Source organism: Phyllobates terribilis, unplaced genomic scaffold, assembly GCF_046119375.1.
Source record: "Phyllobates terribilis strain yellow unplaced genomic scaffold, ASM4611937v1 Scaffold_2__4_contigs__length_985480577, whole genome shotgun sequence".
Taxonomy (NCBI): Eukaryota; Metazoa; Chordata; class Amphibia; order Anura; family Dendrobatidae; genus Phyllobates; species Phyllobates terribilis.
Window position 1 is genome coordinate 192,265,165 of NW_027362762.1, and position 72,089 is coordinate 192,337,253.

The following is a 72,089-nucleotide window of genomic DNA, read 5'->3' on the forward strand; positions in this document are numbered from 1 at the left end:
ACCCTGCCGTGCGCCCAATCAGTGGTTTCCCCCACATATGGAGTATCTGCATGCTCAGGAGGAATTTCACAACAAATTTTGGGATCCATTTTTTTCCTGTTACCCTTGCGAAAATAAAAAAATTGGGGTCTAAAGTAACATTTTTGTGAAAAAAGTTAAATGTTCATTTTTTTCTTCCACATTCCAAAAATTCCTGTGAAGCACCTGAAGGGCTAATAAACTTCTTGAATGTGGTTTTGAGCACCTTGAGGGGTGCAGTTTTAAGAATGGTGTCACTTTTGGGTATTTTCTGTCATAAAAGCCCCTCAAAGTCACTTCAAATGTGATGTGGTCCCTAAAAAAATGATTTTGTAAATTTTGTTGGAAAATGAGAAATCGCTGGTCAACTTTTAACCCTTATAACTTCCGAACAAAAAAAATGTTGGTTCCAAAATTGTGCTGATGTAAAGTAGACATGTGGGAATTATTATTTATTAACTATTTTGTGTGACTTAACTCTGATATAAGGGCATGAAAATTCAAATTTTTAAAAAATTGCTAAATTTTCAAAATTTTCACCAAATTTCCGATTTTTTCACAAATAAACACAACTCATATCGAAGAAATTTTACCACTATCATGAAGTATAATATGTCACGAAAAAAACAATCTCAGAATCAGTGGGATCCTTTTGAAACGTTCCAGAGTAATTACCTCATAAAGTGACAGTGGTCAGAATTGTAAAAATTGGCCTGGTCATTAACGTGCAAACCACCCTCGGGGGTAAAATGGTATTACCATCTCCGAGATCCTATCTCAATATGTAGTAGGTATAATAATAATATTAGCAAATACTTCCAATTAGAAATGTAGTATAGGTTTTCTGATTCGCTAAGTCTCTTTCCTCATGTGCAGACACATGATGTATCACATGTCACATGATCCCCTGTGATAGATCATGTGATAGTTCACGTGAAATTAATTTGGCACAATATTAATATATTAATTATAATAATAATTTTTTTTAGGCTGTGTGCCCACTATGCGTTTTTTAAGCGTTTTCGCAGCGGCAATTCCGCTGCAGAAACTCTTAACCCTAGAACGCATACCTGGGGCCTCGCAGGCCCGCCCTGTTAATTGTTTTCTATTTTCTGCAAGATTACTTTAGTTAGAATTTTGAAACTCTAGGTATTCCTCAGGTATATAGTTGTTTGTCATTTTTGTTTGAGTTATTCCATGTTATTTATACACGGGCCTAAAAGGCCCCAGGTATGTGAAAGTGTAGATTTTTATAGTCATGCGTTCTAGGGTTAAAAAACGCTTGGTAGAAGGCCTGCCATGTTCCCCAATGATAATCCGCATGTGCTGTGCACATGCTGCGGAAATTTCCGCTGCGGATTATCATTGCGGAAAAATCCACAGCACTACCAATTATTTTGCGGAAGCGCATCGTTTTCGCCACCATTGACTTGCATTGGAACATATGGAATCCGCATCACTGCATCTGTACATGCGGAATCCATGTGTTTCAATGTGCGGATGGTACCCGGTCTGGAGAAGAGGAGACTCTCCTCCGGACCTGGGTACCATAGAACCTGTAAAAAAAAGAATAAAATAAAAAATAAATATTATACTTACCTTCTGATGGCCCCCGGTGTCTTTATCCGATGCGTCCTGGCTTGCCGGCAGCTCGCGGTAGACTAAAGTACCTGTGGTGACGTCATTTAGTCATGTGACGGGTCACGTGACCGCTGACGTCGCCAGGCCATCAGAAGGTAAGTATATATATATTTTTTTTTTTTACCATTCTTTTACGGTCACACTATATAAATCCATGCATGGATTTATATTGTGTGACCAAGTTGTCAAGTACTTTTCCAAGTGATGCTAAAATCGCTTGGAAAGCGCTTGACAACCCACATGCGGAAATGCAAGTGAAGAACGCTTCACATCCGCTTGTCCCTGGCAGTAAAAACGCATGTACAATCCACATGTACAATCCGCATGCGTTTTTTCTGCCAGAGAGAGCAGAAACGCTCAAAAAAAATCCGGAGCATTTCTGCATCGTGGGCACATAGCCTTACATTAATTGTATGACTTAATATTGAGCATACGTAGCCATCTATACACAGCGGGAGGCCGCACGTAGCCATCTATACACAGCGGGAGGCCGCACGTAGCCATCTATACACAGCGGGAGGCCGCACGTAGCCATCTATACACAGCGGGAGGCCGCACGTAGCCATCTATACACAGCGGGAGGCCGCACGTAGCCATCTATACACAGCGGGAGGCCGCACGTAGCCATCTATACACAGCGGGAGGGCGCACGTAGCCATCTATACACAGCGGGAGGGCGCACGTAGCCATCTATACTGTTATGCACACGCCCGGACTGACTGGCGTGTGCGTGTTTATGTAGTGATTCCACTGTGCCATGAACCGGAGAGTGCCTGGAGGGGCGTAACTAAGTATCTGCCCGATCCGACCAAGGTCGCACGACGGCATACGACGCCAGTGCACCAGGGAGGAACCGAGCAGAGGAACCAGGGTCTACTCCAGGTCAGACTCCGGACACGGCTGTTGACCCACACCGGGGAATACAGGAACAGGCAGACTAGAGCACAGGCTGGGTAGGGTCCAGTACAGACTGGGAGACAAATTCGAAACCGCAGACGCGGCAGACAGAGCTGAGCAAAGCGAAAACCGCAGACGCGGCGGACAGAGCTGAGCAAAGCGAAAACCGCAGACGCGGCGGACAGAGCTGAGCAAAGCGAAAACCGCAGACGCGGCGGACAGAGCTGAGCAAAGCGAAAACCGCAGACGCGGCGGACAGAGCTGAGCAAAGCGAAAACCGCAGACGCGGCGGACAGAGCTGAGCAAAGCGAAAACCGCAGACGCGGCGGACAGAGCTGAGCAAAGCGAAAACCGCAGACGCGGCGGACAGAGCTGAGCAAAGCGAAAACCGCAGACGCGGCGGACAGAGCTGAGCAAAGCGAAAACCGCAGACGCGGCGGACAGAGCTGAGCAAAGCGAAAACCGCAGACGCGGCGGACAGAGCTGAGCAAAGCGAAAACCGCAGACGCGGCGGACAGAGCTGAGCAAAGCGAAAACCGCAGACGCGGCGGACAGAGCTGAGCAAAGCGAAAACCGCAGACGCGGCGGACAGAGCTGAGCAAAGCGAAAACCGCAGACGCGGCGGACAGAGCTGAGCAAAGCGAAAACCGCAGACGCGGCGGACAGAGCTGAGCAAAGCGAAAACCGCAGACGCGGCGGACAGAGCTGAGCAAAGCGAAAACCGCAGACGCGGCGGACAGAGCTGAGCAAAGCGAAAACCGCAGACGCGGCGGACAGAGCTGAGCAAAGCGAAAACCGCAGACGCGGCGGACAGAGCTGAGCAAAGCGAAAACCGCAGCCGCGGCGGACAGAGCTGAGCAAAGCGAAAACCGCAGCCGCGGCGGACAGAGCAGAGCAAAGCGAAAACCGCAGACGCGGCGGACAGAGCAGAGCAAAGCGAAAACCGCAGCCGCGGCGGACAGAGCAGAGCAAAGCGAAAACCGCAGACGCGGCGGACAGAGCAGAGCAAAGCGAAAACCGCAGACGGGGTGGGAACAGGGCTCTGTTCACATGGAACAGACTAGAAGGAAAAGGCAGAACCAGATACCCACAGGGTACTTGCAGAGAAGTAGCGAGTGGACCACAAACTCACAAATGGAAGTACAGTGACAACGAGCAGGAGTTAGGTACGAGTTCAGACTCTGCAGAAAAAGGAAGGGAACGGACATAGAGGCAAAACAGGTAAAGGATAGGAGAGAGTTCAGACTGGAACTGAGTGTACGGAGGAGACCGACACAGCAGCGGGATACAGGAGCGGGTCTGGGAATACGGCCCCCAGAGAGGCAGGACGAACAGGCAAGGAGCGTGTTCAGACTGGCCTGGAAATACAGCCTCCAGGAAGGCGGAACGAACAGGCAAGGAACGAGTACAGACTGCAGGTTAAGGTACACAGATAGGACACAGTACAGACACGGGAACTGATACCGCAAGGCAGGAGAGATAGACAGGACTCAGTTCAGACACGGGAACTGATACCGCAAGGCAGGAGACAAAGACAGGACTCAGTTCAGACACGGGAACTGATACCGCAAGGCAGGAGACATAGACAGGACTCAGTTCAGACACGGGAACTGATACTGCAAGGCAGGAGACAAAGAACGGGACCTGGCACCTTCAGAGTGCAAGCACACACTGAAAGAAACACTATGCTCAGGCAGGGGTTGATTGCCGCAGCTGGGTTATATACCAGTTGACAGACATCAATAGGCTGAGGACGCACAAGGGGTGTGACCCACAGCGGGTACAAAAAGCAGGAAGTGATCGGGCGCCGCCCTTAAGCAGCAGAAACAGACACAAACAGACAGCATGGAGGGAAGCCAGAGAGACATTCTGGACAGGAGATCAAGTGCGCGCTCTTGCACAGTGGGAGATGGACCACTATGCAAGGCCGCCGCCAGGTATGTTACAGTACCCCCCCCCTTACGCCCCCTCTTCTTCAGGCCTGCCAGAATCTTCCGCAGGGAATTTGAGGGCCAATTCTTCACTTCGAAGAGATCACTTCCACTGTCCACCGGAAAAACTGGTCTCCTCTGGGTAGCTAGGATGCTACCTCCCATCCAGCCACCCATAGCAACAGACAAAATGGGTGGAGTACCAGGAACAGCACACAAGGAAGTTTCACTCCACATACTTTCAGGTGGCATCCCAGAGGGTACAGCAGACAACTGGAAGTCCTCCACCGGGTTGGAGGGGGACAGAGACTTGGGGGTAATCTCTGCTTCGAGGTACATCTTGTCAAGCTCACAGGAAGAAATAGACGGGTTATCAGGTACAGGATGAGGAAAAGTCACTGTCTCTTTGTTATCTGGTGGTACCACGGAGGATTCAGGAAACAACTGGAGGTCCTCCGCCGGGTCAGAAGAGTGCAGAGGCTCAGAGAGAACATCTGCTTCAGAGTACACTAGGTCGGACTCACTGGACGAAGCAAGCGAGGTATCAGATCCAGGATATAGGAAAGTCTCTATCCATTCACCACCAGGTGGCACCCCGAAGGATTCTGGAGACAACTGGAGGTCCTCCGCCTGGTCGGAGGGGTGTAGAGACTCGGAGGTAACTACCACTTTGGGGTACCCATTGTCAGGCTCACAGGACGAAGCGGACAAAGTATCGAGTACCGGGTGTAGAGAAGTCTCTCTCCATTTGTCATTGAGTGGTATCCCGGAGGATTCAGGAGGCAACAGGGGATCCTCCGCCAGGTAGTAGAGGTGCACAGACTCTGAGGTAACCACAGCTTTGGAGCATCCTTGGACATGCACACCGGTTAAAGTGGGTGAAGCATCTGATGCCGGGTGCAGGAAGTTCTCCTGTGTGGAGTCTGGATGGGCAGAAGTCTCTTCGGGCAGGAGAACTGGTGCACTACCCACGCACATTACCCGTTGGGGCTTCTCCGGGATACAGGGAGATGAAGCTTCAGTAGGGACTTCAAGGTTGGGGTCAGGAGGTCTCAGGGAGGACAGACCCTGGCGTGACGGCTTGCCTCTACGTCTAGCACGTCTGGACTGCCTCTTGAGGTTGGGAGAAGTATTCCGGAAAGCGTAGTCACCCTGTGAGGATTCTGGGTGGGCAGTAGTCTCATTGGGCTGGAGGACTATTGCGCTACCCACACACATTACCCATTGGGGCTGCTCCGGGATATTGGGAAGTGAAGCTTCAGCAGGAGCCTCCGGGTTAGGATCATCGAAGACCATTAGAAAGGCCACCAGGAAGGCCATTAGGTCCAGGAGGATCGGATCCTGTGTTTCATATAGGGGGTTGATCCATTCCAAGGCATCACCCGCCAGGTAAGACATAATGAATGCCACCTTAACCCGATCGGTGGGAAAACATAGAGGGTAGAACTTGAAGTGTAGCATGCATTGCTCCACAAATGCACGACTTTGTCTTGGATCCCCATAATAACGTAGCGGATCCGCAGGAACGAGAGCAGATAGATCCATCTGGACGGGTGCGTAATTCGCCTGGAACTCAGCTAAAGGGAAAAAAAAAAAAAAAAAAAATTATTTTAATGCATGTATTCGCTGGAAAACTTCTCAGAGAGCGAAGGCCGTGGGGCTCAACGGGAACCATGGCCTGAGCATGCTGTAATGCACACGCCCGGACTGACTGGCGTGTGCGTGTTTATGTAGTGATTCCACTGTGCCATGAACCGGAGAGTGCCTGGAGGGGCGTAACTAAGTATCTGCCCGATCCGACCAAGGTCGCACGACGGCATACGACGCCAGTGCACCAGGGAGGAACCGAGCAGAGGAACCAGGGTCTACTCCAGGTCAGACTCCGGACACGGCTGATGACCCACACCGGGGAATACAGGAACAGGCAGACTAGAGCACAGGCTGGGTAGGGTCCAGTACAGACTGGGAGACAAATTCGAAACCGCAGACGCGGCAGACAGAGCTGAGCAAAGCGAAAACCGCAGACGCGGCGGACAGAGCTGAGCAAAGCGAAAACCGCAGACGCGGCGGACAGAGCTGAGCAAAGCGAAAACCGCAGACGCGGCGGACAGAGCTGAGCAAAGCGAAAACCGCAGACGCGGCGGACAGAGCTGAGCAAAGCGAAAACCGCAGACGCGGCGGACAGAGCTGAGCAAAGCGAAAACCGCAGACGCGGCGGACAGAGCTGAGCAAAGCGAAAACCGCAGACGCGGCGGACAGAGCTGAGCAAAGCGAAAACCGCAGACGCGGCGGACAGAGCTGAGCAAAGCGAAAACCGCAGCCGCGGCGGACAGAGCAGAGCAAAGCGAAAACCGCAGACGCGGCGGACAGAGCTGAGCAAAGCGAAAACCGCAGACGCGGCGGACAGAGCTGAGCAAAGCGAAAACCGCAGACGCGGCGGACAGAGCTGAGCAAAGCGAAAACCGCAGACGCGGCGGACAGAGCTGAGCAAAGCGAAAACCGCAGACGCGGCGGACAGAGCTGAGCAAAGCGAAAACCGCAGACGCGGCGGACAGAGCTGAGCAAAGCGAAAACCGCAGACGCGGCTTTCGCAGAGCTGAGCAAAGCGAAAACCGCAGACGCGGCGGACAGAGCTGAGCAAAGCAAAAACCGCAGACGCGGCGGACAGAGCTGAGCAAAGCGAAAACCGCAGACGCGGCGGACAGAGCTGAGCAAAGCGAAAACCGCAGCCGCGGCGGACAGAGCAGAGCAAAGCGAAAACCGCAGACGCGGCGGACAGAGCAGAGCAAAGCGAAAACCGCAGACGGGGTGGGAACAGGGCACTGTTCACACGGAACAGACTAGAAGGAAAAGGCAGAACCAGATACCCACAGGGTACTTGCAGAGAAGTAGCGAGTGGACCACAAACTCACAAACGGAAGTACAGTGACAACGAGCAGGAGTTAGGTACGAGTTCAGACTCTGCAGAAAAAGGAAGGGAACGGACATAGAGGCAAAACAGGTAAAGGATAGGAGAGAGTTCAGACTGGAACTGAGTGTACGGAGGAGACCGACACAGCAGCGGGATACAGGAGCGGGTCTGGGAATACGGCCCCCAGAGAGGCAGGACGAACAGGCAAGGAGCGTGTTCAGACTGGCCTGGAAATACAGCCTCCAGGAAGGCGGAACGAACAGGCAAGGAACGAGTACAGACTGCAGGTTAAGGTACACAGATAGGACACAGTACAGACACGGGAACTGATACCGCAAGGCAGGAGAGATAGACAGGACTCAGTTCAGACACGGGAACTGATACCGCAAGGCAGGAGACAAAGACAGGACTCAGTTCAGACACGGGAACTGATACCGCAAGGCAGGAGACATAGACAGGACTCAGTTCAGACACGGGAACTGATACCGCAAGGCAGGAGACAAAGAACGGGACCTGGCACCTTCAGAGTGCAAGCACACACTGAAAGAAACACTATGCTCAGGCAGGGGTTGATTGCCGCAGCTGGGTTATATACCAGTTGACAGACATCAATAGGCTGAGGACGCACAAGGGGTGTGACCCACAGCAGGTACAAAAAGCAGGAAGTGATCGGGCGCCGCCCTTAAGCAGCAGAAACAGACACAAACAGACAGCATGGAGGGAAGCCAGAGAGACATTCTGGACAGGAGATCAAGTGCGCGCTCTTGCACAGTGGGAGATGGACCACTATGCAAGGACGCCGCCAGGTATGTTACATATACACAGCAGGAGGGCGCAAGTAGCCATCTATACACAGCAGGGGGGCGCACGTAGCCATCTATACACAGCAGGGGGCCGCACGTAGCCATCTATACACAGCAGGGGGCCGCACGTAGCCATCTATACACAGCAGGGGGCCGCACGTAGCCATCTATACACAGCAGGGGGCCGCACGTAGCCATCTATATACAGCAGGGGGCCGCACGTAGCCTTCTGTACACAGCGGGAGGCCGTACGCAGTCACGCACACACACAAACATATACAGACATATACATACACGCATAAACACATTTGAAACACAAAAATACATATAAACAGACATCACACAATGATATCTGCCTGCCTGCACGCACACACACTCACACACACACTCACGATCCCCCGGCTCAGCTCCAGTCCTCCAGCTCCTCCCCAGTGCAGCACGCACTGCGTGACGTCACACTAGCAGACACGGCCGTGCACAGGGCTGTGTCTCCTAGCAGTGACGCGGCCGGGCCAGCACACAGGGAAGTTAACAGGTGCAGTGCTGGCCCGGCCGAAGAAGAAGTAGCGGCCGTGCGCCACTGCTGGGGGAGCGGTCCGGGGTCCCCCCGCCACTGTCTGCCGGTATGTGCCGCGGCGCCACACATATTATGAGGGCAATCTGGCCATGGATTCCCCGGAGCCCCGGGCGGTAGCCGAGATTGCCCTCATTATAATCCGCCTATCTGTGCAGGCATTCCAGGACCTTATATATCCATGTTACGACCACTGATATAGTGACAGTTAGCTAGTTTTTAGTGGTCGTAACCATGGATACCTAAGGTCATGCAATGCCTGCACATGAGGAAAGAGACTTATTGAATCAGAAAAACTATATTACATTTCTAATTGGTGGTATTTGCTAATATTATTATTATTATACTTATTACATATTGGGATAGGATCATGGAGTTCAGAATAACCATTTAAATGAATAAGATGCTGCCTTGTCTGTACATAGTGATTCAAGTATATAGTGCCAAGTACTGCTCATATAAGAGGGTGGTGGCCCACCGGAGGATTCTCCTGTGGGCCAGTTCAAGCCTGGCTGCATAGAAACACATGAAGATGTCACTCTCAGGTTGAGAGCCGCTGAATAGTCTGTGCAGAGCGTTCCAATCACGGTTCGATTTATATGGCCTTCGGACTGCATCCCAATGCCACGTTCACACGTTCAGTATTTGGTGAGTTTTTTTTATCTCAGTATTTGTATGCCAAAACCAGGAGAGGAACAATCAGAGGAAAAGTATAATAGAAACAAGTCACCACTTCTGTATTTATCACCGGCTCCTGGTTTTGGCTTACATATACTGACCAAATACTCAACGTGTGCACTGCATTTTTCCCTACAGTAAGGGCTTGTGCACATAATCGTAGAAATTGGAAAAGTGTCATTTTGAAGGATAGCACTCGTCCCTGTGTAATTCTATGGGGTCCGATTTTTTCCTTGGACAGAGTTGGTCTGAAGAAAAAATTGCATCACGCTTGAGTTGCATCTGCTTATCAGATCACACTCAGCCAATCATGTCTATGGGCCCATGGAAAAAAAATTGTAACTGCACATGGATATCATTTGAGCGCAGTCCAATTTTCATGGACACACTGAATGGAGGTTTTTTTTTTTTTTATTCTCCTCATCTGAGAAAATCAGGTCACACTGATCAGAGCGTGATCAGCATAATAGGCCTGATTTTCTCAGATGAGACCTTAGTCTAATACAGCAAATATTCGTGTGTGAACAAACACTACAAGAGTAAACTTGTGTAGCATATCAGCAAGTTATTATTGGGTGTTTACCATGTTACATGTGAAAATCTCACTGCAAAATAATATTAGAAAGTTGTTGTCACTTTTGACTAAAAGCAACGGACAGCTGTCACCACTGTACCCGCCCCTCTACAGAGTCCTGTCTGTGTACGGCCCCTCGTATTGTGTTTTCCACAGAATAAGCTCGGAGCCGCCACACACACATCCACCACTAGAGGCCGCTCTCTCTGATGCAGAATTTGCAGACGCTATTGCACGCGGATCTCCCGCTCGATCCGTTCCACGCTCGTCTGCTCCTGTCTGACCAGCAGTTCTTGCTCTGCGCTCGTCTTCCTTCCCTGTCGCCTGGCAGCTGCCCCGGAAGTTGTCGCCGGGGCCGGTTCAGCTCCGGTAAAGTCGCCGCCGGACAGCGCGGGCCCCGTAGCGGGCGGCACGAAGACTCCGCGGCTCAGCGTTGGTAGAGTAACAGGGCGTGAATGAAGCTCCTGGAGAAGGAGAAGCCCGGGAAGGTGAGCGGAGCACACGGGCAGCCAGGACATCGAGCTCTGTATCGATTAACCCATTCGCTGTGTCTGACTCTGAGCCGGCCCTCGGTGTGCGATCCGGGATCGGTGGCGGTCGGCAGATGTTTTGTGTCTGTGGCAGGCCTGCTTGATGAGGAGCCATGATGTCTGTCCTTCCACCGACCAGACAGCAACCTGTGGCCCCGAGCCCGGAGTGTACCGTCCACCTACAGCCCCTGTCCTCACATGACTCCGCAAACACGAGCGCCCCCTCTCCTACAGATGGCACAAGGTGGTACTGCAGGGGGTGATGTGTGCTGCTGTCACTCATGGGCATTGGGATCTGTTCTCTGTTAGTTCTGTCCGGTGTCGGCATCTGATGAGATGTTCTGCGATATAGAATCCCTGACTGCAGCCGTCCCAGTCTGTCATTGACTGTCCAGTCGCTGACCCCTTCTCATGTGTCCTATTGGGGTGGGCAGCATTCTAGCTGGGACCCCTCTCTAGCTCTTATGATACATTTTCACTTTTGCACCTTTACCCAGTTCTATCAGATGATCACTGACGGGGGAGAGAAGTCGGCTTTGTGGTGATTTATTTTAGAAAGGGGTAGTCTCCATGCTGTACATGTCTGCACCCGGGGTTCTCCTAATGCCCCTACACACACCCGTATAAAACTGGTACCGGAAAAACAGTACCGGTGTCATCAGTGTTTTGGATCAGTGTGCCATCGTTTTTTTCCGGTATGGCTTAATAAAAATAAATGTAAAGCTTCTCCTATACTTTGCAATGTTAATCACATGCAGCAGACAGAAGACACTGATGCCATTCATGTGCTGTGCGTGTTTTACACGGACTTGTATTGGCCCTTGTCATCCATGCTGCTGATAAAACATACATGTGAGTAGCCCCATAGGTTCTAGTGGGTGTGTATGGCATCCATGAAAACAAAACCGATGCCACATGTACCTGAAACACTGACGTGTGGAGGAGGCACTTGGCTCATCTAGACATCAGTGATTTTTATACGCAAAAGACGATCTGAGATTCATCAGTGTCTTTGATCAGTGTCAGAGTTTGGTCATTGTTCCCCCATGTTTTCTTGGATAAAAAAAATGATGGAGGTTTCTCAAGCTTCTCCTGTCAGTCAGTGAAAATCAGACAGATGTCATTCGAGTGCTGTTGGGTTTTTCTTTTTTTCACGACCCATAGACTTGTATTGGTGAGTTTGATTTGAGACTGGGATCAAAATCGGACAGTTCTCCATGACCACTTTGTCTGCAAAAATACTCAGACACGTGAAAAGCCCCATAGACTATAACAACAAGATGTACCAAAAATCACCCCTAGTGTTGCAAACTCTTAGCTTGCATGGGCATCTGCCTGGATCCTCAGACTTCTCAATACCAAATTTAGGGTTCAGACAGACGGCCGTATTTCTCGTGCAAAAAAATGCAATCCTCGGACTGACCTGAGCGTGACAGCTGCATAGAAATACATCACGCTGTCACGCTCAGGTCAGGAGAGGTGTCGGCCCGTCCGTGTGCTGTGATGCGATCCTCGCACGAGAAATGCGGCCGTTTCTCTCTGCCCTTAGAAAGAGTTCGGCAGTGCAGAGATGGACCTATAAGACCTAGAACTTGTATTCCATGATGAAATAAACACTATCTGAGAAAAACTCAGCATTCATATGAGAAAAACTGCCGCCTGTATGAGCCCTGAACCGTGAGGTGTATTCCCACCTTAGGCTGCGATCACACATCTCTGTGCTGTCTTTATTTCCTCTGGCAGCACACTGACTCCGTTTCCTTTATACATACACACATCAGTTATAAAAACAGCTTTGTCTCCAGTCTGTGAGACTCTGAGTATAAACTATCCTCATCCGTTTTGCTTCTCAGACTTGGCCATTAGTCTATGAATATATGTACAACGAATTAAACACGACAGACATACTGTGCTCCATTGTGTTTAATACTTTTTTTCACTCATTCAGTATGAAGAGTCAATGGATACATAAAGCTCAGACAGTCTACCTGTTTCAGTCTTTAAACACTCATGGAAAAAAAAACAAAAATGGATGCAACTTGGAGACAAAACAACTGACGCATGAGATAAATGCGACAAGTTTCTCACAGATGTATGAATGCAGCCTTAGAAGTTATCTATCAATAAGATAGGTGCTAACTTACTGATCAGTGGTGGTCTGACAAGTGGAGCCTCCTCTGATCCAGAGAGTGAGCTCTGCACTACCTCCTTTCATTGTCTATGGAGCCTTTGGAGATAGCGGAGTCCTGCACTTGGCTTTTCCGGCAGTACCAGTAAGAGAGTAGAATGGTGATGTGCGTGACCAGTCACTGCTGCACACCGACAGGACTCTGAAGCTCCATTCTTGGGATCGGTGGGGGTTATGTTGGCTGCACTCCCATTGATCAGCAAAATATCATCTCTCCTATGGATTGGTGATTACTTCTACGTGTGAGAAGAAGCCTTTAATGATCTTTGTACAGTTAAAATTGTTTTGGTCAATTTATTCATGCTGCCCAAACCACAGGCAGCATGATTCAGAGCCTGGCTGCCCTACTGCAGACAGGTATACTTCACCCTCCACCCCAATTATCAGTGACAAAAAAATAATGGGAAATTAATAGTCTCACTTCCTTACTGATGCTGCTGGCCTTATGGTGAGGGTAATTACTATGGCTGCAAATCTCTGTGCTACCATGTTCTTGCCTGCTTCTTCATCTACACTTGCTCCAAAAAATTGAGTTGATTTTTTTTTTTTTGCAAACACCCGGTCCGCAAAAAACCCACAGCCATTGAAACCACTTCATAGATTACAAGTGGTACGTGTTCTATCCGTAAAAACACTGATGGAACATACCGTATGTACGAAACACGGACGTCTGAATGAGGCCATAGGCAGGGAAAAGCATATGTAACTGAAATGGGATCTTTGTCATAACTTGGTGTTTGACAGGAAAATCTGTTGTGCATTATTTTCTTTTACATCACCATATGATGCACATTACATTTTTTTTTTTTTTTTTGTGGGGTTGCCGTTATGCGTTTTCACCTTTTTTTTTTTTTTCTCTCCTTCGTTTCAATACGCAGCATTTAAATGCAGCAGTAGGTGTTGCTTTTTTCCCCCATACACTTCTCTATTGGAAAATTTAAAAAAATGTCCAGAAAAATGCTTGTCAAAAATGTATGAAAAAAATATAGTAGCAAATCAATAAGGGAAATCTAGATGCATTGTTGTGGTGTTTTTTTTCTTCACCTTTTGACTTTTTTTCATTCATTTTCCAATGGGCTTCTTTTTAGTGCCTTAAAAAGGGAAAAATAATTGGATTAAAAAATCAAAATGGTTATAAAAGTTATATGAACTTCTTGGCTTTTGTGCAAACCATAAAAAAACCTTGTAGCCTTGAATCACACTCGCAGTTTTTGTGATAAGCCTATGCAGAAAAATTGGCAGGAAAACTGCCATAACCAGAGTATGTGGCATTTTGGAAATACAACTCCCAATTCCAAAAAACTTGGGACACTTATGTAAACCCGTAAAGAAAACAAAAATACAACTGATTTGGAAATCTCTTATAGCCATGATCAGAAAGTGAGGATTGAACATTTTTCCATTTCATAGGAAGATTAAGACATTTAGAAATTGATGGCAGCAACACATCTCAACAAAGTTGGGACAGGGCCATGTCTCATTGTGTAGCATCCCTTCTACTTGTTACAACAGTCTGTAAACGTCTTGGGAGAGAAGAGACCAATTGCTGAGTTTTGGGAGAGGAAAGTTGTCCCATTCTTCTCTGATGTAGGATTTTAGCTGCTCAACGGTCCTTAGTCTTCTTTGCTGGATTTTTCATTTCATAAAGCCCCAAATGATTCTTCTGTGAAGCCATGCTGTTGTGATGGATGCAGTATGGGGTTTAGCATTGTCTTACTGAAATTACAAGGCATTCCCCGAAAAAGACATTGTCTGGATGGGAGCAGATGTTGTTGTAAAATATATATGATGCTCAGCACTGATGGGGCCTTTCAAATTGTGTAAGCTGCCCATGCCATAGGCACTAATGCAGCCCCATACGCCATACCATCAGAGATGCCGGCTTTTGGTAACAAGGTGGATGGTCCCTCTCCTCTTGAGTCCCCGGTGCCACCTGAGATCACAAGCATCCAATAGTGACCATAGACCTTGTCCTTTGTGCACTTAATTTCTGTAGCATCTTTTGATGCTGTTGTGGTCTGTAGATGGTGGCATTTTCAAACTCTTTTCAATTTTACATTGTGGAACACTTTCTGAAACGGTTTCACAATTCTTAGACAAAGTTGTTCATAGATTAGTAAATCTCTGACCATCTTTATTTCTGAGAGACTCTGCCTCTCTAGCATTCTCTTTTTATACACAGTCATATGACTTGGTTGAATATTAACCCTCCAGTTGTTTTTCATTAGTACTACTTACTTTTCTCGCCTTTTTGTTAACCCCGTCCTAAGTTGTTTTTTTTTTTAGATGTGTGGCTGCCATGCATTTAGGCTGTGTGCCCACTATGCGTTTTTTAAACGTTTCCGCAGCCACAATTCCAGCGCAAGAAACGCTTAAAAACGCTTGGTAGAAGGGCAGCAATGTTCCCCAATGATAATCCGCTGCGGATTATCATTGCATAAAAAAACACAGCACTGCCAATTATTTTGTGTAATTGCGGCGTTTTCGCCGCCATTTACTTGCATTGAATCGCTTAATATTCGCATGACTACATGTGTACATGCGGATATTAAGCGATTCAATGTGCGGATGGTACCCGGGTCTGGAGAAGAGGAAAATACATTATAATCACCTTCTGATGTCCCCCGGTCTCCATAGCGATGCGTCCTGGCTCCCCAGCAGCTCGCAATGGTCTAAAAGGACCTGCCGTGACGTCATTTAGTCATGTGACCTGTCACATGACTAAATGATGTCATGGAAGGTCCTTTTACACAACCGCGAGACATCGAGAAGACCAGACGCTCCGGATAAGGAGACCGGGGGCCATCGGAAGGTGAATATGATGGTTTTTGTTTTTTTTTTTACCATTTTTATTCTTTTTTTTTAACTAACTTCATCACACTATATAAAATCCATGCCGGTTGCGTGGATTTATATAGTGTGACCAAGTTGTCAACCACTTTCCAAGTGATGCATGTGCAAAACGCGTGATAAACGCTTGTCCCTGGCTGAAAAAACGCATGTACAATCCGCATGTACAATCCGCATGCGTTTTTTCTGCCAGGGAGATGCGGAAACGCTCAGGAAAAATCCGCAGCATCTCTGCATCGTGGGCACATAGCCTTAGAAAAAAAAATGGAAAAATGTCTAACTTACACCTTCTGATCTGTGCTCTCTGTTTTGTTGTAAATAAATTGTCTATAGGAGATTTCCAAAGCATTGTATTCTTTTTTTTTTTTTCTTTAAATTTTACACATTGTGACAACTTTTGTTGAAACTGGAATTTTAATACACCAAATGACTACAAACAAAATGCTGTAATTACATCTGCCCACAGCATTTTGTATCTATTGTTAACCCACTATTGCAGAAGGAGACATTTTACCTTGGACATGAAGAGGTTGAAGGTGAAAACAGCAGTAATAGGTGGAGGGCATGAAGCGTTGGATGCTGGAATAACTAATTTTCAAAAAAGTGAATTTTGATATATATTTTTTTGGGCCAATCAATAAGATTGGTAACATTTTGTATGATATCTTTGGTATGATCAATAAGAATGGCAGATTTCAACATTGACATTCCTATAGCCAAACTTATGGAATCAGGAGAGATCAGACAGGATTATGCAGGTTGATCACTTACTACCTGGTTGAGGTAGCATTTCTTTCACAGCGCTTTTGTTTTCCTGTTGTATGACACTGTCTTGTTCTTTCATTTTATTCCTTTTAACTGGTAGTGAATTATTTTGTAGCAAAATTTGATTAATCGCCTAGGTCATAGGTCAATAATAATGGTATAGTTGTGTGATGGCATTTATAAACGAAGGATACCATGGCAGTGAGCGCTGCCAATCTAGACCCCACAATTATCTGACTGATTTCAGTGTACAAATCACAGCCACGTCGATAATTTAAAGGGGTATTCCCATCTCTAAGATCCTATCCCAATATGTAGTAAGTGTAATAATAATATTAGCAAATACCTCCAATTAGAAGGGAAGTCAAGAGGTCCGGGGTCAAATCCCAAGTGAGTTTGTCATAAACAGAGGGGCAACACAAAGGAGTAAACAGGCCAGATAAATAGGCCACAGTCCGAGGGCAGAGTTCAGGGGAGGTGGCCGATCAAGGCAAAGGGGCTAGGTAAAGCAGCAAAAGAGCAGAATAACAGAGCACTAGAGAACACACACCACCAAGCTAAAGCTGGCAATGATCTAACCATTGTCTGCTAACTAAATAGCCAGACAATCATTCAGATCGGGAGACAGCTGGGCAAAACCCAGAAGGCCTGACCTAAATGGGCTTCTGGGCTGTCGCTCACAATACTCACAACCCAGCACGCCCCTGCCATTCACAAAACTGACAGGCCAGCACGCCCCTGCATTCGATAGGGCGGCTGAGCTAGCACTCACTGCGTCACCAGGACCTTGTGAATGGCAGGATCGTGACAGTAGTTCTTCTGATAAGCTATGTTGCTTACCCCATGTGCAGGGCATTGCAGTAGCTTAGATATCCATGGTTACAACCACTCATATAGTGACAGTTAGTTCGCTTTTAGTGGTCATAACCATGGATATCTAAGCTACTGCAATGCCCTGCACATGGGGTAAGCGACACAGCGAATCAGAAGAACTATACCACATTTGTAATTTAAGATATTTGCTAATATTATTATTATTACACCTACTACATATTGGGGTAGGGTCTTTTAAAACCAGCACTTGTTTTTCTTTTTTCAAACATACTATTTTTTTCTGACTATTTAACTGGCAATGTTAATGCAGAATGTGTTTGTCCCCAATATCTACAAGTTGTCTGGAAATTTATGGAGCTCCGCAGAACAAGCACTGTCCAAGTACAAGTTACCCATTACGGATGCTTCCAGTTGTAGTGAATTATTTGGTCTGATCCTAGCTTTGGCAATCAAGAGAGACAGTTCTTTAGCTGATCGCAATTAGTAACAAATGTTCATAGAATATATTGGAACTTATTATTATTAATTAGGGAATTTTAATTATAAGGAATCTGTTACCATCTTTTTAGTACTCCATTTGAGAGCAGCATGATGTAGGGGCAGAGACCTTGATTCCAGTGGTGTCACTTACTGAGCTGCTTGCTGTCATTTTGATAAAATCAGTTTTCTCTGCTATAGACCTAGCAGTTCTTTGAATGCTGAGCTCTGTATACCCCGCCCACATCATTGATGTGCAGCTTTCAGTGTACACTGCATAGGCAGAAAGCTGCCAATTAGTGTGTGTGTGTGGGGGGGGAGTTTGGTTGTACAGAGCTCATTAATATGGAGGAATATATGGCATCAGGTTTATTAGGCCTTGAGTGATAACTTCCTGCTGATAAAATAGTAATATTCTCAAAACTACAGCAAGCAGCCCTGGAAGGTACACATCGCTGGAATCAGGGTCTGTCTCTCTACCTTATACTGCTCTCAGATTAGGTAGCAAAAATCTGGTGACAGATTCCTTTCAAAGGGGTTGCCCACTACTTGGACAATCCCTTCTTAATTCCTAGGTTTCCCCTTATAAAATAATAACACTTATACTGCCCTCCGGTGCTTGCGCCGTTCCAGCGGTGTCGGCACTGTCTCTCCCAGGGCTCACGTAACATTCTTGCGTCATACAAGCCCTGCGACTAATCAGCGGCTGCTTCACTCACCACGTTCGGACGTATCTCCTACAACTGGAGGAAGTAAGAGAACAGCTGCGCTCACTTCCTCCGTATGTAAGTGATTTGTCCGAAGGTGGGGTGAGTGAAGCAGCCGCTGATTTGCCATAGTGGAAAACCCTTTTAAAGGAGATATCTGTTAATGCTGCTGAGTCCTTTTCTTGTTAATTTCTGCTTTTGGATATCACCACAGATTGCACATGTTGCAATACAAAGAGTAGCATGTGCATTAGTGGGGTTGTCCGGTCTCTGAAGAAAAGTCTGAAGCCACTGTATGTTGTTGCAGCCTGAAAGATCATGAGTGTGTGCGATGTGCACACTGTCATGATTCCCCATTGATCCGATGCGGGTGGCCTGTCACATGGCTGCATATCTCAATAGAAGAAAATTGAGAAAAGCGCAGAAGTCTAGTCGGCATGTGAGCGCAAGTGTGCAAATTGCACAGGGGAATCATGGCAGTGTGTGCATAGAGTGACTGCAGAGATTGTCTGATCCCTGAAGAAATCTCTTTAATGCCAGAGCATATCTGCAGCCGTTGTGGTGCAAGTTGAAAGTAGTGACTGATTATTCCGTCTGCATGGGATGGTTCAGTGCTATTGAGCCTCAAACTAAGGCTTGGGCTAGAAGACTTGTGGCCTAACGGGATGGCACGCAGCTCGAACCTCATATATGAATTATTTTTGTACAACAGCTTCTTCCTTCCTTTTCTTGTTTCAGAGATATCAATCAAAAATGGAAATTGAAGACTATAATGGCCGATCGTATATGTCAGGTATGTGCAAATTGTTTCTAACCAATATGTGTCGGGATTTTTGCTTTGATTATTTTTTTTAATCTCTGCTTTTAGAACCATCTTTTTTATTTATTTATTTTTATTTCTTCCGATGTAAGTATATTGGGAATGTTTTAGAGGGACGAGTTGTATTTATTTATTTTTCAATAGCACGATTTTAGTGTATATAGCATAAAGCTACACAACACATTTAGCGGGCACATCTCAATGATTAGCTAAAAAAATTTTTTTGTTTGTTTTTAACAAAGGGGTGCTACAGTAAACCCACGCTGGGAATCGATTGGTATACAGAAGAGAAAAGGGCATAGGGCAAACAAAGACCATGCACTCCCAAATGTAATGCAAAATATCAAAAAGTTTTTATTAATAATACATCAACAACACACAAACAACCAAGTTTTTTGAAAAACACAACCTGTGTAGAAAATATTCAGATACAAGAGGTATGGGAAAATAACCCAGCAATGCAGAAAACCTCTAAACTTTGTAGGTACTGGGAAAAGTCAAGTATTTATTGAGTCCAGATAGAAAACAATACCTTAGGTCACTGACCACTGGATCAGTACATTAATAAACAATCAGTATTTGCGGTAAAAAATGTGACCTTGGCAGATGAAAGCATTATATATAGGATCAATGCATATAGTTACCTACAAAGTGAGTGGACCCAACGCGTATCGCTGCTCGCCAGCAGCTTCGTCAGGGGTAATGAGGTAGTGTGTTGCTCATGTTTAAATACCCAGGATCAAAGGAGCATGTGACCATTGTCAGGTGTAATGAATGAAAGGGAAAAGGCAGGCATTTGCAGTCCTGGTACTGGTATACGTACCAGGACACAAACCGCGCAGTATAGATAAACCGCCATAGAGGCAGCAGCGGTGTGAATAAACCGCCATAGAAATAGCAGCCGGAAGTGCCATGCGTTTCGCCGTGTATCGTGGTGGAACGCAAACGGGAATGACGTACTAACATCACTTCTAGTCTCCTTGTGTCTGGAGCGCCTGCGTTCCACATGCTAGCCGCAGCGGAACGCAAGCCAAGCGGCATAAGTAGCACCGCGGTTCAGTATAATGGAGAAGAAAAGGAAAAGAGGGGGATGGCGCGTCCGCCAGATAAGCAAAGAATGTGTATACACGGCATTTATAAAGTAGAAAAAAAAAAAAAAAACTTCCTTGCAAAAATAAGGAATAAAAATAAGAAAATCAAAAATAAACAATGAAAAATCTTGTAATAATAAAATAAAATGACCAAGGAAGAAATGTGAAGAAACATAAAACACATACAAAAAAACAATACAAGAAATAAAAAATATATAAAGAAACACACCCATAGTGTGAATATAAATGAATTCCCCAGAAGAGAAAAACTCAACAACACAAACATACAACAAGTGTATACCTACCATCGGGAACCAAAAAGAAATTAAAACTCAATCAACTTATTTGATAAATCAGATGCAACAGAAGGGGGTTAAACTGTCAAGAAAAATAACATAAAGCTTTTATTACCTCATTGGGGAGAAAAAGAGACCAATTTTTGGTTTTCTCTTTTTTTTTTTGTATGGTTTCCATCATACAGTATAAATGACATTCTTTGTTTTTGTGTTAGCATATTTTCTCTTTCCCCGTGACGGCACCACGGACAGAGAGAATCCGCCCTAAAAGGACAGGAAACCTACAGATAAAAAGGGCGGCACCTCTCTCCCGCATCAGTTGGTTTCCTGTCCTTGACGGGGACCTACAGATGAGAAGAAAGGAAGAAAGTGAAAGAAAAGAAAAGATGGACTTACCAGGCCCGGCCAGACCGGTTCAGGCAGCGGGGGTTCCCTGCCTCGGCTGGTGCGGAAGCCTGTAGCGCCACCGCTGGGGTCAGTGGGCCTCTAGGGTGGCAGGGAGACGCGACGCAGGGATTGGACCGCCGCGGTCTCCAGTGGTGTCGGGGCCCAGGTTGGTAAGTATGGCGGGGCTTCCGGGGCTCAGGTTGGTGAGTTAGTGGTGGCATACTTAAATCGCCGGGGGGGGGACTCGGTCCCATTCTCTTCTACAAGTGTCAAGTTCCATCCTCCAGGTAGCAGAGAACAATCTAGAGTCCCTATCGGCACTCCACATAAAAGGGACAGAGAATATCACATCAGACTTCCTGAGCAGGACCCAGCTGAAACAGGGCGAGTGGGAGCTGAATCAGCTAGTGTTCAACCAAATCACGAAGGCTTGGGGGAACCCCCTCCATAGACCTATTCGCTAACTGGCAAAACAAAAAAGTGGACATATTCTGTTCAATCGACCCCAAGGGGAACCCAGCAGCACTAGATGCCTTCTCAATCCCATGGAACCACCAGCTAGCGTATGCCTTTCCTCCGATTGCTCTCATCCCGGCGGTTCTGAGGAAAATCAGGGAAGACGAGGCAAACATAATTCTGATCGCCCCCTTCTGGCCAAAGAGGCCTTGGTTTTCCTGGCTGAGGATAATGTCCACCACCGACCCCTGGGTCCTTCCGGAAGTTCCGGATCTCCTGTGTCAGGGACCAGTCCTTCACCCTCAGGTAGCAAACCTGCACCTGACAGCCTGGAGTTTGAGAGGGTGCTCTTAAGGGATAGAGGGTTTTCCCCCAATTTAATCTCCACCCTACTGCAGAGTAGGAAACCCGTAACCACCAGACTCTACGGTAAAACCTGGGGAAAATTCCTCTCATTCACGGATTTGAAAGTATTAGTGGAGGCCCCCGTTACTGCCATCTTGGAGTTCCTTCAAAAGGGGTTGGAGCGGGGGTTGGCCACAAGCACTCTAAAGGTTCAGGTGGCGGCACTGGGAGCCCTATATAACTGCGACCTGGCCAGGGATAGGTGGATCTCCAGATTCATCAGGGCATCTCATAGGTCCAGCCCATCCCCTCCCGGAATGCTCCTCCTTGGGACTTAAATTTAGTTCTTTCAGCCCTGACCAAGCGTCCCTTTCAACCTCTAGCGGATGCATCCCTTAAAATCCTATCTCTTAAGACGTCCCTTCTAGTAGCCCTCACATCGGCTCGTAGGGTTAGCGACATACAAGCCTTATCAGCGGGGCCCCCCTTTACGCAAATTCTAGACGACAGGGTGACACTTAGGACTGACCTAGCATACCTTCCTAAGGTGGGTTCACTTTTCCACAGGTCGCAGGAGGTCACCCTCCCTTCCTTTTGCTCAAACCCAAAAAACAAGGGGGAAGAGGTCCTTCACACCTTAGACGTCAGGAGGTGGTTATACAATACTTAGAGGCCACACAGGAGTGTAGGAAGGATAGGTCTCTTTTTGTGTGCTTCCAGGGATCTCGGAAGGGACGGAAGGCTTCCAAGAGCACCCTGGCAAGGTGGATAAGGGACGCCATCTCCCTGGCTTACTCCTCAAGCGGGGAAATCGCGCCAGAGGATTTAAAGGCTCACTCGACTAGGGCAATGGCAGCCTCCTGGGCGGAGAAAGCTGGGGCTTCAATCGAGCAGATATGTAGAGCTGCAACCTGGTCTTCCCCTTCTACATTCTTTAAGCACTATTGGCTGGATCTAACCTCTTCCTCGGACCTTACCTTTGGCAGAAGGGTTCTGGAGGCGGTGGTCCCTCCCTAGACAGCACTTCTCTGCAAATCTCTCCGCGGTGCCGTCATGGGGAAAGAGAAAGACGTAGTTACTTACTGGTAACGGGATTTCTCGGAACCCATGACGGCACCTGTACATTCCCTCCCTTCACACATGGGTGTGCACATTTATTTATTACCTACGTTTAGTCACAGGGTGTGTCTGGCAAGCTCCTTTTTAAGGAAAGTGTTAAAATTTGTGTTACTAACCTGGCGGTCCTCTCATGCTCTGTAAACAACTGATGCGGGAGAGAGGCACCTCCCTTTTATCTGTAGGTTTCCTGTCCTTGAAGGGCAGATCCCCTCTCTCCGTGGTGCCGTCATGGGTTCCGAGAAATCCCGTTACCGGTAAGTAACTACGTCTTTTCTATCAAAGCCTGATCCTTTTGTTCTTAGTATAAGGGCTCACTCAGACTGGTGTATAACACGGCCTAGCACTTTCTGATGTTTTATCGTAAAGCACATGGCCCAATGTTAAACTATGGAGCAGTGCAGATCTGCGTTTTTGTTGTTGTGCCGATTCGGCAAGAGAAAACAATTTCAGTCTGCTGCGAGTGCATGCGATAATCGGATTACACGCACCTATACAAGTCTATGGATGCGTGTGACAAATTGGACTGCACTTGGATATCATCTGATTGCAGTCCGACATATGTAGACACAGAGAATGGAGAAGATGGAGAAATTAAGTTCTCCGTCTTCTCCGCACCTGTGATACGATTTTCACATTTGAGAGAATCTGATCACACTGAGGTGACACTTAGATCAAACCCTGACAGAGTTTGATCCGAGTGTCATTAGTATAATCGGCCCTATTCTCTTGCATGAGAGAATCGACGGCCATGTGAGCGAGCGCTAACACATGCATGCTTTGGCCATCTGAGCATGCAGGTATATGCGGAGGTCAGGAGAGATGACTGAAGGAGGCACCAACAGCTACGATTTTACTCTTGCATATACATAGATATAACGAATACAAGGTTTGTTAAGTTTATGGTGAAATGTACGATCACAAAGCCGGTTACAGTACATTATGTTTCATTACATCAACACTAAACATGGGAACAGCTCCCAGTGGAGGAAACTCGACATCCACAAACCATTTCTCTGGGAATATTCTTTCCTTTTTTCACTTCAAAGATTTGTTCCCATTTTTGTTTTCCTGAGAGAAAAAATAAATGCAGATCTCCATAGTTAGTAAAGATACGATCAACAAGATGCTAATTTCCTGATTCCGTTCAAATTACTTTAGAGTCTCCTAATTTTTTCCATGATTAAAAAGTGCATGTTCCCATTTTGGCCATGAATGGCTGACCTGCAAGTAACCCTTTAACACTTTCCCAGTATATGACACGTGTCAGGTGTGGGTGTGCGCAGCAGGCTCCATATACTGCTGTTACTGACTGCGTTATACAGCCGGCACCTGCCGCTAACATCTTTTTAACTACTTAGATGCTGCTGTTAAATGCGGGGGGTGTTCAAGAGGTTAAGGCTATGTTCACACGTGGTGTTTTTGCAGCGTTTTTTTTTGCTGTTTTCCTTTATACAAATTTTTTCACGGTCATACACTCACCCTCTGGCGTCTTCCCCGTTTTTCAGCACCACTCAGGTACCGCAGCACCATCTTGTGACCATAGCTTCTGCCTGGTCGGAAGTCACAAGTTCTCAGTACAAGTCTATAAGAGCCAGAACGAGGCTCTCATAGACTTGTATTGAAAAGTGACCTCTGCGCCGCTCCATGAAACACTGGAGCAGGGGACTTACATTTAAAGCGCCACTCCAGCGGTGCAATAAAAAAAACAAAACACTGGAGTGGTTCTTTAACCGCTTCCCGACCGCCCACTGTACATAAACGTCGGCGCTGCCTGGGCTCTGTGCAGCGCCGACGTTTATGAACGGTCAGTGGTCCCGCAGCCCTCAGGACCCCCAGGGTCCTGCAAGTTCTGCGGTTGCGGTTCAGAGCGACAGCCCTGACAGGGGACATCATCGGGACCTGTTTGGATCAGGTTCCAATGATGTTAACCCTTTGCTATCTTCTATATGCCGCGATCTATAGTGATCGCGGCATATAGAAGATGGTGAGAGGAGAGGGGGTCGTCCACTTACCTCTCCGACGGCACCCCGGATGTCTTCCAGGACCTGCCGTTGTTATGGCAGCTGGAGGTCACATGACCGCCTCCAGATCTGCCATATACGGTGTCCTGCTGAGCTCAGCCTGCAGCAAGTCCAGCAGGAGACAGACAGTGTGAAACTGTCAGCAAAGTTCTCATGCTATGCCATTCATGTCTATTGCATTGCATGAGAACAGTGATTAGAAAAATAAAAATTTATGTCCCATACAGGACTAAGTAAAAATGTAAAAAAAAAAAAAAAAAAGTCTACAAAATGTTTTCAAACTGTTAAAAAAAAAAATCACAAAATAAATAAAAAAAAAAGATAAAATATTAAACCAATAAATACGTATATTTATGCAAAAACAAAAAAAGTACACATATTTGGTATCGCCGCGTCGGAAACAACCCGATCTATAAAACTGTCACACTAATTAACTCCTTCTGTGCACACCGTAATAAAAATAAATAAAAAACGGAGCAAAAAACTATGCTTTTTCATCATATCGCCAAACAAAAAATGGAAAAAAATGCGATCAAAAAGCAAAATGGAAATAAAAATAGTACCGCTGAAAACGTCATCTTGTTCCGCAAAAAAAAAAGCCGCCATACAGCTCCATCAGCCGAAAAATAAAAAAGTTATAGCTCTCAGAATAAAGCGATGCAAAAAAAATATTTTTTCTATAAAATGGTTTTATTGTGTAAAAGCGCCAAAACATAAAAAAAATATACAGTAAGTGTAGTATCGCTGTAAATGTACTGACCCGAAGAATAACGCTGCCTGATCACTTTTACCACACGCAGAACGGCATAAAAAAAAACCTCAAAAATCAATTCCTGAATTGTTGGTTTTTGTTAATTTTACCTCCCAAAAACGGAATAGAAAGCGATCAAAAAATGTCACGTACCCAAAAATGGTACCAATAAAAATGTCAACTCGTCCTGCAAAAAACAAGCCGTCACATGACTCTGTTGGCCGAAATATGGAAAAATGATAGCTCTTAAAATATGGCGATGCAAAAACTAGATTTTGCAAAAAAAAAAGGCGTCTCTTAGTGTGACAGCTGTCAGTCATAAAAACCCGATATAAATCTGGTATCTCTGTAATCGCACCGACCCGAAGAATAAAGTAATCTCATCACTTATACCGCACGAGGAACGGCGTAAAAAATAAATAAAACCAATTCTTCACCTGCTACTGATTAGTTTATTATGTCTCCCAAAGATCGCAGTAAGGCGCAGAGCCTTACATTTATCCTGCGCTGAGCACTTACCCCAGAGTTTCCGTGTAAATCTCTGTAATATGTGATTCAGCCGGAACCCATGACGGAAGATTCCCTGTAATAAGGCAGATATAGGCCACTGTGGATGCCGTCTGGCCTGTGATCCCACAGTGTCAGTTTTTTTTAGGCGTGCATAAAAGTGCGGTTGGCCACAGTTTTGTGCACTTCTGAAAAAAAGGACACCGCTAAACAGAGGCCAGATGGAGTCCAGAGTAACTCAGCTGTCTCATTACAGTGAATGGATCCCGCAGGGGTTTCATCTGAATTACATCACTTGGAAATTTAGATGGAAACCCCGATGTAAGTGCTCAGCCTAGAGCGCTGGATAAATGTTACGTAAAATGTTCCCAATAAAAGCTTCAACTCAGTCCTCAAAAAAAGCTAGTCCCCACTCAGGTCCGTTATCTGTTAAAAATATAAGGGACTTCCAAGTTACTGGTAGCAGAAAGGCTCTGGAAAAGCGAAATGGCCCTTGCCCCCCAAAAGAAATTCAGAAAATTTTGTGCTCCCAAATCCAAATGCCTAATCTACAATAATTTGTTCTCCAATTGTCAAATAGCGCTCCGTCCCCCCCAGATCTCGCCGTATGGCTAAGCGGTACGATACAGCCACATATGGGGTATTGCCACTTTTAGAAGAAATTGTGTGACATTTCGGCACCATTTTTACCCATTGCCCTGTGTGAAAATGTAAAATCTGAGGGTAAAACATTTTTTTGTGGTAAAAATACAATTATGTTTTCTTCACTGCCCAATGGTATAAATTTAAAAATTAAAAAATACTCACTACTTCCCTAGATGAATTCCTTGAGAGGTGTAGTTTACAAAATGGGGTCACTTGTGGGGGTTTCTGCTGTTTCGGCATGTCAGCGACTCTTCAAATGTGACATGGTGTCTGCTACCTATCCCAGCCAACATAGCGCTCCTTTCTCTTCCGAACCCTGCCGTACACCAAAGCAGTGGTTTTCCCCCACATATGGGGTATCGGCGTGTTCAGGAGAAATTGCACAACAAATTTCATGGTGCAATTTATCCTATTACCCTTATGATAATGCAAAATCAAGGGATGAAAAACGTTTTTGTGGGAAAAATGTGAAAATTTTATTTTTACAGCTCAATATTATAAACTTCTGTGAAGCACCTGGGGGTTCAAGGTGCTCACCACACATCTAGATAAGTTCCCTAAGGGGTCTAGTTTCCAAAATGGTGTCACTTGTGGGGGGTTTCCACTGTTTAGGCACATCAGGGGCTCTCCAAACGCAACATGGCGTCTGCTAATTATTGGAGCAAATTTTACATTCAAAAAATCTAATGGCGCTCCTTCCCTTCCGAACCCTGCAGTGCGCCCAAACAGTGGTTTTCCCTCACATATGGGGTATCAGCGCGCTCATGAGAAATTGCACTACAAATTGTGTATTCCATTTTTTCCTGTTACCCTTGTGAAAATAAAAAAATTGGGTCTAAAGTAACATTTTTGTGAAAAAAAGTTAAATGTTCATTTTTTTCTTCGACATTCCAAAAATTCCCGTGAAACATTTGAAGGGTTAATAAACTTCTTGAATGTGGTTTTGAGCACCTTGAGGGGTGCAGTTTTTAGAATGGTGTCACTTTTGGGTATTTTCTGTCATAAAGACCTCTCAAAGTGACTTCAAATGTGATGTGGTCCCTAAAAAAATGTTTTTGTAAATTTTGTTGGAAAAATTAGAAATCGCTGGTCAACTTTTAACCCTTATAGCTCCCTAACAAAAAAAAATGTGGGTTCCAAAATTGTGCTGATGTAAAGTAGACATGTGGGAAATGTTATTTATTAACTATTTTGTGTGACATATCGCTCTGATTTAAGGGCATGAAAATTCAAAGTTTGAAAATTGCAAAATTTTCGCCAAATTTCCGATTTTTTTCACAAATAAACGCAAGTGATATCGAAGAAATTTTATGACCATCATGAAGTACAATATGTCACGAAAAAATAATCTCAGAATCAGGGGGATCCGTTGAAGCGTTCCAGAGTAATTACTTCATAAAGTGACAGTGGTCAGAATTGTAAAAATTGGCCTGGTCACGAAGGCAAAAGCAGGCTCTGGTGCGAAGTGGTTAAAGAAGCACTCTCATGACTATATATTTTTTTCATTAAATATGTGTATATGCATGTAGTGTGGTGTGAGTATATTAATATACTCACCTACCGCTGCTCTCTGCCGGATCCAGCACCACCCTGCGCTACTTCTCAGTGACATCACTTCTCTTCAGTCTATCCATGTCACTATGTTATATGCATGAGCTGGAAGTCTCTTTTATCATGTAAGCCTATGGGCCATTTTCTGACAATCCATAGATTTACATAGTAAAAGCCACTCCTGGGTCACGCAGAGTGCAGTGTGACCTGCAGAGTCTGCAGAGCGGTGAAATCACTGAAAAGCGGAGCAGAACAGTGCTGGATCCCTAAGAAAGCGGGGACTCGCTACACACCATACACATACACACATTTAATGAAAATAATATTCATGGGAGGGCTTCTTTAAGCTGGTGTCAAGCCTTCCTACAGCTCCATCAGCTGAAAAATAAAAAGTTATAATATGTCTCAGAATCTGGCGAGACAAACATCTTAAAGGTATGTATTTTTATAAAACCAAAACTTCTGAAAACCTTTATATATTAGTTACACTGTAATTATACTTAACCTATGTAACTTCATTCTGCAGTTATTTTAGTTTCACATTAAATGCTATAAGAATGAAATCCAAAAAGAGCAGCAACATTATTTAATTATTTTTTCAATCACCATGTCAATTTTTTTTCTGGATCTTTTCCAGTACAATATGTGGTACAGGGAAGGGTGTCATTCAACTCCCCATCTCATCCCACAAAAAAACAGTCCTTGTACAGCTATTCCAATGGGGGTGAAAAATACAAAAAAATGAAAATTGGCCATGTCAGGAAGATCCATATATAGAAGGCACTTATAGACTATCCCGTGTAGATGTCATAGACTGAAATACTCAATTAATCCCAGTATAAACCAAAAAGTATGCAAAACATTTTGCACTTCAGTTTTTCACCATTTTTAAGACCTTTCTTTGCTGTCCATGAATAGATTTCAAATGCAGAAAACTGGTAGCTTCCTAGTCCTCTTCTCTGTCGAAAGTGCATTGAAGCCACTGTAAGGATACATGCACGCTACGTAGAATCCATGGCAGAAATCAGGTTGTGTCCACACACCGCAGTTTCTTTGTGGAAACCACCTTAATAATCTGTTGTTGAAGCGGTTTTAAATCTGCAGTGAAAAAAAAATCCTATTCAGTGTGAACATGGCCTAAGAAGTGTTTGGCCACAGACTGCCTCCTGTCTTCCCCTAATACATGCTCGGCTTTTATGTTTATGGGGTTAGGGGTAAAGCTGTGGGCCAAATGAGTTTACCTATTTCTAGAGGATTGTGAAGGGTTGTTGGAAAGTGAAAACTCTGTTGGCTGTAATGTGTTTGTGCTTTTGTGAGAGTGAATCCTTTTTGTATTTTTGATCACATCAATAGCTTGTATAGTACTTGACATCGTGCATACCAGTATAACCACCAGCATTGCATCAGCGATTCATTATCACAAGCTATGCTGACATCAGTCATCTGCAAAGCACAGAGCAGCTGAGTGAACCTGAATACCATTAGTTAATGGCTAATAGGTAGGAAGAAAAAGCAAAATAAAGCGCCAGGGATTTTAGGAGGTGCAAAATGAGTTCTGTGACTGTCCCTTTCATTTCCATGAGGCTTGTAGACATCCATACACATGCTGCAGTCACAGCCCCATCCGCACGTATGGAAATTGTTTTCAGTGGCAGAAATGAATGTAACAAGTCTCTTGCATGTAGATAATATATCCGCCATGTGGATTTGCCGCGTATTATGGCACCAGCTAAGTTAATGATATTTTACAAATCTCATCTACATGTTATTGGAGTATTTCCGCACATAGATTGGCCTGCTGTGCGACTTCTAAAAGCAGCAACATGCCAAATCTCTGTGCAGAATTCATTGCAGCCTTCACTCTTGCAGTGCAAAGGGGATGAAGTTATCATCAAAATTGCAAACAATATCCACAAGTGCAGATTTTGATGCTGAAGATTATATTATAGAAAGGAGAATTTGCATCAAATCCCCGGTATGGGCAGCCGGCCTCAATGGTTATTATCCTGTGCTTGCATATAAGACTGCCTGTCTGGTGCTCTGCCGGCCGCACTCCTCCATTACCTGTGTACTAACAATGGCTTTCTTGGCACTGCAGCAGGAGACTCATCTCTGGAAAAGGATTTCTCCGAAGCATTGATTGGACCCACTGTGAGCACACCAAACAGCAGACACTCGTCCCCGAGGCGCTCACTTAGTGGTAAGTGTATTATCATAGCCATAAGCCAAGTGTGGTAGCACAATCCTCACGTATTAACTGGCAAATACTTACTAGGTTCTGGCAACTGGAAGCTGCAGCATATCAGGAATGCTGACAAGTTCATCATCAACATATAATCCCATATACTGTGTCCACAGCAATAATAATATACTTCTTTCTTACCCATTGTCTGAGGATTTAATACATTGAAAATAACCGTACATTTTCACTTTCCGGTGACTGTAACATACAATAGAAATATATTTCATAGGCCATGCTCTACTACTCTTAATTAACCTCTTCCCACTCCATGACATACCATTACATCATCATCAGAGCGCACCACACAAGGCAGATGCTGGCTGTGCTACACAGCCAGCATCTGCCTCTAATAGCTGCGACTGGAGCAGCAGAAGCATTTACACTGTGTGATCCTGTCCAGTGTCCATTCCGGGTGCTGAAGTATTGCAGTACATAGTGCAAGTGATTACTCCATCACAGGTTCAATTACACTATGGGCAATAAAAAAAAAAAAGACATCCAGGGCCGCATGTGGGATGCGGGTTGGACACCCCTGATTTAGATCAGGATCTCTGTGGCGGAAACCAAACTTTTTCTTTTCATGGTCTCCAGGAGTGTGAATGGAAGCAGTGCCGGATCCCTGTTTTTCTACAAATAGTGGATTATAATAATGTATATTTATTTTTGGTTTTGCCTTCACAGCAAACTCTATAAAAGTAGAAATGTACAGTGATGATGAATCTGGACGTCTTCTCAACCATGAAGACCGCCTAAGTGAGAAAGATGATGGGGCCATGCCAGATGACTCGCTGGTCGAGCCACTTGGGTACTGTGATGGCCCTGGCCAGGATCCCCATTCTCCAGGAGGCATCCGCCTCCCCAATGGCAAGCTGAAGTGTGACATTTGTGGGATGGTCTGCATTGGCCCGAATGTGCTGATGGTGCATAAAAGAAGCCACACGGGTGAGCCTGATTACATGGAATAAAGTCGCTGCTAGTTGGTTATCAGCTTTTTTCTTCTTCACATGTACTTATCAATATTTTTTTTTGCACTAGTCACGCTTATGTTGACACCATGGGAGTAATAAAAAAGATTATAAAAATAAAAAAGTGGTGTGAATTTATGAATACAGATTATTCCAGAAGCATGTCTTAAGAGAAGGGTCAGTGTCCCTTCAGACTGACCCGCTCTGTATTCTTGTAACGCACTGGTTATCACACAGCCTGCCATGGTGTCGCTCAGCCAAGACTTGAATTTACCAAGTGATCCATTATCCGCGTGCCATATGTCCTATCTGCAGCAGTCTGTACTCTGCTCTGAGTTGTAGGCAGGCCTTGTAGAGAAGTAGGCAGAGACTGATGGGCCTTAGCTCCATGTGTCAATGAGATACTAACCAGCTTGCTGTTGTGTTGCAGCACTCAGCGGGGACTTTATGTTTGATGCTGTTTCAGGTGAGCGGCCATTTCACTGTAACCAGTGTGGTGCCTCCTTTACCCAGAAGGGGAACCTCTTGCGGCACATCAAACTGCATTCGGGTGAGAAGCCTTTCAAGTGCCCCTTCTGTAACTACGCTTGCCGTCGGCGGGATGCATTAACAGGTCACCTGCGCACCCACGCTGGTGAGTGTGCCTGAACTATTGACTACACACTATCCTGTATTTCTGACACTCCACTATCACGTTAGTCCTAGCATCCAGAGGTAGTCACAGTGCATGCCATCATATTAGGCACAATTTCCGTTCATATGGTTGGTGTTTGATAGGTCGGTATAATTTAATAGAATTGTATGTATGATTTTCTCAACATTACATGTGTATTCTGTACTAAATGGTTTTTAAAGGGGGTTTTCTGCCCTCCCAAGAAGTTTTTTTTTCAGTAAAAATGTATATTTAGTTTACAGATCAAGAATAATTAATCAGATTTACCATTTACAAGGTTAGAAAATCCATTGATGATTAGATTTGCTTGTGGCATTATTTTTTTTCAAAGTATATAGCAATGTTTATTCCACCTGATGAGCTGAGTATTGGCAGACATACCTGATTAGTCACTTTTCACATTCCTATTCTCTGCTTAATGAAGACCACCCTATGAATATTTATTTTGCCCTACTTGGCAGGGAGGGACCAGAACCTTCACGGTAGCACAGCATCATATGCATGGCTGACGAGACTGCTTTTGTGAGTTGCCTTAGGAACAAGCAATTACCATTTCTTTTACACCAGACTCCATGTAATGACTGTGAGAGAAAACAAAGACTCGCTGGGGAACAAACTGTTACAGCTGCCAGAGGGGGAAGGACACTGGCTGAGAAATAACTGTGCTCATGTGACACTGCCCAGTGGCCCATCCACAATAGCTCAGATTAAAAGTGGTGCTGAAGGGAACACAAAAATGGGAATAGCATATAAAGGGTTTACTTTTTTGGCATAGAAACGTGCAAAGTAGTTAAGACAGTATTAAAAAAAAAAAATTATACTTGCCTTTCAGAACATTTGTTCTTTGTCATGGGTTGTCTCTTTAATTGTGTGCACCCCTAAACACTTGTGCAGGCCTCTTTAGTCCTATCAGGATGCATGTAGGTTTATAGTAGCGCTGTTGCAGCACTGTGATACCTCTGTTTGCTAGGAATTGTCTCTGGTTCCTATTTTGCTATTTTCCTGATGCATGCCAATGGGAATCTTGCATTTTCACATTATAATCTGTGTTAGTAATTTTTTTAAGCGTTTACATTTTATATAATTACATAACCTTACAAGTTGGATACAAAACTAGCCATAAATCTTTTTTTCTGAAATTAGCCTTTCCTCCTACTTACTCTTCCCCCTTCTACTTAAAGCTTGTAGGACACATATCTCTGTTTTATGGGCAGGCTCTATTTTTCATTTTTTCCAGTCTCATCCCCCACAGTCGGCAAGCCCTACAAGTGCAACTACTGCGGCCGCAGCTACAAGCAGCAGAATACACTGGAGGAACACAAGGAGCGCTGCCACAACTACTTACAGAGCCTCAGCAATGAAGGCCAGCACGTCTCTGCACATCCAGGTGAATAACACCTTTAATCACTTAACAGGATGGGTGGTAAATGTATGTTCATTAGCGTTCTCACGAGAGGGACCCCCAGCCATAATAGAAATGGGGGGATCACTGAGTACTGTGTGAACGGAATAGAATTAGTGCGCATGCGTGACCACCACGTCCATAGATAGTGGAAGGAACAGTGGTCATACATGCGCACTACTGCTTTATTCAGAGACGGAGACACTAGACCATTGCAGTCCTAGTCGGTGGGGGGCCAAGTGGTTGGACCCATTGCAATTGTAAGTTTATCACATATTTTGTAGAATGTTGTTGCTGCGCTAACACCTTTAAAATTGTACTTTCTTTAATGCCGTACTATTTCTTTAAAATGGCTACAAAGCAGCTGGTTTTTGTAGGGCCAACACTTTTGAACGATACTAATGAATAAGACGGATGTACAATGCCAGCCCATCGTGCAGACGTCCTAGCAGATACCTTCTTATGCAGCGTAATCAGCATTGCTCTTGATATGATGCAGGATCACCCCCTTACCTCGGTCACTTTAAAAGGCTTTATCCAGCAATCATAGTGAGGGGATCTTACAGTCATCCTAAAGGCCGCCATTCACATTAGACTAATGTCAGCCGAGCTTGACGATGTCAACTCTCTACTGCGTATGGGGGCATCGGGTAATTGACTGTTGGTAGAGATGTCGATTGGACATGTCCAATTTTGGACGATCGACCACGTTATTCTCCTTGAGATAAGCTGCCGGCAGAGATGTCTATCAGCGGCTTTCTCATAGAGTACACCGGCGCTTCTGTGTATGGGAGATGGCTGAGACAGCTGTCGGCCGAACAATGCTTCTAATGTGTATGACCGGCTTAAGTGTAGGCCCTCTAACCAAGTGTCTCCTTGATAGAGCCAGGCTTAACTCAATCACATCATTATCAACAAAGCAATTACTTCAGTCTTGGCCTAGTCAGGGCCCTGATATTAATCCTATAGTGATTCCCAAATGAACCTACAGCTGAAGTGTAATGTAAATTTCACTACAAAAGCAGTCAATTTTGTATTACTTAGTGCAGCACAATGGATATCACACATACATTGAAACTCATTGCATTCAGAAAATTTTCTGAGGTCCAGTAGAAAAATATTTTATATATATATATATATATATATATATATATATATATATATATATATATATATATATATATATACATATATATATACACACACCTACATATATATGTATATATATATATATTACACACGTTTAAGTATTTAATATGCTCCGTGAAATTTGGAATCCAGTCATTCCAGTTCAGATCAGCAGAATGGCAGCGCTAGTCTTGAGAACAGAGATAATTTTTAATAAGAAGTGAAACGCAACGTTACCTGTATTTACAAGCTCTACGCAATTTCAACCACTATTGAACATCAGACAACCCGTTTAAATGTCATTGCACCATTATTTACAGAAATGTTATAGTTTATTAAATTATTATTTTTTTATTTACATGATGTTTGTAGCAGGAGAACAAAGCCAAGTTTCACAGCAAATAAACCTAGAAAAACTTTTTCCAAAACAAGTTGTCTGTAAATGTTCATGGTCAGTAATGCCAACAATATGCATTCACCAGCACATCAAATACATTTGTTTATGTGGACAACAAGGCAATTTTTTATACACCATTTTAATACATTAAAGGGAATCTGTCAGCAGGATCCCCCTCCTCCCAAAAAAATTAAATATAAATAAATATATATTTATATGTGGATGTAACTCTTTCAAAGACGAGTCCAGAACTACCTTTTATATGGCCAGTCCGTTCCTCCATTACTGAGAAATCAGCATTTAAATTCATATGCAAATGAGGCTGAATGACTATGGTATATCTGAAGCCTATGTCACTCCAGCTCTATTCCCCGGAGTGACAGACTTCAGATGTACAGCCTCATTTGCATATCAGTTCAAACGCTGATGGAGGTACGGACTGACCAAACAAAGATATTGCTGGACTTGTCTTTGAAAGAGCTACATGCTCATATAAATAGTTTGGTGGGTGAAATCCTGCGGACAGATTCCCTTTAAGCACTCTGTGTATTATTTATTTGAAGATTACAGAAGATGTGACAAGGCTGTTATTGATTTTTTGGCTTTACTCATTCTGTATACCTACAAAAGTTATGGATTTTCTGTTGGCAACATTATTTTCAACCTAGTATTTCTGCATCGTGAGCCATCAGATTTCCATAGTGAGAGAGTTCCTGGCAGTATTTTTTTTTTTTTAAACTCTTTTTATTGAAAAATCCCACAGGATAATGATTACAAGCAGATACTGTCATAATATAAGGTCAGGATAATCTAAACATTAACCATTCTCAGTTTAATACAATTTACATCAACGTTCTCAATAATCAGAGTAAACAGTAAGAAGAAAACAAATAGTTTGAAACATAAGCTTCATTGTGGAGCACTGCACTCTTTACTAAACCGGCCCATTCCTTATCAGAATTCAGTACATATATCAATTATAGTTGCAATAGAGGTACACTCTTACAGCCCATATATCATATATCATTTCCCATGCACTTAAAAGGGCATATATCAGGACTCATAACATGAGATTAGCAAAGTCATGGCACCAGGGAACAAGTGTGTTTAAGGGTGAATCACACCATCTTTTCCATATCCTTTGGAACTTCTGGGGACATCCCCTATTTCTATATACTATATTTTCATACGGTATTGTATCATTCACTAGTTTTTTTTCCATTGGTTGATAGTAGGAGACTTCCCTCCCATCCATCTTAGTGCTTTCGCTTTCCTGGCCATAAATATAACCTCCCGAAAGAATATCCGATCATAGTGTGTCCACATTTCCTCGTCGACAGCACCTAAGACCATAACTCTGGACTGCATTCAGTTGGTATCCCAATTATCCGTTCTAGTGTAGTTATCACTTCACCCCAATATTTGCATATTATCCCACAATTCCAAATAAGATGCCAGAAATCCGCTCCTGATTCCCCACATCTGTGGCATTCATGTCCCTGTCAGTATTTAGCTCTTATATCCTAGAGGGCAAGAAACAAATAAGACAAAATGCTCTTTCTATATATATATAAAATAAAAATAGGAGAGTTGGGATGTTCTTAAAGTTGTTATCTCGGACTTTTGTTTTTTTTTTTGGCTATGGGGCTAAGAAGTTACCCTAGGGTAGTTGCTAATCACCTGCTTGTTTTGTCCTGCGCCGATCTCTTCCGGCTCAGAGCTGCCATGGACCACTCTTCCTGGCAATTCTCCTGTTTCCAATGAAGTTACGTCTACAGAGTCCAGAATTCTGTCACGTGTCTGACAGACATCTGCCTAATTGCTGCAAGTGACCTGCATTACTACATATCCCAATAACAGAATATAGTCTGCCATGAAGACTGTATTCTGCTGGCAATATGTGCAGGGAGACTGTGGAAAAATCACATTATACAATATTCAAATTTCTTTTGGGTGTAAAACGAACCATAGTCACCCTGACCTTCTAATAAACAGTTGTTAATTAAGTTCCTTTAAAAGAATCCTTAAAGAGAAACTGGACGGCATTTTCATGGTGACAATCTGCCAGCAGCATGTTATAGAACAAGAAGAGCTGAGTAGATTGATGCATAGTTTTCAGTTTTGACAGCTATCTCTGTATGCACTGTTATACAAAAAAAAGCTGTCAGTCACTGATAGGACTGCCCACTGGACTGAAAAGCCCTGAAACAGAAGAGGTTTAAATCTTTTCTCACTAAACTATATAGCAAACCTCTTCGGTTTCAGGGCTTTTCAGTCCAGTGGGCAGTCCTATCAGTGACTGACAGCTTTTTTTTGTATAACAGTGCATACAGAGATAGCTGTCAGTCACTGATAGGCCTGCCCACTGGACCTAAAATCCCAGAAACAGCAGAGATTTAAATGATTAAATCACAGGTTATCCTGAATGTTTTACTAGAAAACTGTATATCAATCTACTTAGTTCCCCTCACCTTGCTGTATATGATGGTGCCTGCAGATTGGATGGCATTTTCATGGTGACAGGTTCCCTTTAAAGAAGACCTGGCAACATCCAAACCCCTTTTTGTTCAAAGACCATAAAAAATACCACCAAGTAAAAAGTCTCATAACTCTAACCACATGGTGGATTAAAAAAAAAAAACTTAAGGGAACATCAGGAATAAAATAAGAACAAAAACTGGCCACTTTAGCCCTGCTGACAGGACCCCTTTGACATTAAAAAAAATTAGTGGTAAGTTTTAGCCTGCAATTTTCATTCCTTCATTCATTTTCAGACCCCCGATACGCAGTTTCATATCTTTCTCTTGTGAGATTTTGTCTTCCAGTAATATAGGCTGGATGTGAGCTCTATCTGTCTAGACTGCTGCTGCCTTCACTAGCACAGCTTCAATTCGGCACCTATTTCCTCTTCATAGTTTTGCCTCCTTATCTATAGCGGCTTTTTTCTGCCCTCCATGAGACTGTCGGTTTCTTTCCTCCCTAGCCACATTGAAATTTGTGTACAACTGCTACCTCTGAAAGGGAGGGGAGAGCAGAGAACTGTCAGAAACAGGAGCTCTGACTGATTCATAACACTTTTGTAGAGCATTTGGCTGGATACAGGACTTGCAGACACTCAGCAGCAAAATGGTAGAACACTTTAAGAAACTTTCTACATTTTTTTTTTTTTTTTTAATTTTGCCTTTAGGAAGCAAAGGAACAATAAAAAATGCTGTGCAAAGGCATACAATACCTTTAAAGCTGCATAGTCTGGAGCTTTACAGCAATTCTGTTGCTCTGTAGCTCATATATTATCACATGCGTGTCCCAGGACCTATAGAAATCATTGCCTGTACCTGGGCAATTGATACATCACACTAGATAGCACCTACAATTGGCCCAATCTCTTCTCTCCTTTCCCTTCAGGTGAGGAGATACGAGACCTGGATCTGGGACCAGATGCCCTGATGCACCACTCCTCTGACCCGCCGTCTTTTATGGATCGGCTGGCGAGCAACCTCACAAAGCGCAAGCGCTCTACACCTCAGAAATTTGCGGGTAAGAGCACATGTAAATTGTGCAGGAGAGGACGCTGCTCACCATGGCTGACTTGCTATTGCCTTCTAGTGGCAAGTCATTTAGACAGCCAAAAAGAAAATCCCATCTGTTTTTCTGCTGTAGGCTGAGAAGCTGATTAGCATTGTGGTCTCGGTACTATGTCTTGTGACATTTCCAAAGCTTTATTTTACGTAGTAAATTTCACTTGAATGTTTTGTAAACTACAGTGAATCCTAAGGTGTGGTCTTTCATTGTGGCACCACTATGACATTCGTGTACCTTAATAACACCATACAGACAGGAGACGTCATGAAGACAATAAAATGACCAGTTAGGGAAAGAAGTTGAAACTTTCTGTATGTTTTTTTTTTTGTTTTTTTTACTATTTTAAGACCAGATCATGCACTAGCCAATCACTCATGAGACATTGTAAATGCACCTTAAATAAAGCCTCCAGAACTGCAACTGAGCATTTTCTATAATCTAATAACTCTGCTGATCATTAGCTTTGCAGAGCTCATACTGGTTTTACTACATCACTGAATCCCGACGTTGACTCAAACTTTACAGTTGTCTTTCCTACTTGTGTTCTTCGCTTGTTGTCCAGATCATCTCCGCTAGGCATTATGGACTAGTTCTGTCTAGGCTCGGGGGCTAGTTATACTGACTGCTTTATAGATCCCTATGAGAAACAAAAGCCAGAATTGGATTCAAAAGGAATTGGAAATCTAAAGGAAGGACTTATCTCCCTGGTGGATCAATGTCTGGCTTTGGCTCGGATTATTGCATCAATAACTGCAGTGGTGTTTTTTCTATTAAAAAAATAAGCATTTTGTAAAACTTTACGATTTCATGGTGACAAGCTATTTAGCTCCTAAGGCAGCAAATCATTTCACTGTGTCACATTTTCATCACCACCACTTCTGACTCTTGAGGTTTTACTTCTGCTGTTCCATGAATTGGTGCTTTTGCTCACTATTTCTTCTTTGTGAAGTCATAGACACTGACCAAGCTTTAAAGGGAATATGTCCGTAGGATCAATCCTCCTGAGCCATCTATATGGGCATGCTGGTCATAGGAAGTTGAATAAAATAGTACCCTGATATCTGCAATCTGATGTCTTATTCCAGAGAAGTCCACATTTTTCTTAATATGTAAATGAGCTGTTAAGATCTCTGGGCTGGACACAGATCCCACTGAGAATCTGCCTCCAGAGATTATTTTGAATTTAAGGCAGCGTTACTATGAGACATGTAATGACTGACCATTATAATCACACTCAACAGAACTGATCTTTTGTATCATGAAAAAAAACACATCTACAGCTGCAGTTATCCTCTCATAGTGCCGTCAGCTGTGCTGCAGAGCTGTGCCTGACTGCAACTAACACTTCTTCAGCTTCTAGCTCACCAGCAGCCAGTGTGGGGGAAGGGGCAATACAGCAGAGTTTTGTTTTGTTACCAGGGCTGTGGAGTCGGTAAGCCAAACCTCCGACTCCACGACTCCCTCATACATGGCTCATGTTTAAGTGATAGATTAATCTCAGCTAAAAGTCTAGACCATTGTTTCCCAAACTCCAGTCCTCACGGCCCCCACAGGTCACGTTTTCAGGATTTCCATAGTGTTGCACAGATGAGAGAATTCCTGATGCCTTGATGATTCTTCCATCACCTGTGTAACACTAAGGAGATCCTGAAAACGTGACCCGTGGGGACCATGAGGTCTGGAGTTTGGGAAACACTGCTCTAGACCCTTAGATCAGGAATACGACAGACATTTATAGGACATTTCACAACTTTCCCAAATTCTTATGAAAAAAATATTCCCCACAAACTGCATTGAACTACTGTACCCAATTTATTATATATTTTAGGAGTCGGAGTTGGTCCTTTTTATACCGATTCCACAGCCCTGCTTATTACAAACACATTGGCAGTTGTAGTTCTCTTCTCACAGAGCTGTCATCTCTGTTGTACTGTCTCTCTCCACATTGGCTGTGTGAAATGAAAGCTAAAGAAAAGTTAGTTGTAGTCAGACACAGAGCTGACAGAAGAGGAGAGCTGCAGCTGTTGTACTGTTAGGCCACGGCCCCACTATCAGTATTTGGTCAGTATTTTTACAGAATTGAGAATTGGTGACTTGTTTCTATTATACCTTTTCTCTGATTGTTCCTCACCTGGTTTTGGCTCCCACTCCTGAGAAAAAATACTGACTGAATACTGATAGTGGGGCCGTGGCCTTAGAGCAGACTGTGGATCATTACATGTCTCACACTGGTAAAGCCCCCATTCATTTAAAATAAGCTTTGAAGGCAGATTCTCAGGGGGATCTGTGTCCGGATCATAGGTCTTAACAGCTCATTTAAATATTAAGAGAAATGTGGATTTCTCTGGAATAAGACATCGGATCGCAGTTATCGAGGTATAATTTTATTCAACCTTCTATGACTTACTTAACCATATATTCGGCTTAGGAGGGGTGATCCTACTGACAGGTTCCCCAATGCCAATGTCATTAGATAATGTATACTATTGAGCCTTCAGGCTACTCACCAGGATATTTTGGGATGATATTAGATTGCTCTTCCAGAGATGATCGGCTGTCCATTTTCCTGACCCACGTTTCTCAAAATAGCAATATAACTTACAAACTCATACGACATAACAACCGAAATGTGTATTTGGCTGGTTTAAATGCGATTTATTTTCCTGCTCCCCTTTTGATAATGTATTTTATCCTATGTATTTTCTTGTCTTTTCAGGGGAGAAACAGGTGCGGCTTAGCCTTGCTGATCTTCCATATGACATGAACTCTAGTTTTGAGAAGGACATAGAGATGGTTCCTCACCACCCTCTTGACCCATCATATGGAAATCCATTAGCTTTTGTTGGAGGTCCAATGCGCTTGCCACCCACAAACTGCATCTCAGAAATAACTCCAGTCATTAGCTCAGTGTACACCCAGCTACAACCGATGTCAGGACGGCCAGACATGCCAGGAAACCGTGAAGCAGCAGAGGGCCATGAAGACATCCCAGATGTGACACAGATTCATTATAGAGGACGAACTGAGCATGGAGCTTCCCCTATAAATGGCTGCCAGGACTCAACCACGGACACCGAAAGCAATCATGAAGAGAGAGGCTCTCAAGCCACCAGCAGCCGGCAGAGCCCAGCTTATGCCAAAGAGGACCAGAGGCCACCTGAACCAGGTGTGGTAAATCCTTCCCGCTCTGGGCCTGGCACTGCCAAGGAAACCCTGCGGGTACTGGGAGAGGATGGTGAGCAAGTGAAGGTATTCAAGTGTGAGCACTGCCGTGTCCTCTTCCTGGACCACGTCATGTTCACTATCCACATGGGATGCCATGGCTTCAGAGACCCTTTTGAGTGCAATATATGTGGCTATCACAGTCAGGACCGGTACGAGTTCTCATCCCATATTGTAAGAGGAGAGCACAAAGTTTAATAATGGAGTAGGAGGAACTGAACTTGCCTCCCCTTCCCCTCTCTAACAGAGAAAAGCTCAGAGATGCGTCACACCATGAAGCTGGTGGATGGTCACCATCTGATTTTTCTAGATTCAAATCCTTTTACAAGGTTTTTTTTGGTGAGGAAAATGGGTGGAACCCAGAAATTTTAAGCACTTTTTTAAATGTTTCTTTTTTCTTGTTCATTTCATAATTTAATTTAGCACTACTGTAATTTGTGATTGGAGATGAAAAATTATGTTCTCCATGACCTACAAATGCAAATCTAGTGCTGGATGTGTCAGTGTGTGAAGATTTACGGACTGAAGCAGGAGTAGAAAACACTACTGGGGCTTGATGTTTTGGGAACAGAGATAACTTTGGCAAATGCACTTACAGCGCCTTGTTGCCTTTGGGGGGTATCCTTAGCATTGCCGGTGGTCAACACGAGTTAGTGGCATATAGTAACCAGCCAATACCTGCCGCCCGACGTATGAGCGAACTAAAACTCTTAGTAGCTGTTACAGGTATTGGGAGTTGTAGTTAAGGTCGCCTTTCATAGCTCTTGGTATTTCTTTATCCTAGCCTTGTCTTCTTATTTCAGAATCTGGTAAACTGAACGTCTTTGAAGACACAATGCTTCTCATGTTAATGGGCGAGTGTAGCACCTTAATAAGACTGTTTGATTATTGAAAATAATAGAAGTCATCCTCATCACCCCTTACAGAATGAAGTCCCCTTTTATTTTCTTTTTTCCTTCATTCTGCTTTTTTCCCTACTCTTTGCACTGACTGACTGGACTATTTTAAAAGGTTTTGAACAGATGAAAAGAAACAAATTTGCTATGAAATGTAAGTTGTCCAATCTTTGCGTTGTACCTTGTTCTTATTGTTAATCTTCCTGTATACTTTCCTTGTGTATTTATTTTGTCCCTTTCCTGCTAGTCTTGGCTGCAGTCTTGTATCGAGCAGAGCAAGGTTTAATGTTATGTTATGACCCCTATTGTATTCTTATGGTTTACTTTTTTTTGACCACCATGTTTGTAGGTAATTTGTTCTGTACCAGACTGTAACTCCCATGCACTTTCCTTTTTCTACTTTATGAACCCGGTTTGTTCTGCACATAATTATTCACATATATAAATTAATAACTTCAAGTAGTCCCTCACTTTAGACAAATGGAAGCCCGTGTAAAAAACAAAAAAAATTCTTACCCCATAAATATGTAATGTCATATGAGTGCAAAAACACAGTTTGCAGCTTACCTGCACCTAAGCAAGGCCACATTCGGATGGGACCTATATAATGAGGGGCAAGATGGAATTGAATTGCGTCAGGATAAATTAGGGAAATGTTTTGTCAAACAAAACCATGGCGGAAAGTTTTTCTGCTATAACCTGACAACATCCAATCACAATTTTGCCTCTTAAAGCTAAATTTCACCTGTACACAGGACTTCAGAACCTTTTGACCCCCTACACTCCCCCCAAAAAATAATAATTATAAAATGGCAATATTTTTGTTTAAAAGCAACATGTCACCTGATTCATGGTGCCCAAACAGCAGTCAGCATGAATTGGACATGTAAAAGGAAAAAGACCAGCTCACTCTTTCAAGGAACAATCGGCACAGAAGCCCGCGATTGACGCCACTGCTCAGCGCCCAGTGAATGCAGGATAAGAAAGAAGGATCCAGCTTCTCATCCAGGTATGTGTAAAACGGATTCCTTTATTACCAAAAAGTTAAAATCTGTGACAAAAAGAAAAACAAATGCACACCAATAATGTAAGGCGTGAGGGGGGACTCATCATCAGACGCGTTTCGAGCGCTACCTGCGCCCTTAAAACTTGGTTTGAAACAACATGTAGGTAGCGCTCGAAACGCATCTCCTTAAATTGTTGGTGTGCATTTGTTTTTCTTTTGTCACATTTTTTTGCTAATAAAGGAATCCGTTTTACATATACCTGGATCGGAAACTGGATCCTTCTTTCTTCTCCAGCATGAATTGGAGCCTGGCTTCACAATTGCAGTCAGGTATATATTTTTTCTCTGCAATGCTCCGTTGTTCAGAGAAAATATCCTTACCAGTGACTATATCCAGACATCAGAGATAAGCTCTTCCCAGCACCGTTGCCAGTGATTGACAGGTTTCTTCCTCGTGTGTACATAAGGGGGAGACCTATCAGTTGCCTGCAGCGGCCAGACCTTTAAGCTGTACTTTCTTTGAAACGCCTTAGTGTTTCACAGTAGAATATACCTGGCTGCAATCCTGCAGCCAAGCTCTGAGTTGTGCTGCCCACAATCAGGTGACAGGTTACTTTTCAGTAAAGAAAAAAGTGTTAAAAGGTCCTCGTTACAGAGTTCATTAGAGCGTTTCAGACTTTTTACAAAGTTTATAAAGCTAATAGAAAGTTTTCTCTGCAGCGTTCTGCTCCTATCCTACCTGCCCTGCAGAATCATCCGCTGACTAGTTTACAACAAATGGAAGTCTGCATTCTGCTAAATGATTTATAGGGCAAGTACTGAGATGTTCCCATTTCTCATCCCCTCCAGGTATTTACAGGAGGTGCTTTAGTAAGGCTATGTGGTGTTTTTTATTTGTTGTCCTCTTTATATTATTTTGGTTTGATAATGGCTCTAAAGGTGGAATTTCTATATAACCAATGAGACACCAACCTCCTTAGGGCCGAAACGGCCTGTGCTGGAACTATTTATCTTGTCCATGTATCAGGATATGTTTACGGTCTGCCATTGGCAAGGGATATGCTGCATAAAGTGTCTATCGGCCTGTCTGACAAGGTGTGCAAAACGGTTGTAGAAATACACAAGCACACAAGTATTTCACAGAAAGCTAGATTGCAGGATTTCAATTTGTATATTGCTTTTTTGAAAAATCTCCCACCACTACCAGGCAATCTATTTATGATCATATCGTATAAGTGCCTTCAGCACTCTGGCAATCTAGTTAGAGAACCATAGCACTGGCCAGTTATAAGAAATTAAGTTTTCTACTTAATTGATACACAGAAGAAACTCACTAAAACAGGACAGTATTGTATATTGTAGGGAGTTACCCTATAAAGGGAACCTGTCAGTAGATTTTTACATAGGGAAGTAGTGGTACCCCTGTGAAAGTGCATGTTCCCCAATAAAAATGATCCCTTGTTTGTTGAGAGCCGATATGCCAGTCATGAGAAATCTAGTGTAGAAGCCATATGCAAATCAGATGGAAGTGCACTGTGGGCGTGTCAGTGCAACTGGAAGAATCTGTCCAAGTGCACTGACATGCCCCCTGTGCGCTTCCATTTTTAGTTGCATATGGCGTCTATGCTAGATTTCTTCTGACTGGCACATCGGATCTCTGCAACTACGGTGTCATTTTTATTAGGGGATAAGCACCTTTATAACCACACCACTGCTGCCATATGCAAAAACGTGCTGACAGGTTCCCTTTTAAGCCACCCATCATTTGAGAATCTGTAATTATAACTCTGTTTCGGTTGTATAAGACTGTCCGTCTCTTTTTACATGACTCGTGTGTTTTATTATGTGAGATTTTTTTTTTGGGGGAGGGGTTGGGGGGTAATGCAGTGGTGTATTGAGCCTGGTGCCTGAAAAAGGAACAAAGCGAAGCCCTTAGATGAAATTTGCACTACACATTTTAAGAGTATTTCCCACTTTACAATTATTTCTTGTGACTTCCTACCTATAGTTTCTCTGTACTGCGCTACAGCGTCATGCAGTTGTTTTTATCCATCATTTGTTTAGTTTGCCACCTGGAACGTGTGTCTCAATAGCTTTAAAGTGTGTCCAGGTAACACTGGCTTCATACCGACATATGGTTTATGCATCAATGATCCGGAATCAGTAAAAAAAAAAAACGTTGTGAAATATAAAACTGTGTTTTAAAACCTTTTTGATTCTTCGTTAATGATTTCCTATTGGATCTGTCATCACGTACCATGGCTCAAACTAGTAAAAAATCTTGTATGGTTTGTCCTGCCGTTCTCTTTCGTATAACCTTCTTTCAATATGTTATGTAACTTGAGTCTTGTGTATTTTATACTTTCATACATGCTGTTACCGAATCTCCAGCAGCTAAGTGATCTCTATGGTGCAAACAACAAATCCCTCCCAAGAATAAATCCAATTCCTTTCACTGGGTTCATTCCCAGATTTAAAACCAAAGGATGTTTTTAAATGTTTTTAAATAAATCAAACAACACAGAACACTTCTGGAATAATCGTTTTTATCTCATGTAAATGGAAGTAAGTAGACCTGTATTTTTTTCCGCTCTTTAGTAACGATGTAAAATGACATTCCCATTATCTTCTAACATCCAGCGCAGTGCATGATATGTGGAAGGGAGAGTTCCCAATAGCAAAATGTAATTAGATTGCACTTCAGCTATTAAAGCGCACCTCTCATTACAAAAAGCATGTGGCTCGGACATACAGTAGTTTCCAGCCTGCATATGTGCTTGGTTTTCCTTGCCTGCTTTTTAATGGTGGAAACTGATGCGGTGTTCTGTGGTTTAATGCTGTACACAGTCACTCTAAGGGCTCATTCAGACCTCAGTTTTTCTCCTAAATGTGCTATTCGGGTTTTTCATGGATAGCACTTGTACCTATGATGGTCTATGGAGTGCATCAAATGTTCGATTATTTTATTTTTTTTTCCCCTCGAACTGAGTAATTCGCACAAAAGCACAGAGACTTGTCGAATATTGATCCAGGTGTTAGCTCAATCTCCTCAATGCAAGTCTATGGGTCCATGAAAAATTCACACAGTACTCGGATACCATCTGTGTGAAAACTCTGATCAAACTCTTAGGCTATGTTCACATGCGTTTTTGCTGCATTTTTTTCTGCAGGCAAAACCTGCTCTCTTGGCAGTAAAGTAGCTGCTTAAAAAAAAAAGGTTTTGCTGCATTTTTTGCAGCTTTTTTTGCTGTGTTTTTCATGCTGATACAGGTTAGTGCCTGTTGTTCCTGGGTTTTCTGCACCAAAAATGCAGCACAACCTGATACCTGTGTTTTTTGCACTTACTCATTGCTTTCTATCGGTGACTATGCAGTTTTCCAATTCAGACAGGAAAAAAAAAACAATGTGTGTGCATGAGATTTTTGAAATCTCATAGCTTTTGCTGGTACTGTAAAACGCAACTTTTAATTTGCATAAAAAAACGCAGCAAAAAACGCAACTTTTGAACACAGCCTTATGGTAAAAACCGACCAAACTCTGATAAAGCACACTGATGAAACTTTCACCTTTTTCTCCGTACAAGAAAAATCGGTGACGTCTGGCTAAGCCCTAAGCCAGTCTTGTTTCCCCACTTTTGCTATTACTCACCTGTTACAGAATGAAGAGAGCGAAGCAGCAGTTTTATTTCCCCCCTCCCCGTCTTCTGTATTTATTGCTGACCGATTTTAGGGTGTAAGAGTCTGTCAGCGAGGAATGGGAGACTGCAGTCTACTGGAGGGTAAGATACGCTTTAAGTTGAAGTGTAATTCTAATTTCAGACTATTTCACTATTTATAACTACATAAAAAGTGGAGAAAACATTGCAGATATTTAGCTTTATTGAGTTTGTGTTTTTTTTCTCTATTCATTTATCAAGCTTCTAACCAAAAAAATTCTCCTTGAAACAATTGTTTTAGTTTCATCCTCCTGTCACATATGTAATTCAGCAGGTTAGTAAAAAAAAGAAAAAAAAAAAAGTAACGATTAATTGTTGGTGCATTTATTAAACATTTCCTTTGCAAATTTCACACTGAAATCTGCTGCAAAATACAGTACAATGCATATGAATGGGCATCTGCTGCTGATCATACCCTAAGGCTATATTCACACAGAGTTTTTTGAGGCATCAAAAACACTTTTTCAAATGCAAACCACTTCAGGAAACCCTCCTTGTTTGTGAGGGTTTTTCTTTTCCCAAAGAGGTATGGAGTGAACTCCTTCAGGACCTGCTTCAAAAACAGAACATGCAGCTATTTTTTTTCTAGAAGTGGATTTTACATTGAAATTAATTTCAAACATTTTTGCGGAGTATTTTGGAGCAGATTTGTTCCCAAAAATGCCTTAAAAAAAAAAAACTCCATGTGGATTTAGCATAACACAGAGCTCCCTGATAACTGGAATCCATGTAAAGTCTGAATTTGGCTTCAGTCTTGGGTATATTTGCCCGCTTGCTAACTTTTTCTGTAGTTTTTAATAGTGGGAAGTTGTTGGAAAGTGACATTTTAATACTGTTTATATAGCAAAAAAATGTTGTTCTCTTCTTCCTATTGTGATTGCACTTACATGGTAAATCATTATAGTGGCAAAATATGAGGGGAGCGAAACTGCCAAAAAGTCTGTGCTTCAATGAGTATTCTATATTTATGTAAGGTCACTGTATTGTTACCGCATTACGCACTACAACGGAGCTGCCAGTTCCTAGACTTTATACAAGAAGGTAGAGCTTGCTTATACATGCATCAGTGTGTAAGATCTCTTCTTCCTGCTGCTTTTGCTCATTGTTAATGACATTTGGGCCGGGGCTGCATGGCCACTTTGACCGTAACACAGGTCACAAGGCCAAAGATTGCTTTGTGGTTCTGCTACATCGCAGTATAATGAGGGTGAATGGGGTCACACCACAGCAAGCAAGTTGCGAAAAGTCATATCCAGTCTGAATTATTGCCATTTGCTTCTCATGGTACTCTAGGGGTCACAATGCAACTTCATTTCCCTGTCTTACACTGCGATGTAGCAGCACCACATGGCATCCTTTGGCCGCGTGACCTGTGACACACTGGGTAGCCGCCATCCATAGGGTGGTTTCAGACAGCATTATTTGGGCCAAAAAACCTATGTGAAACAACCCTTAAATGGATATTCATAACATTTAAAGTTATCAGCTATCGAAAGCGTATGCGTTAATGTGTGCATCGGTGAGGGTACTACTGCTGGGACCCCCATCGATCCTGAGAGCAAGTCTCTGTAATGCTACATCCTAATGGAGAAGTGCCCGTCAATGTCTGCTACCACTCCATTCTGATGGGGCATTTAAGAGGCCTTTTTGGGATTGGTGAATAGATGATAATTTCTCATGATAGTCTGGACACTATATTGATATATTAGTAATAGTGAGGTGATAACTGTGGCCATGCACAGAACACTTCCCATATTTCTCCTATATAGACATGCTCAGTCAACATGTCTGCTTATGTCTCGTGAATGCCAAAGATAAGCATGTTGAATTTTAACTTAGCCGAAAAGTCTTCCCCTTTCATCTGCCATTAGGTAACATTCGGGACTGCCCAATCCATGTAAGATGGCTGACCAATCCTTAAAAAAAAAAAAAGGAATGGGTTTGCACTCATAAGCTGAATCAAAAATTTTTTAAAAATAAGTTTGGTATTTTGGTTCATTCTCCTGAACTACCCAGAGGATTATCTTGATTCTGATGCCCTACCTATCCGAACGCCAAACAATCAAGACTTCCCACCAATTAGTACAGTACCATGGGGCTTGATCTTAAGTTGGTTAACATAATTATTGGCTTCAGAATGACTGTCCTGCGCATTAATTATTATTTTTTGTAATGTAGCTGTAGAGCCTCCAATTGAAGTCTTCCATCCATGCAATCACAGCTTCAACCAGCCGTTTCCCTCAGCAGAATGAATACTATTTATATAGCCTGTACGGCATCTTGGATGGTTCAGCCTATGGGCCTGTTCAACCTCTAACATTACTTGTAGGATAATCCGCTGTCATGCACATTTTTATCTGTAGCTTTACTACACTATCCTAAATTAATACCGCTATCAAACCAATCTTTTTAAACTGCTAACTTATTTAGTGTTGAGGTGGTTTTCTGGTTCGTTTTGAAGACCTTCCCAAATCATTATCGTTTGACAGATTGTACCATTGGCTGCTGTAAGTGAAAGCTTGTGTTCTGCTGAACGATATCCAGAGTAAAGAGTGTGAATTTGAAGTTGGCTCAAGTTCTTTGTTTTTGTGCCATCTTGATTCTTTAAAGAAAGTATAGGCAAATCTATAAGTGCTGCTAAGGATAACATTTCAGGGCTTACAATAAAGGATGAGTCTACATTTATTAAAAAAAACACTAAAGGTTCAGGTGTTTTCAGAAGCTGTAACAGGGGTTTTTCAGGTTTTACCTAAAATCATATTAGGGGTTGCCTACTACTTTGATATTAAGTGTTTTTAGGATAGGTCCGACACTTGGCATCCACACAGATCTGTTATTCGCTCTGGCTGGATGTAAATTGTACAGTATAAAGTGCAACAGCACAGCTCTGTACACGGTCTAGTGACCACTGCCAGGAACTGCAGCTGGGCTACATAGAGCTGAGCTACAGTTCTTGCCAACAGCCACTAAAAGTACAACAAGCTGTGCGGTTCCTCTTGGTACAATGTTTACACCTGTCCAAGGATGATTGGTGGGGGTGCGGGGAGTCGGACCACCACTGATCTGTTATTGATGATCTATTCTAAGGGCGCATTCAGACATTCGTGCAAATCAGTCTGAGATTGGACCGCAATGCACGGCCTGGCCGCTGGTCTCCCGACCTGAGCGTGACTGCTTCATAGCCGCAATGTACAACATGTCTGCTGGTCTCCCGACCCGAGAGTGACTGCTTCATAGCAGCAATGCAAGGACTCGCCTCGGGTCTCCTGACCCGAGTGTAACACCTTCATAGCTGCAATTCACGGCATGGCCGTGGGTCTCCCGACCAGAGCGTGACCGCTTCATTGCCGCAATACATGGCATGGCCACAGGTCTCCCGACCCAAGCGTGACTGCTTCATAGCCGCAATGCAAGCACTCGCCTCGGGTGTCCCGACCCGAACGTGACTTCTTCATAGCTGCAATGCACGGCTGGGCCGTGGGTCTCCCGCCCCCAGCTTCATAGCCAGAATGCGAGACCTGATTGCGGTTCTCCTGACCTGAGCGTGACAACTTCATTGAAATATATGAAGCTGTCCTGCTCAGTTCGGGAGACCCGCAGCCAGTCCGTTCATCATGGTCTGATCTCGGACCGATTTGCATGGACATCTGAATGCATTCTAAGTATGAGGACTGAAGACCTCTAAAGGGAAGTTTTACAATCCCACTTTTGGCTGCATAAATATATTTTATTCTGGGTGGTTTCCGCCTATTGAAGTATGGTTTTGTTTTTCTAGTTGGTCAGGTGCCTTTGCCAACACATTATTCTTTTAAACGAAACTAAGGGGCAAATAAAATGTAACTTAGTGTAAAAGGGCTTTTTAAGGGGCAACTAAGAAAATCTAAAATGCTGAGCTCAAAATCGACATATGACTAATAGAATAATATTTCCCAAATTGTTCTCTTTGTTCCAACCGTTTCAGAAGCAAGTGCAATATTTCCAATCTTCATTCTTATTCCAGCCACTGGGTTCTCTTTGATTTTACTTTCTTCCCTTTTGTTTGTGAAGATAATCTTGCTTTAAAAAAAAAACTAAAAAAAAAGGTTGCTGCAAAGCATTTTTGTATCTGTAACATAGTGTAAGTAAACATTTGTGTAATGGAGATAATGTATGTTTTGTATTGTTCTGGCTGAAGATCTGTTATAAATAAAACCTAAGTAATTTATTATGTTCTGTTTCTTTACTCCTATATTTTACTGCAGAAAGTAGTGATGCATATAGATGCAGATTTCGGCCTGTTAATGCACCATAATGAGCGCCGATCGTCTATATAACAAGTTCATTGGCCGCTCTTACCAGACTGTTTACACAAAACAGCGAACAATGACGGGCGCAGACCATCATTAATGCCATAGCTGTCTCCATACAGTGTCATTATCAGCCGCACATTCCCTGTTTATACTGTGTGATCTACTGCAAATATCAGTTATTTTTCATAAGTGATCTGATCACCCTGTGCTCAAACATTTTGCTCGTTTGTCCGGTGAGCCATAGCACATTCACACAGTGGCAGGGGCGGACGTACTATTGGTGCAACCTGTGCTGTGGCACAAGGGCCCAGAAGGTAAGGGGGCCACATCCTGCTCCAATGGAGGTATACTTGTGCATTAGGATGAGTTATTGGACTGCAAAGGGCCCATATAATGTTCGTGCACAGGGGCCTCTTCTATTTGTGTCCTACACAGACGGATAATTGGGAGCAAGTGTGACCATGAACTTGAATGCCACTGGAGTAAATTCACCATTAGGCCATGATCACACGTTCCATATTTGGTCAGTATTTGTAAGCCAAACCCAGGAGTGGGCGAAAAAAACAAAAGTGGCGATGTGTTTCTATCTTTTCCTCTGATTGTTCCACTCCTGGTTTTGGCTGAATATTTAATAAAAATTATTGAAAAACAAATAAGGTAAAAAACTCACCAAATACTGAACGTGTGAATGTGGCCTAAATGATCTGGCTAAGGCTCTGTTCACATCAGCATTATAGGTCAAGAAGTACACGGTTGCCAGCAAAACAAAATTGGCTGCAGTGGAAGAGGTTAATGGCTAAACACAAACACAATAAGGTGGGTTTACCATTGCAGTCTAAAGGCCCCGTCACACATAACGAGATCGTTAGCGAGATCGTTATTACGTCACTGTTTTGGGATCGCTGGAGAGTTGTTTCGTGATCGCTGGGGAGCTGTCAAACATGCAGAACTTCCCAACGATTTCGGCCGCCCCAGTGATCTAACTAACGATCTCGGCGGTCGTTGGGACGCTTTCACACAGCAGCTATTTCAACGATCCACACCTTGATAGGGACTGTACTGTGTCACAAAGGCGTGCATAAAATTACTTTTCCCCGCCCCCTCATCTCCGCAAAATCAGGACTTAGTCGAATGAACGGATATCAACAGCCCGGAGAATTCTGCTAGGATCTAAAATCCAGCACGAGGTCAGAAACAAAGGATGGAATCGCTATTCTGTTGCTTTCTTTATGCACGGCGGAAAATGAGAACGCTGTAGCGACAACCAATCGGGGACGAGGGGCGCGGAAAAGTCCAATTTATGCACGCCTACGTGTCTCAGTTCTGAATCGCTAACGAGGTCGTTGATAAGGTGTCAAATACAGCGATGCACACTGCCCAGCGGGAGCGCAACGACCCAGGAATGGTCCAGGAAGCTTTGTAATGATCAGCGATCTCACAGCAGGAGCCTGATCGTTGCTACCGGTCAGACATAACGAGATTGCTAGCGAGATCGCTATTGCGTCACAAAAAACGTGATGTATCAACGATCTCGCTAGCGATCTCGTTATGTGTGACGGGGCCTTAAGGCTCAGCATAAACCTAGACAAGGGATTCAGATTTGGCACATCTTTTATCACAGTAGGGCATGCTGTTTTGATAGGCCCCATCATAGGCACATGCTAGATTTTGTTTACCATGTTGCCACCTCTTGAGTGACATAATTTAGACTGGTTTCTTGCTACTAAAAAAAAAAAATAACTGGCCCCTTCTGGATACTTTTTGGGGCCAATTTAAGCAGTTTTTTATGCATAATTGTTGCTAAAGTTTTGCATATTTTCGCCAGTTTTGGTACATTTTTTTGAAAAGTGGGCAAAACTCCAGCAGGACTGAGCACCTGCAAGCACGCCTGACAATGGTGTAAATTGTGCCCTTGCCTGGTGTATGTTTTTGGCAATAGTGTATGACAGCTGGAAGAGGCGACACATTGCTTAGATGTCCACAACTCTTAAAATTGGCGCTCCCCACCCATTAATACAGAACTCCCTTCTTAATAAATCCGCCATTACTGCTTTTACCTTATTTGCATTGCTATCCACACCCACATTGCACGGACTTTATAAAAAAAGCGAGCGTGGCGTCGAATAGCAAAAGTCACCGTTTATTTTTAACAAAACCCTTAAAATGTCTCATGTATTATATGACCACAAAACAAGGCTAGAGCGGTCTCCTGCTGTGCTAAATGCCCGGAGGTGTGAACAGGGCTGTACAGTGGCACAGGCCATGCACCAGGACACACTTTGTGGCAGAATTTTGGTTGAAAAAAAAAATACTATTTAGGGCCTCCTAGTCAAATGAGCCACAAAGTGCCAAACTGCTTCACCGGTTGTATCTGCTGTAATTTTGGTGCATGAACACCAGTAATCCGCTCAGTAATTGTGTGCAGTAGGCTTGTGACATATCTGAGAAATACCAAATATAATGAATAAATACTCAATGTGAACGTACAAGGCTCAGTAACACTGCGGGACATTCATTTTCCAAGGAAGCGCCGCTCCTCATACAACACCCAGCCTCTACCTCACACACTACCTGCGGCTACCCGCACGCATGCGCATATACCCATGAAATTACAGCTTACTTCTCGCTAGTAAAGTTGATACATCCGCGAAGCTCAGAATATAGTACCATATTCCAGAACGTGATTCTTGTACTTCTGTGGGCGGGGTTTATAATGTTTGACAAATCACAGCACGTCTCAGCACACTACATCACGTCCGCCGCGGAGGGATCGGAATTATAAGGAATGCACAATGGTTTCCGGTCCTCTTTTCAGCCTTCGATTCCAAGATGGTGAGGGAGCGCAGCGGTGTCCGGCTGGGAGCCGCGTGTTTCTGTGTTTAGCTGCTAGTCATGCTATCCGTCCGCTTTATCCGTGCTCTGTCGCGTTCTCCCTTCCGGTCTCGTATCCCCCCTGAGCTGCTGCCCGCCCGCTGACATGATACAAAGGCCGCGACCACGTTCCCACCCTCCTGTCCTAACGCTGTGGATTAGCCCCGTGCTCCGGCCGCAGTATTCGTATATACAGCTGTATTCTCCGCCAGTGGCCTATAAGCCTGCTTGTGGGGTGCACAGGATTAACCCTTAACATGCTGGAGCGGTTCAGCCCCTTTTACATTCTGCAGCCTGGTGTCATGTCTGCCGCCCACAATGGTCCCTGCGGTGCATTAGATATCTGAGCCTGATCTGCTCCGAAGCCGCAATAATGAGTGATTAATGATCCATTAACTCTGGTTCTAACCATCAGTTTGCGCCATTGCTCCTTTTTTTTGCTGGTGCAAGCTATGGTAACCGTCTACTGGCCGTGGCAAATGCCGCCCGCAGGTTGTAACAATTATTTCCCCCTCTACCTCTGTATATAATCACATTTTCTTCACACAGACCAAGAAAAGGAGGAATAACGGCCGCGCCAAGAAGGGCCGTGGACATGTCCAGCCAATCCGCTGCACAAACTGTGCCCGCTGCGTGCCCAAAGACAAAGCCATCAAGAAATTTGTGATCAGAAACATTGTGGAGGCTGCGGCTGTCAGGGACATCTCTGATGCCAGTGTCTTTGACTGTAAGTTTCTGTCAGTCTTTCAGAAGTTATAAACTTTTTGTGTGTTATACAGTGAGAATTGGACTAGCTTGGTTTCCGCTTTCTTCCAGCCTATGCTCTGCCCAAACTGTACGTGAAGCTGCACTACTGCGTCAGCTGCGCCATTCACAGCAAGGTGGTGAGAAACCGTTCCCGTGAAGCTCGTAAGGATCGTACTCCTCCCCCGAGGTTCAGGCCTGCGGTATGTATTACTAATAAGTTTCAATATGTCAAGAACTTTTTTTTTTGCTGGTTAAAGGGTTATCTAGTGCCACACACCTGCTAAGATGCATGCTCGTGTCCCAGTCTAATAAACAGGACACATGCTCTGCAGGTTTGTGGCAATGTACCATTATCACTCACTGTAATCAACTGTTAATCTCTAAGAGGTTATAGGGGCTTCTTCCTTTTTGAGTAAACGTTTTCATAGGTTTCCTTAGCTATAGAAATTTTTTTATTACTTGCCCTCCCTCAGTCCAAGGTTGGCTTTCTGTTGCTACCCCAGTCTACACAGGCAGTTACTGCCCTCAGTGATTGGGTGCAGTGTTAGCACCGCTGACTTCATGGTGACAACAAAGGCCTAGACAGCGACAGGGAGTTGGCACTGGACACAGAAGGGTAAGTAATTGTCTTGTGTACAAGGACCGACTGGTGGCACAATACGATCCCAATCTGTAAAATTGTATTGATCCGTGGTCGTTTAAATGCCTGTTTTCGTAGGCAGACCAAAGCAAACTATGCACACTGAGCGATCTATACTAGATTACTCAGTACGTATATGCTGCCATGATTCTCGGAGCTGCAATCTGTTTACACTGGAAAATGCACCATTGAGAACGGTGATCTTTTACCCTGCACAAAAGATCACTTCACCTGATAAGCAAGCGTTTTGCTCAAGAACGCTCATACATCAGGTGATCGTCATCCTGTTTTTAACCACGCTCGTTCATGTTTATAATGCAGTGTAGTAGCCGGATGTGGTCTTTTTTTTTTTACTTTTGCAAAATGGAGGAGCATTTTTATTAGCAAATAAAGGTACAACTGTCAGTGGATGAGAACCAATATGGTTGTACTTCCTGTTGTCCTTTTTGCAGGCCTTTTCTTGGCAATAAACATAAACCTGCTTATGTAATTTTGCACAAAAAATAGTTAACACTCTGGCTGTATTTTAAATGAAAACTTGCATCAAAAGTCTTGTCTGAGATCCTGATGCTCTAATTTTTTTTTTCCTTGTGTTGATGAAATTTAGCTCTTCCACTAGTTGTAACATGGTGTCCCCCTCTAATAGTTAAATATGTTGTAATGTGAAATGAAGTGTCTCAGCATGTTAGACTGAAGATCCTACGTTGGAGGAATATATTGAGGCATACACATACAGGCAGCAATTTATATAGGCATTCAGTGAGATGTTTCCCGTAGGCTCCCATCATAATTACATGCAAGAGTTTAGACCATTTCACTTTATAGCTTTTGTATGGAACAGTGCAGACTTCTACACTATTTATATCACAAAAATATCAGTCCTATGGGTACACGTGGCATTTACTAGGAATGCTCTAAACATGACTGAGCAAAAGTTGATTAACGCGCAAGTAAGCGCTTTTTTTGCCCACATATTGTATGTAACTTATTGTGTGATGCAGTTCATATGGAGCATACGTGAGATGGTTTTAAAGTTTTTCCTGGGATTTTTTTTGCAATGTTCAGCAAATTGCACTGTGGATTTAGTCAGACATCTGCAGCACCATTCATATGTTACTTGTAGATTTGGCTGCAGATTTCACCCTGATGCATTATAAAAAGGTGAAAAATGAGCATGCTGCAGACAAAAAAAAAATAACCAGCATGCTCTTGTGGTGCTGCAGACTTTTTTTTTTTTTTTTCTAAAAATTCTTGCTGATCAGACCTTTCAGCGTACGGTGCCTGATCTGTGGGCAACGTTGGGTTCAGGACACTGGGCAAATTTAATATACTGATTTCCAGAAATTCATGTGGATAAACTTTTTCAGTTTTGGATGTGTGCTTCTGAGCTTGTCCCATGTCTGGCTTCCTTCCCCTGCTGCGTGCAAGTGTATGGAGGGCATGCCGTGAAAGCCTAGGTTCAGGGCATTGCATGGGTCTTCATTGGTTATCGAACGAATGGTGAGGGATGTGTGGGCAGCAAAATGTGCCAACTTTAAGATTGTAGCTTATGGCCACGGCAAATGGCAAATCATGTGTAACCTCGTATTAACCATTTGTGGTGGTCACTTATATTTTGAGCTATGACCTAGTGTACCTCGCTTAGGTATTGAGTAGGAAATGGTTCTGTTACATAATTATTCAGATCAAACTACAGTTTACTTGATGTAGCTCAGGTTTAACCCTGACAGCCTGACTGGAGGGGATTTTCTTCTGTGTTGAGTCACTACTTCACATTTTTAATTGTTTTTGCTTTGAAATGTTTCTCTTAACAATTTTTTTTCTTTTGTGTTTTTAGGGTGCACCTCCAAGAGCTCCTCCAAAGCCAATGTAGGAAGACTGGCTAAGATGTATCTTGTCCAATAAACTGTCCAAAAAAGTGAATCTCCTGCGTCAATTTCTTAAGTCTTTTAAATCTGTTCTTTAGCAAAAAAGAAGCAAGACAAAAATATATCTCATACCCTACCATAATTATATATAAATGTAAAGCAAAATTGCATAATAAATATAGGGTACTTAGTGAACTATTTTTGATCAAAAAAAGTATACAAGCCGTCCCACCAGCGGCAAGGTGAACATGCCTCTGTTTCTTGTATGTCTGCCATCTTAGACCTCAGTTCACATTGTCTGGTTTTTTGACTTGTTTGCATTCTGTGCAATTTAAGGGTGTGGCATGCCCTTTGTTGAGCTGATTGGTATATATGTAGCTTACCACGGGCCTAGGTGGTCTGGAGTTGGGACCCGGTCCTATTTGTCTACCCTTTTATATGCATTACTTCAACTTTGATACACAGTAAGGTTTTTAATATAGGCAGTATAGGTACCGTCCCAATTTAGGGTCACCTTGCCGCTGGTGGGACGGCTTGTATACTTTTTTTGATCAAAAATAGTTCACTAAGTACCCTATATTTATTATGCAATTTTGCTTTACATTTATATATAATTATGGTAGGGTATGAGATATATTTTTGTCTTGCTTCTTTTTTGCTAGTGTGAACATGCCTCTGTTTCTTGTATGTCTGCCATCTTAGACCTCAGTTCACATTGTCTGGTTTTTTAAATCTGTTCTTTGTAGTACGCGTCGTCTTAATCGAATCACTGAGGGTTGAAGGAAAACACCACAATTTTACTGACTTTAAAGGGGTTTCTGCTGGGCTGTGTATGTCTTTTTTGGTTGTATGTTACCTCCCCCCACTGTCATCAGTGTGGAAGCAGCAGGGATGCGTTGGTTATTGCTGCTGTCAGTCACATGCCTGTCCCCACCAGAAGAGGACTTTCAGTAAGCGGAGGGTTTTTTGTCTGCTGTAGGTTTTTTCTTTTAAACAATAGAAATTGCTTACCCACTAGTCATATATAAAATTATACACATGGCCTCTAGCATTCTACTGCATTCGCTACTCCACAGTAGCATATTGACAAGAAAAAGTCAGACCTAATAAAAGAATTAAGCATTTTTTATTTCACATAGTTAATAAGGCAGTCACGGGGCTAAAGTATTTAAGATGGCATACTGGATCAGAAAGCTAGAATCTAGGCACAAATTATAGATGGAATGTAATTACTAGATCCAAAGAAGTAGATCAAATAAATTATAAATATGTATTTTCACTGATTTGACCAAGTATCACTGATTTGCCCACTGCATCTAGTTATTACTTTACATATGGAATCTGTGTTTATACTACTGCCATATGATCTGGTATAACAGTATATATAGTTTAGCCTTATGTCTTTTTTTTAACTATGCAATAATTTTCTTCAATAGTCTTGCAAAATATGTAAGGGTGGTAAATACACTGAGAATTCAGATTGTTCAGGCTTCCTGTTAGCATGTCTGTAATTGCATCTTAATAATGTATGCTTATCAATTGTGGTCACAAACGGTATGATTGGTTTATTGCAGTAAAAGTATTAAGCCCCACAATTCATATCGCCATAGTCTGAATCATACTCAGCCAATCATTTGCTAGGCAGATCTCCATCTTTCTCCATTCACAGGAGCACTCTGCTGAGCGGTCCTGTTCTCTGAGAGTAGCTGTCGGGCATCTCTGGCAGCAGCTTTTCTCTAAGGGTATGTGAACACTTGACCCCTTAGTGACATGATGTACTAGTACACCATATGCCAGCTCTCTGACTTTATGCCAGCTCAGAGTCCTGATCTCTTGTCAGCAGATCATGGCTGAGTTTTGTCCATCTACCTCTTAACAGCCGTGCATAGATCCTGTCCTAGAATGTTAATAGACCCGGACCAGTACGACGTTTTCTGCTGTCACCTGGAAATGACTTGTACTATGGACTGGGACTAAAATTCAGTCCTGGCATTTGAAAACACAAGGTCTCATGCGGTCTACGATTCGGCCTCTCTCTCACTAATATAATCCTGCCTGGAGGAAATCAAGATTTAGTACTAATATTTGTGATACTGCTATATAATTAATAATCCCTCAAAAATATTGCAATATGACAAATACCATCAAACCATAACTATTACCAGCACTTACTGTAGTGATTCCATCATAATTACAACCACTGTACTAGGGCTGATATTACCACCATAGAGTGACCATATTATAGTGCCATTTATTCCATGACGCTTTACGTGTGAAAAGGGGTATACATAAAAACATGTACGATAATCTTAGACAATAGAAGTCGCTGACTGGTACCGGAGGAGAGAACCCTTCCCGCGAGGGCTCACAATCTACAAGGGATGGGTGAGGATACAGTAGGAGATGGTCGCGCAGTGGTATGGTGGAGCAGTGGTTACTGCAGGTTGTAGGCTTGTTGGAAGAGGTGGGTCTTCAGGTTCCTTTTGAAGTTTCCACGGTAGGCGAGAGTCTGATATGTTGGGGTAGAGCGTTCCAGAGTAGGTAAGATGCACTGGAGAAATTTTGTATGCGGTTATGATAAGAGGGGAGTAGAGAAGTAGATCTATCTTGTGAGGATCAGAGGTTGCATGCAGGTAAGTACCGGTAGACTAGGTCACAGATGTATTATTTATTATTATAGAGCCATTTATTCCATGGCGCTTTACATGTGAAAAAGGGGTATAATACAAGAACAATTACAATAATCTTGAACACAATGTGACAGCGACTGGTACAGGAGGAGCGAGGACCCTGCCCGTGAGGGCTCACATTCTACAAGGGATTGGGTGAGGATACAGTAGGTGAGGGTAGAGCTGGTCGTGCAGCAGTATGGTGGAGCCGTGGTTACTGCAGGTTGTAGGCTTGTCAGAAGAGGTGGGTCTTCAGGTTCCTTTTGAAGGTTTCCACGGTAGGCGAGAGTCTGATACGTTGGTGTAGAGTTCCAGAGTAGGGGGGGGGAAGCACAGGAGAAATCTTGTATGCGATTGTGGGAGGAGATAAGAGGGGAGTAGAGAAGGAGATCTTGTGAGGATCGGAGGTTGCGTGCGGGTATGTAACGGGAGACTAGGTCTGAGATATATGGAGGAGACAGGTTGTGAATGGCTTTGTATGTCACGGTTAGGGTTTTGAACTGGAGTCTCTGAGCAATGGGGAGCCAGTGAAGAGATTGACAGAGAGGAGAGGCCGGGGAATAGCGGGGGGACAGGTTGATTAGTCGAGCAGCAGAGTTTAGGATGGATTGGAGGGGTGTGAGAGTGTTGGAAGGGAGGTCACAGAGCAGGAGGTTGCAGTAGTCAAGGCGGGAGATGATGAGGGCGTGCACTAGTGTTTTTGCAGATTCATGGTTGAGGAATGTGCGGATCCGGGAGATATATGTATGGAGGACTCAGATAGTGGATGGCTTTGTATGCCATGGTTAGGGTTTTGAACCGAAGTCTCTGGGTAATGTGGAGTCAGTGAAGGGATTGACACAGGAGAGGCCGGGGAATAGTAAGAGGACAGGTGGATTAGTTGGGCAGCAGAGTTTAGGATAGATTGGAGGGGTGCAAACGTGTTAGAGGGGAGGCCACGAAACAGGAGGTTGCAGTAGTTGAGGTGGGAGATGATGAGGGCCTTCACTAGTGTTTTTGCAAATTCTTCAGTAAGCAATGTGCAGATCCAGGAGATATTTTTGAGTTGGAGTCATCAGGAAGAGGAACGGGCTTGGATATGTGGTTTGAAGGAGAGATTAAGAGTCCAGGGTTACCCCAAGGCAGCGAGCTTGTGGGATTGGGAAGAGTGAGCAGACGTTTACTTTAATTGATAGGTCTGTTGGTGGGGGATTGGTTGAGTGAGATTAGGGAAAGATGATGAATTCAGTTTTATCCATGTTAAGTTTTAGAAATCTAGTAGAGGGGAAGAATGAAACAGCGGACAGACATTGTGGGATTCTGGTTAGTAGGGAGGAGTTATCGGATCCAGAGAGGTGGTACTGGAAGCCTGTGAGACTCTTATGAGCTTTACCAGGCCTAAGGTGTAAATGAAGAAGAGAAGGGGTCCTAGGACTGAACCTTCCGAACACTGACTGGTCGAAGTGAGGAGGTGGTCTGTGAGTGGGAGATGCTGAATGGCCGGTCTGTTATGTATGACAAGATCAAAGCTAGAGCCAAGTCTGTGATGCCAAGAGATGAGAAAATCTAGTAACAGGGAATGGTCCACTATGTCAAAAGCAGAGGACAGGTCCAGGAGGAGGAGGACAGAGTAGTCTTGCTTGTATTTGACAGTTAGTAGGTTGTTGGTGACTCCGTATTATGGTTACCACAGCCCTGATACAGTATGAGGGTTCACCACCGCCACTCAACGCAGTATGAGGGTTCACCACCGCCACTCAACGCAGTATGATGGCCCAACACAGCCCCCCATACATTGTCATGCTCCACCACAAGCACCGCACACAGTGTGATGGTCCTCCCACACTGTGGATTGGTCTCCCCACAGCCTCCAATGCAGTATGATGGTCCCCCACAAAGCCTAATGCAGTATAATTGTCGACCACAGCCCCTCCCAAAAAATCCCCCCTAAAAAACATACCATATTCAAGTTTTCCATCTTCTCAGCCTCTGTCGCCTCTTCTGTCCGTAGAGGTCAAAGTCGGTGGGATGCAGTGGTATCGCACCAGCCTCCAGAAGGCCGGACGTAGCCTGGATTGTGATGGAGCACAGAGTTTGTGCCTCTGTGGTCCGCCACAGTTGTTAATTGTACCGGTGTCCTGAGGACACTGATACTGTTAACAGTGTGGTAGAGAATGCTGCCCACAGTTAGACTGGCCCATTTGCCAAGATTGCCCAATGGCCAGTCCAGCCCTGCTGTTAAGCTTTAGCCAGGTTATAGCAGCCGCTAAGCATCCAGAAAGTCAGGAGAGGATATCAGTGTGAGCAGCCTCTTGTTACCATAGTTCCTCTTTTATCCCCATTATCAGGTCAGACAGACTTGGTGAATAGCCGTGTGAGTAGCCTCTTCTCGCCTCCGCAATTCTGGTATCTCCAATATTAGATCAGATAGACAGGGTGGGCAACAGTGTCATAATGATCGTGGTTGCAGAGGGTGCAACCACAAACGGGTACGTGAAGGAAAAAGGCCCACCGATGCCAGTGCCTTTTTCAGTTGGGTTTGCATAATCAGATGGACATTTAGTTGAAATATATTGTGGAGCAGAGATCCACCAGCTCCCTGCGCCACAATAGCTATATAAGCCACCGGCCTATCAGAGCCTGGCAGTCAACGTTCAAGCTGCAGGTGGTGCATGTATTCAGACCCTATGTGGTGATAACATATGGTCATTGTGTGGCAGTATTTATTCCCTTTATGTGGTTTATTATTGGTATATTAGTTTTGGTATTGTGGACTTGTTGAGTAACAATGATATTTGCTAACTGTATGACTACTATGTAGAACAGACCTGGGCAAAGTGCCACATCTACGGGCCATGTCCAGCGCTCTAGCTGGTCCAGTCCGGCCTGTGGACAGAGACAGCTGAAGGGCTGAAACCAATTGCCCACTCGCCGTACAATGCCCTCCCCTGCCCGCCATCCGCGTCCTGATAGCAGTGAATACATGGATGGAGGATAAAGCCGCTAGCTCCTTCTTCCACCAATCAACATATGAGACTAAGACAGCTGGACGAGATGACGTCACTACATCGCGTCTGCTGTGCAGAACGTCCGTGCACTGGAGACCGGAGAAGAGCGCCGGGTGAACGGGCGTGAGGTATGTGTTTTGTTTTTTTTTTAATACGTATATGGGATGTGTGCCTGTATATAGGGGGATATGTGAGGTCTCATACTGTATATAGAGAAGCTATATGGGGGCTCACACAGTACATAGAGAGGCTTTGTGGGGGCTCACACCATATATAGAGGGCTATATGGGGGCTTATATTGTATATGTGGGGCCTCATACTATAGTGGAATTTTGTGGGGCTCACTGCATATAGGCTCTATGGAACGCTCGCTCCGTCTGCAAAAAACTTTCCTACATCCATGATCTTTTCATCACTAACAAACTTTCCTTCCTCGCATCCCCGAAACCTGGCTCACCCCCTGTAACAATGCCTCTCCAGCTGCACTTTCATATGGTGGATTCCACCTTTCCCACACCCCCGCCCCATTGGCAAGCATGGTGGAGGAGTAGGTTTTCTGCCAGATAACTGCTCCTTCACACAAATCCCCCTGCCAGCCTCCGTTACTCTCCCCTCTTTTGAAGCGCACTGTGTGCGCATCTACTCCCCTTCCAACCTCCAACTGGCTGTCATTTACCACCCCCCAGGGCCAGCCACCAGCTTCCTAGACCATTCCACCACCTGGCTACTTCATTTCCATAACGCTGACATCCCCACTATCATCATGGGCGACTTCAACATCCCCATTGACACTTCTCTCTCAGCTGCCTCTAGGCTTCTATCTCACTTCCTCCTTCCGCCTTGCTCAATGGTCTTACGCAGCCACGCACAAAGATGGCCACACTCTGGGCCTCATCTTCACCCGCCTTTGTTCCCTGTCTAACCTTTCTAACTCACCCCTTCCTCTTTCTGACCACAACCTACTTACATTCTCTTCCCTCTCCTCCCCAGGGCAACAATCCCCACTCCACAAACTTGCATTCCCTCGCAGAAATCTTAAACACCTTGACCTACACTCACTCTCTGAATCCCTCCTCCCTCTCACAGACATCAGTTCCTTACATGACGCAGATCTTGCTGCCGCTTTATATAACACCACAACAGCTGCAGCTCTCAATTTGGTCGCCCCCCCTCACATATACCAAAGCTCGCACACAAAACAGGCAATCCTGGCACACCAGCCTAACCAAAGAACTGCGACGGGCCTCCAGGGTTACTGAGCGCAGATGGAAAAGGTCCCACTCCAATGAGCACTTCATCGCATTCAAACAGTCCCTCACTACCTTCAAGTCCACACTCACTGCAGCAAAACAAACATACTTCTCATCTTTCATATCCTCCCTGTCTCACAACCCTAAACAGCTATTCAACACCTTCAATTCTCTCCTCTGCCCCCCAGTATCTCCTCCCTCTCATCTCAGCCGAAGACTTTGCCTCATTCTTCAAGCAGAAGATTGACTCCATTAGACAAAGTTTTTGCCTAAAGTCCCCCCAGCTCCTCCTCACACCTACTCAATCCTCCTCCTCCAAAACCAGCTTCTCCACCATTATGGAAGATCAACTTTCCTCTTTACTCTCCAAATCACACTAAACCACCTGTGAACTTGACCCAATCCCATCCCACCTCAACCCCAACCTTACCACTATCTTCATCCCAACCCTAACACACCTTTTCAACCTGTCACTAACAACTGGTGTCTTCCCCTCATGCTTCAAACATGCCTCGATCACACCCATCCTCAAAAAGCCCTCCCTTGACCCATCCTCTCTGACAAGCTACCGCCCCATATCACTTCTCCCCTATGCCTCAAAACTACTGGAACAACATGTCCACTTTGAACTGTTCTCTCCTCCTGCTCTCTCTTTGACCCCCTCCAATCTGGCTTCCGACTTCACCATTCTACTGAAACTGCCCTGACTAAAGTCACCAACGACCTACTAACCACCAAATACAAGCGACACTACTCTGTCCTGCTTTTAGACCTGTCATCTGCCTTCGAGTGGACCATTCCCTCTTACTACAGACTCTCTCATCTCTCGGCATCACAAACTTGGCCCTATCTTGGATCTCTTCATTCTCTTCATACCTAACAAACAGGACATTCAGTGTCTCCCACTCACACACCACTTCCTCATCTCGCCCCCTATCTGTTCGTGTCCTCCAAGGTTCAGTTCTAGGACCCCTGCCCTTCTCCATCTATACCTTTGGCCTGGGACAGCTCATAGAGTCTCACGGCTTTCAGTATCACCTCAATGCTGATGACACACAGATCTACCTCTGCGGACTCGATATCTCCTCCCTACTAACCAAAATCCCACAATGTCTGTCCGCTACTATTTCATCCTTCTTCTCTGCTAGATTTCTAAAACTTAACATGGATAAAACTATTCATCTCCCCCACCTGACCTATCTAAAAACATCAATGGCTGTTCACTCTCCCCAGTCCCGCAAGTTCGCTGCCTCGGGCTAACCCTGGACTCGGTTCTCTCTTTCAAACCAAATTTCCAAGCCCTTTCCACTTCCTGCCGACTCCAACTCAAAAATATCTCCTGGATCCGCACATTCCTCAACAAAAAAATCTGCAAAAACACTAGTGCACACACTCATCATCTCCCGCCTCGACTACTGCAATCTCCTGCTCTGTGGCCTCCCTTCCAACACTCTCGCACCCCTCCAATCTATCCTAAATTCTGCTGCCTGACTAATCCACCTGTCCCCCCGCTATTGCCCGGCCTCTCCTCCCTGTCAATCTCTTCACTGGCTCCCCATTGCCCAGAGACTCCAGTACAAAACCCTAACCACGGCATGCAAAGCCATCCACAACCTGTCTCCTCCATATATCTGTGACCTAGGCTCCCAGTACAGACCTGCACGCAACCTCCGATCCTCACAAGATCTCCTTCTCTATTCCCCTCTTATCTCCTCTTCCCATTATCGCATACATATAATCACCTGCAGTGTGGTCGTGTATAGTGATAAGCTCTGTGCTGGGAAATTGCATATCTGACAATTCCCTAATCTTCTGATGAGTATCCTGCCATGTTGTATTTTATGATCTGCTGACAACAATCTGCAGGAATGCATTCTGTGTGGTGCACGGTCCGTTCCCTTTTAGCTGTCACCTACTTTTGTCTTGTTGGCAACAATGTTTCTGATATTTTCTATTTTTCTGCTGTAGAAAGGATTATATTTTGGACGCGCTGAAGATGGTTCTACTTTTATTTTTGTTTCTCTTTCAGGAAAAATACATGAAGACCCTTATTGACCAGTGTTCTGCCGCTGACTCCTTTTTGAATAACGAGACATTAAATACATAAGCGACAACACTAGATACAATGCTCTATGCATATCATCATCAGCTGGGCTCTCATAAGCCTTATCTCAAACATATACAAGTAGGAGTGCTCAGAACTGGCTGACTGCGCCCCTACTTGTATATGTGTGTTTTTTTTAAAAAAAATGGGTGTGGTTTTCCTACACACAATCACAGAACTGATTGTCAAAAATTTGAATCCCACCCCTGAATGCACCCCATAGGCCTCTATAGTATAATGCAACCCCATAGGCCTCTATAGTATAATGCACCCCCATAGGCCTCTGTAGTATAATACACCCCCATTGGCCTCTATAGTATAATGCATCCCCATTGGCCTCTATAGTATAATGCACTCCCATTGGCCTCTATAGCATAATGTACCCCTTAGGCCTCTATAGTATAATGCACCCCCTTTGGCCTCTATAGTATAATGCACCCCCATTGGCCTCTATAGTATAATGTACCCCCATAGGCAGACACTAAATAGTATAATGCACCCCATAAAAAAAATAAATTCAGTACTCACCTCTCCTCGCTTCCCTGCTGCTCTGTTTGCCCCTTCATCTCAGGACATCGGGCACATTATCAGGCATCATTGCGCTCTCTGTTAGTATCTGCGCGTCAGTGATGTCAGACGCAGAGGGATGAGAGAGGGAGCATCACGCAATGAACTTGCGGCGACGGGCAGGAGGCCTGATGCTGGCACCCGGGGCCCCCCGCTCTCCTGCTCAAGGGCCCTATAGATGCCACTTGGCAGTGCAGGGACATCTAGTCTCCCTGCTCTGCCCTAGAGTGTAACTGTATGGGTGTGCTGTGCACACCTATACAGTTACACTTGCCTAGCTCCGGGTTAGAGCCCGGGGCCACCACCTCCTCTGCACCCCAGGTAGCTACGCTACTGGTTGGCTACACTGGCTGAAAACGAAAAACATGGCTGTTGGAATGCAGAGATACAACAAAAGGGTTATGTGCAACAGGACATTTCAGCTTCAGCAGAAAAACACAGTGTTGAGTAAATTGTCTTAAAACCTAATACACCGCTATGCAACTGTAACATGCAGCCGCCATTTTTCCGTCTGGAAAGTACACCACATGGGCGCCCCAAGTGCACTATGATGGCACAATCAGCTTCTTAGCCTAGCCGCCCAGACCAGGATGGTTGTGTTAATATTTCTTGAATATTATTTAAAAGAAAAAAAGGGGTTTGGTACAGTTAGCCAGTTCAAAAAAGATTGCTTTCAGTGGGAAAAACAAAATAATCTTGTAGTAATGATACCTTTTATGATCCTCTGCCTCCAGAGATTAGGATCTTTGGCACCCTCCACACAGGAATAAATCTGTCAGGAGGATTTATGTCTCACTACAAAATCTGAGGTCTTAAGCCCCTGTCTCACATAGCGAGATCGCTGCTGTGTCACGGTTTTGGTGACGCAACAGCGACCTCACCAGCGATGTCGCTATGTGTGACACTTTGCAGCGATCAGGCCCCTGCTGTGAGGTCGCTGATCGCTGCAAAGTGTCCTGGACCATTTTTTGGTCGTTGCCCTCCCGCTGGTCAGCACACATCGCTGTGTGTGACCAGCGGGAACAGCGATCAGGCTGGTAACTATGGTAAACATCGGGTTACTAGGAGCACACGCGCACCTAGTAACCCGTTGTTTATCATGGTTACGAGCCTGCTAAAGTGAGCAGTAACCTCCCGCTCACCGTAGCAGAGTGGTAACCATGATAAACAACGGGTTACTAGGTGCGCTTGTACCCCTAGTAACCCGATGTTTATCATGGTTACCAGCCTGCTCCTACTTCAGCAGGCTGGTAACTGGAGCAGGACATCGTGGAAAGATTCTTTCCACGATGTCGCTGCTGCCCTGATCGTTGGTGAGCCTGCCTGTTTGACAGCTCACCAGCGACCACATAGCGACGCAGTAACGATCCCTGACAGGTCGTATCGTTGTCGGGATCGTTGCAGCGTCGCTAAGTGTGACGGGGCCTTTAGGCTATGTGCCCACGTAGCAGATTTGATGCAGAGCGTTTTTGCCTCTCTCTGGCAGAAAAAAACGAATGCAGATTTACATGCGTTTTTTCTGCCAGAGAGAAGCGTTTTTCAAGCGTTTTTACATGCTTTTTTCAAGCACTTTTCCAAGCGATTTTTAGCATCACTTGGAAAAGTGCTTGACAAGTTGGTCACACAATATAAATCCATGCAACCGGCATGGATTTATATTGTGTGACCAACTTAGATGCTTTAAATGCAGCATCAATAGTAAAAAAAAAAAAAAAGAATTAAAAAGTTAAAAATAAATAAAACCTGTATACTCACCTCTCCGGTCTGCTCCCGGCGGCGATCCTCTCTCGTCGACGTCCCGCGGTGTACTGGAAGGACCTGCGGTGACGTCATTTAGTCAGCTGATGGTCACGCGACCATCACCTGACCGCTGACGTCAGCGGTTGCGTGACCCTCTGCTGACTAAATTACGCCAACTTTATTTCTTTTTTTCACTGCGTGGTAGTCGGGATGAAGAGGAGTTGCAGTCTCTTCATCCCGGGTACCACAAGCACCGCGCTTACGCTGCAAATTCGCAGACATTGAATTTAATTGAAACGCGGTTGAAATGGTCATGCTGTGTTTTGCAATGCAATGCGAATTCGGCGCGCAAATTAGCACATCATGTGCACAGCACATCCGAATTCACATTGCTTTGCATGGCAGACGGTTTTACAAGCGTTTTCGCGGTCATAAAAATGCTACAAAAACACTACGTGGGCACATGGCCAAAGGAGTAACGTTTTCTCCTTGTGGAGAAGCAATTTGCAAACAAAAGCTGAGGAATCTGCTCCAGAGACAGTGAGGGCACCAGCCCTATGATCTTACATGGATATTGGGACCATAAAACTTTCACACCACTAATCTAATACAAGTAAGGACTAGCTCTCCAAGCTCAGTTTGTTTATTTAAATGCAAATTGCCTCTTCAGAGAAAAATAGGACTTGTACTCTATAGCGCCACCTATTGGAAGTAGCAATCCTACAAGTCACAATCAACCCTTTAACGCAGGGGTCTCAAACTCGGCTGGGTATATGGGCCGCACATGGAAAAAATTTGAATTTGGGGGGCCGCATTCTTTGTTCAATGAGACATTTTTAGTGATACCATTTTTTTTTGTATACACCTTTTGAACATTTTTTCCGTGTTTATTTTTTTATAGCTTGGGTCGTTATGGATGTGGTGATAATAAACGTGCACTTTTTTGTGTTTACTTTAGTTTACATATAAAACAGCATTTTTAGTGCCCAATATTTTTTCATGCTTTATTTTTATTTTTTTGATTTTTACAATTTTGTTTCCCCCAATTGGCCACATTCAGTAATATTGTCTTACAATTAGCATCATATAGTAATAATGGCAAACATCTTGTAGTAATGTTCCCCATCCAAGTCCCCATCTTGTACTAATGTGCCCCATCCAGGTCCCCATCCTGTGGCTATGTGCCTCATCCAGGTCTCCATCTTGTGGCTATGTGCCCCATCCAGGTCCCCATCTTGTGGCTATGTGCCCCATCCAGGTCCCCTCTTGTGGCTATGTGCCCCATCCAGGTCCCCTCTTGTGGCTATGTGCCCCATCCAGGTCCCCATCCTGTGGCTATGTGCCCCATCCAGGTCCCCATCCTGTGGCTATGTGCCCCATCCAGGTCCCCATCCTGTGGCTAAGTGCCCCATCCAGGTCCCCATCCTGTGGCTATGTGCCCCATCCAGGTCCCCATCCTGTGGCTATGTGCCCCATCCTGTGGCTATGTGCCCCATCCAGGTCCCCATCTTGTGGCTATGTGCCCCATCCAGGTCCACATCTTGTGGCTATGTGCCCCATCCAGGTCCACATCCTGTGGCTATGTGCCCCATCCAGGTCCACATCCTGTGGCTATGTGCCCCATCCAGGTCCACATCCTGTGGCTATGTGCCCCATCCAGGTCCCCATCTTGTGGCTATGTGCCCCATCCAGGTCCCCATCTTGTGGCTATGTGCCCCATCCAGGTCCCCTCTTGTGGCTATGTGCCCCATCCAGGTCCACATCTTGAGGCTCTGTGCCCCATCCAGGTCCACATCTTGTGGCTCTGTGCCCCATCCAGGTCCCCATCTTGTGGCTATGTGCCCCATCCAGGTCCACATCTTGTGGCTATGTGCCCCATCCAGGTCCCCATCCTGTGGCTATGTGCCCCATCCAGGTCCCCATCTTGAGGCTATGTGCCACATCCAGGTCCCCATCTTGTGGCTATGTGCCCCATCCAGGTCCCCTCTTGTGGCTATGTGCCCCATCCAGGTCCCCATCCTGTGGCTATGTGCCCCATCCAGGTCCCCTCTTGTGGCTATGTGCCCCATCCAGGTCCCCTCTTGTGGCTATGTGCCCCATCCAGGTCCCCTCTTGTGGCTATGTGCCCCATCCAGGTCCCCTCTTGTGGCTATGTGCCCCATCCAGGTCCCCATCCTGTGGCTATGTGCCCCATCCAGGTCCCCATCCTGTGGCTATGTGCCCCATCCAGGTTCCCATCTTGTGGCTATGTGCCCCATCCAGGTCCCCTCTTGTGGCTATGTGCCCCATCCAGGTCCCCTCTTGTGGCTATGTGCCCTATCCAGGTCCCCTCTTGTGGCTATGTGCCCTATCCAGGTCCCCTCTTGTGGCTATGTGCCCCATCCAGGTCCCCATCCTGTGGCTATGTGCCCCATCCAGGTCCCCATCCTGTGGCTATGTGCCCCATCCAGGTCCCCTCTTGTGGCTATGTGCCCCATCCAGGTCCCCTCTTGTGGCTATGTGCCCTATCCAGGTCCCCATCCTGTGGCTATGTGCCCCATCCAGGTCCCCTCTTGTGGCTATGTGCCCCCTGTTCTTCACACACATAAAATAGAAAAAAAAAAAGATGATTCTCACCTGTCCTCCGTTCCCTCGGCGTCCTTCCTGCAGATGTGGCCCGCAGGCACCACAGAGTCAGACCCCTTGACGATCCCGACCTGGTCCAGGAGGAGCTGCCGACAGCAGCGCTGCATTGCCGCACAGAGACTGTCTCCCAGCACTGC

General features: G+C 44.4%; 2 protein-coding genes across 8 annotated transcripts; both read left to right on the forward strand.

The window, feature by feature from the left end:
* Positions 1–10,240: 10,240 nt before the first annotated feature.
* Positions 10,241–46,406, forward strand: IKZF4 (IKAROS family zinc finger 4). Of its 7 annotated transcripts, none has more exons than XM_073663719.1 (8): positions 10,241–10,515; positions 19,117–19,171; positions 30,466–30,567; positions 31,291–31,551; positions 32,005–32,208; positions 33,500–33,634; positions 38,580–38,711; positions 41,473–46,406. In XM_073663719.1, the coding sequence occupies exons 1-8, from the start codon at positions 10,483–10,485 to the stop codon at positions 42,174–42,176; spliced, it is 1,626 nt and encodes a 541-aa protein (XP_073519820.1). In that variant the 5' UTR covers positions 10,241–10,482; the 3' UTR covers positions 42,177–46,406. The 7 variants fall into 7 exon arrangements, with proteins under 7 accessions (XP_073519820.1, XP_073519821.1, XP_073519822.1 ...); XM_073663720.1 differs by having other exon boundaries at positions 32,041–32,208; positions 33,485–33,634; XM_073663721.1 differs by having other exon boundaries at positions 32,041–32,208.
* Positions 46,407–54,605: 8,199 nt separating this feature from the next.
* Positions 54,606–58,108, forward strand: RPS26 (ribosomal protein S26). Its single transcript, XM_073663726.1, has 4 exons — positions 54,606–54,716; positions 55,305–55,482; positions 55,572–55,702; positions 57,980–58,108. Exons 1-4 carry the CDS (start codon positions 54,714–54,716, stop codon positions 58,013–58,015), a joined length of 348 nt encoding a protein of 115 aa, XP_073519827.1. The 5' UTR covers positions 54,606–54,713; the 3' UTR covers positions 58,016–58,108.
* The last annotated feature ends 13,981 nt before the right edge of the window (positions 58,109–72,089 follow it).

What these genes read in the sequence shown, in the direction of transcription:
- IKZF4 (XM_073663718.1), top strand. Translation starts at nt 10,483, where the DNA reads ATGAAGCTCCTGGAGAAGGAGAAGCCCGGGAAG. An exon ending in CCCGAGGCGCTCACTTAGTG is followed by an intron (nt 30,568 to 31,290) that starts GTAAGTGTATTA and finishes TTGCCTTCACAG; the next exon opens with CAAACTCTATAAAAGTAGAA. An exon ending in GCATAAAAGAAGCCACACGG is followed by an intron (nt 31,552 to 32,004) that starts GTGAGCCTGATT and finishes GTTGTGTTGCAG; the next exon opens with CACTCAGCGGGGACTTTATG.
- RPS26 (XM_073663726.1), top strand. An exon ending in TGATGCCAGTGTCTTTGACT is followed by an intron (nt 55,483 to 55,571) that starts GTAAGTTTCTGT and finishes GCTTTCTTCCAG; the next exon opens with CCTATGCTCTGCCCAAACTG. An exon ending in CCCCGAGGTTCAGGCCTGCG is followed by an intron (nt 55,703 to 57,979) that starts GTATGTATTACT and finishes TTGTGTTTTTAG; the next exon opens with GGTGCACCTCCAAGAGCTCC.